Here is a 72,089-nt window from a genome sequence, read left to right on the forward strand (position 1 = left end):
GTACTTCACCTTTTCTCTTAATTAGTTGACTAGGGGATTGGCGATTAATTAAGTTAAAAGAAATTAAATTGCTAAGAAATTAGAATTTGATTATAAATGATTTGCTGTGAAAAGATTTTTGCATGAGTTAAAGTAGGAAAGCACAAGCATTACTTTTTCTAAGAGTTAAACATCTTCGAAACCTTTAATATCTCACTCATTAATTACTTTCCTAAATCATACACTTTCTCTCCTTCAACTTCAAATACACTACTTCATTGTTCTTTGCTCTACTTCAATATTTATAATCTTCTTGTCTAGGAGTGGTAAACGGGCCAAAACTCGCTAGGTCGGCCCGCATAACCCGCCAAAAATGAAAATTTGAGACCGCCAAACTTAAAAAGCCTGCCTAACCCGCACCGCCTAATTTGTAGACTTTGGCGGGCTTCAGTGGGGCGGGACGGACTTTCCCGTGGGGCCAGGCATTTTTTGTCAGGGGCATTTTTTTTACAAGTTTCTATGATACTATTGATCTACAAGAGGATGAAGATGATAATTGAAGATGTTCTAAGTTATACTTTGAATTATGTTTTATGTTTGATTGATTATAAACTTAAAGATGTTTAATTATATGTTTGGGACAATATTTATTTTCTTTGGACAATGTTGGTTTTATTGTTTTGTTTCAAAAAACTTGGTTTATAATTATGTTTATTGCATATTTATAATTATAAAAACTTTAATATTTGTGAATTTAGAAATTATAATTTTTTATGTTTTAAAAATTATAAATTTATTGAAATAGTTGTGAAATTTTATATATATATATATATATATATATATATATATATATATATATTGTTTAATATTTAATAGTTTATAAAAAAAGAGATTTGTTGGGTTTGGCTTGCCAACCCGCCATTAGGCGGGGTGGGGGAGGAATTTAGGACAGACTCACTAGGTGAAGCAGAGCGGATCAGCCCACCAGATGACAGGCTTTTTTCGGGGCAGAGCAGGGCGAGCTTCCCCATTTGTCACCCCTACTCTTGTCAAGGTTTGATAGATCTAATTAGAGATTCAATTAGACATTGTTTGATTCAATCCGTTAATCCTCGTGGGAATAATATCCACTCACTGTAGTATTACTTAGAACGATTTGGTTCACTTGCCAATATCCGAACATATCAATTTTGGCCCATCAATCTTATATTTTGAAGTTTAGGAATCAAATGCACATAATTATAATGATTTATTTTGAAATAAATAATCAAATTAATTGAATATTTCTATTTTTAATTTAGATTAGATTAATCCTACACTATATATATATATTCTTAATGTATTATGTGATTGTAATTTTTAGGGTTAAGTACTTTTTCCGTCCCTAAGGTCTGAGGCTAAAATCAAAATCGTCCCCGACCTTTTTTTGTTATTAAAATCATCCTCAATGTTACAAAACGTTATTTTGTGAATGTTGCTGTTAATTTATTTTGGGGCTGTTGTTGTTGCTGAAAGAAAAATGTTGTGAGTAATTAATGGCTATGATGGCAGTGGTGATGATGGTGAGGAAAGGAAGAGGGAGGAGGTGCGAAGCGATGATGATGATGTGAAGTTAATGGTGAGGTTGTGGAGATTTTTTTATTATTTTTGTTTAAGGGTAAAATTGTCCAAAAAATATTATTTTTGGACAAAAAGATGATTTTATAACGTTTTGTAAGATTGGGAATGATTTTAATAATGAAAAAAGGTCGGGGACGATTTTGATTTTGGTCTCAGACCTTAGGAACGAAAAAAGTATTTAACCCTAATTTTTATATCCAAGGCTTATATTTTTCTTGACAATTGTCATGGCTACTAGATTATGTTCTAATCTTGAGTTTAATATAATGTTAAATGTAATTTTTTTAATTAGTTTTTTACTTACATTCTTTTGTCTTTTTATTTTATCTTAATTTTTTTGTAGATATGATCTTATTAAAAATCTTAAGGCAATATTTGGGCATAAAGTTTGAAATTTTAAGATTAGAATAATTCGATTATGGAGTGTCAAACAGTTTAAAACACGTACACAAAAAGCTCCAATCGAAATGGTTCTATTTGATAAAGAGATAATATAGAATTGTATATTATTTTTTAAGTTTTTTGTTGTGATATTCTTTTGTAAAGGGCATATACAATGCACAATAAAAAGTTCAAAAGTATCCCTATTTTAAAAAAATGATATTTGAAGGAAGTGTTTATGTTATGACCAATTTTGGCGTAGGTCAAAATAATATTAGATTCAAGCCAACTAAGCATGAATATAGGTTTTATTTCAAAAAGATATCATGTTACATTTGGTTGAAGACTCTTTGATCTCAGTAAATTCATTTTGCTTTAAACCGTACGAAAAAATACTCCAATAAAAAGAGAAGACTTGCACTTGATATGTAAGAGTTGTATAATTCATATTAAAATTATTGGTATCAATGTATTTTAATGATTTTTTAAGGTAATAACACTTTGTATTTTTAAAAATTCTAAATATAACAAGCCTTCTAATTGAAAAAAGAAATTTAGAGGTGTCTAATAAATTTGAAAGTCTTATCTTTTTTGTTGTGCTAGAATTTGATGAGATGCAATAAGTTAAAAATTTGTGATAATTTTATTAATTTTGTTTTCTAAATTTCTAGAAGTTATTATGTTTTTAACTATTTTGTTTTTATGTGGTATAAAGATGGACCTAAATTGAGATGCACATTGTAAAAAAAAATTTACAAGAAATTTTCATTGAGTACATACAAAATCACCCAAATAGACAGTATATCATTATATTGCAATTTGAAACTTTTAAGAGTTTTGACTATAAATACCTATTTTTCTTCTATAGTATTTTTAGCCACATACATAACTATAAATTTTAAATAATATATTATTTTATAATTTTTTAAAGAGTAATGAGAGTTTCAATTACCAATTATGGATCCACATTTTTTATTAATGAAGATTTTTGGAAAGTATGGAAATTTAAAAAAGGTATCTGTTTGATTATTTGTCTTTCAAGACCTGACTTTGTCTAGGAAAATTGTTGGCTGCAACTTTTTGATGATATTCTGCATAGACATCGAAGGCATTTGAATATTAATGTTATACTTTTACTATCTTATTTTTGTATTTCATAACTTCAAATAATATTTTATGGCTATATATAGTTTGTTGACCTAGTTTTTTTAAAATTGTGATAAATTTAGTCTTAGTCTTTTACTTTTCAAAAGTAGATTATAAAATCTAGCTTTTATAATTTAGCTTTTTAAAAGTTGTAGTATTTGTATTTGGTAAATTAAATTAAGAGAAAAGAACAAATTGATCCCTAATTTTTTGGTCTGCAGATATTTAAGTCTCTGAGAATTTAAAAATACATTTAAATTCCTGACTTCTTCAAAATCTGGACATATCGATCCCAAGAGTCTAACTTGTCGCATTTTAAAAACTCTCCTACATGTGCATCCATAACGACCAGATCAGTACAATGGAAATCATGTTTGATTTATCCGTTAGGTCTGACTGACCCAAGTGAACATGAGGGATCGATATGTATAGGTTTTGAAAAGGTCAAGGACTTAAATGTATTTTAAATTCTAAAAGACTTAAATGTCTACGAATCAAAAGGTCAAGGATCTATTTGTTTTTTTCTCTTAAATTAAAAATGATTTTTAATTAGTACAAGCAATAATAAATGTATTTGATAAAATAGCTTTTAAAAAAAACTATAATAGACATTAATATAAGAATTAATTTTGGATATTAATTAATGTACGAGGTTATATTAGACTTTTTAATTTTGAAAAGATTTTTCTTAGATGCTTTCAAAAGTACCCCTAACTTTTAAAAGCTGCAAGTACAAGCACATGAACTTTTTTATTTATCAAATACAAAACGAGATTCTTGTGCTTTTCAAAAGCCTCAATATTGTCCCTTATGGAAGGAGCTTGCAAGAATATCCTTCAATGTCAATCTTTTATGGTACTAGCTATTCATTGCAAAATAAATGACTAATAATAGAGGAACTCAAGTGTAACACCCTTACTATCAGAATGTCATGCTTCTGGCTGCGCCACTCTGGTAGTTTAGGTATTAAGACGCCTCTAAATATATTTAATACTAAGATAGGAGCCTAGCTAAAACTTTAAACTGTATAACCTTTCAAAAGACTTTTAGTTGAAAACATAAATACATACTTACAAACCAAACCATACACAACACTTGACAAGAATATATATATATATATATATATATATATATATATATATATATATATATATATATATATATAATATTGACTTACAAGCATTACATAATGCAAATTCTATCCCTCCTACAAAACGTGTAAAGATAAAGGCGAGAGAAAAACAAAATATCTAAAACAATACAATACATCATATAAACAGAAACAAAATAAGTTCTTCGTGACTCCTTCACCCATATCCTGAAAAGAAAACACCTGTAAGGGAGTGAGAACATCGTCCTCGCTGGTTCTCACTATAAGGTTAGAGAATTGCTATAATAAGATACATAAAATAAAATTGTTTTCAGAGTGCAGTGATCGTTGTTCGCCTTATGTATCTTTTCAAAAACCAAAGGTTTACATTCAAAAATACAAAATCCTTTTTAAAAGAAAATTCCATTAATTCTTTGAAATCCAAAACCTTTTCCTTTTATATCGAATATTAAAAGTTTTTCTAGACAGTATGAATGACCAAGCTGTTCCAAGCATAGGGTCATTAAGTCAATGCTGAACTAGTTTAATTTTTCATACTTTACTAAACCAAAAACACAAACCAATCATAGCCTTCATTCCATCACATAATCGATCATGGCCGTAGGCCTAAACAACTCCATCAATATCCAATTCACTACAAAACAATCAATTTCAGTCACAGATACAAGTAAGAAGGTTCAAACACAAGCAAAGCAGTTACATCAAGTATAGCAATTAGCAGGTAAACAAAATTATTCATAGGCAAACAAATTATAATATGCACGCCCAAACAATGTCACACAGATGCATATAATGAATGTCTATCCTATTGGCTAGTGATATCACTACTTGTCGGTTCAAATGCCAACCCGACACATCCTCGGGATGTCACCTTCCTGCCACGCCAGGGATATAGTGCCCTACTCACTCTCAACCCGTGGATATAGTATCCGACACACTCTTTTGGGTTATAGTGCCTGAGTTCACTCTTGTAGCAGAAAGCTTATGTCAGCGGGAGACTGCCACAGTCCTCACATCTCAACGTTGGCGAGAGACTGCCTCGACCCCTACGCTGGCACTGCTACCTCGATAAGCGGGAGACTGCCATAGCCCTCACATCCGAACGTAGGCGAGAGACTACCACATCCCCTACAACGGAGAACAATGCATATCCTAATCACATACTCAATCTCAGAAATCACTATTCATAGCACCATACCATTACTTTTATTATCCATAATCATTTGTTTTCAAGTCTCAAACTCATCATCAGTTTTCGATTTCTCAAATCAATTTCCTTTAAAATTAAAATCCATTCTTTTTGGTAAATGATACGTGAGCATTTTGTACCCTTTTTTCCTTCATTTTCTAGTTGTTTTTCATTAGATTTTATTTAATTTCAAAATATTTTAGTTCAAAAATCCTCTTTAGATGATACTTTGAGTTGTTTTAGTATTTCAGGTAAAATTCGGAACAATTTGGCAGAGTTTGGAGCAAAAAGGGAAAAAGCTAGTAGCACCACCCCCTGGGCGTTAAACGCCCAACTGGCGTTTAACGCCAACAAGGGACACAATCCAGCAACATGCTACACCCTCTATGGCGCTAAACGCCCATCTGGTGTTTAGCGCTAGCAGTGTTGACCGAATTCTCTCTCTCTTTGGTCTTCTCAAGTGGATTTAGTATTTATTAGTTATATTTTATTTACATTTTGTAATTTTTATTTACAAACAATATCTTTTAGTTTTAGGATTTATTATTTTATTTTATTTTCCGAATCAAATTAGGTTAGTATAAAAGGAAAAAGATCTCTTGTATCTACATCTTCTCTCTTCCGCATGTTCACTTTTAAGAACCCTAGTTTTCTGTGTAAGTCATGAGCAACTAAACCTCTTAGTTAAGGTTAGGAGCTCTGTTTATTTCTATGGATTAGAACTATTGCTTTTCTATTTTAATTATTGTATTGATTCAATTTCAAGGATTGTTTTCATTATTAATCTTATGAATCTAGGTGGACCAAGAGTATGACCCCTTATTCTACATGAGTTCTTGTGATTCTCGAGAGAGTTATCTCGCTTGAACAAAAGCTTGAAAACAAATTCCTCCTAAATTGCTAATTACATGAACTAATTGAGATATATAACATATAATCCAATTAGCTTTGGGTAATTAGGATTTTTATTGCCATAAACTACTTTTTGAACTTAATCCTCTAATCGGAATTAAGTGACCACGAGAGTGGCGGTTAATGAAGGTTAGAGGAGGCTAAATCACTGAAAGATTAGGGTTTAGACATTTACAATTTGCCACGAAATGAATCATACATTGTTAAAATAGTTGGTAAGAACTTTTAATTTGGAAAAAGTAAACATCTCCGAAACCTTAATTGTTTTCTCTCACTGTTCTTACACCAAATCCTTTATTTGCTTTCTTTACGCTTTTGATTATTACTTTATGCGTTTTCAACCATCGACAACTTTTTTCTATTTGCCTAACTAATCCGATTGGATAACCATTGTTGCTCAGTCCGACAATCCTCGTGGGATCGATCCTCACTCACCTGAGGTATTACTTGGATGACCCAGTGCACTTGCCGGTTAAGCTGTGCGAGTTTCTAATTCGCGCACCAAGTTTTTGGCGCCGTTGCCGGGAACTATTTGTGATTGACAACTATCAGTTATTTGGTTGCTTAGATTAGGTATTTTTCTTAGTTTTGTTTATTTTATTTTTCCTTTAATTTTTTATTTCTGTTTTATTTATTTTACCTTAATTTCTGATTTTAAGTTTGGTGTCCCTTTAATATTTTCCATTTTTTCTTATTTTCGAATTTCTTAGTTTTTCTCTTTTTAGTTTTTGAAGATTTTAGGTTATTTTCTCATTCTTATTTTCGAAATTTTTAGCTTAATCGCTTACTTTAATTTATTTTATTTCTATTTTTTAGGATATCTCACTTGGAGCTCTCTATACTTTGACATGACTCCCACTTTTCTTTGTTTTCTGTTTGTTTATAAGTAGGAACAGGGATAAAGAACCCCTTCTTAAGTTTGATTCTGAACCCGAGAGGACCTTGAGGCGGCATTTGCAACAAGCTAAAGCTTACAAAGCCAAAGAGAATCTTAAGGAGACTTTTGAGAAGGAAGCTATGGACACTAATGGTGAAAACTCAAATGCTAATGAGCAAGCAAGGAGGACGCTTGGCTCATACATTGCACCCACTTTTGACTTCTCTAGGTGCAGTATAGCTATACCAGCTATTGGTGCAATTAATTTTGAGCTTAACCCTCAACTAATCACTCTGGTGCAGCAGAATTGTTAGTTTCATGGACTCCCGCATGAAGATCCAAATCTATTCATCCCTAATTTTCTACAGATTATGACACTGTGAAGACGAATGGAGTGGATCCAGAGGTCTTCAAACTCATGCTCTTTCCCTTTGCTGTGAGGGACAGAGTAAAGCAGTGGCTTGATTCTCAACCCAAGGAGAGCCTGGACAAGTGAGACAAGGTGGTCATTAAATTTCTGACCAAATATTTTCTACATCAGAAGTTGGCTAAGCTTAGGGTGGATGTCTAGACCTTCAAACTGAAAGATAAAAAGTCCCTCTATGAAGCCTAGGAGAGATACAAGCTGATGATTAGAAAGTGTCTGCCCGACATATTTTTAGAATGGACCAGGCTGCAGATCTTTTATGATGGCCTCTCTAAGATAGCCAAGATGTCACTGGACAACTCTGCAAGTGGTTCCTTGCACATGAAGAAGATACCTGAAGAGGCTAATGAGGTTATTGAGATGGTTGCTAACAACTAATATTTATACACTTCTGAGAGGAATCCTGTGAACTTTAGGACTGCTCAGAAGAAAGGAGTCATAGAGGTGGACACACTGGATGCCATTTTGGCTCAAAACAAGATCATGTCCCAGCAGATTAGTATGATCTCTCAGTACTTGACTGGGATGCAAGTCTCAGCTGTCAATATTCATGATACATCCTATGACATGACTGAAAGCTACAACTAAGGGGACGCTTGTGGCTATGCTCAACCCACTACTGAGTAAGTTAATTACATGGGCAACTCCACCAAAAATCCCAACAATAATCCATATTCGAATACTGTTAATCAAGGATGCAGGAATTACCTTAACTTTGGGTGGAGAGAGCAGCCATAGAAGCCCCAACAAAACTTCAACAACAAACCATGGTGGATCAAATCAGAACAAGTTTAACAACCAAAAATTCCAGCCTTCTCAACAGCAACAAGGACCTCTCAAAGCCAAGACACTCCTGACTTAGCCACACTAGTTTCTGAACTTTCCAAGACCACTCACAGCTTTATACAAAAGACAAGAGCTTCAATTTGGAATTTGAAAATACAAGTGGGTCAGTTGAGTAAGAGGATACCTGAGAGACCTCCTAACACTCTTTCTAGTAACACAGAGGTAAATCCAAGAGAAGAGTGTAAGGCCCTCACCATGGGCAAGGAGGCCGAGCCTAAGGAGATGAATGTTGCTGAGGAATTGAAGGAAGAAAATGCTCAAAAATAACTGGAAGCACATTGTTACACGCCCCATTAGTGGCACAGGAGCCTGAAGTACCACACCCTCAGAATCTTCAAAAGGAGTCCAAGGAGGAGCAGTTCACTCAATTCTTGGAAATCTTTAAAAAGTTACACATCAATATTCCTTTTGCTAAGGTGTTAGAAAAGATGCCTCCTTATATGGCCTTCATGGAAAGCCTACTATCTGAGAAGAAGGCCTTGAAGGGAGATGAAATTGTAGTCTTAACCAAAGAGTACATTGCAGTGATTTAGAGAAAGCTACCCAAAAAGATGTCAGACCCAGGAAGCTTCCTGATTCCCTGTACCATTGGGATTATTACATTCGAGAAGGCACTGTGTGACCTTGGCTCAAGCATAAATTTGATGCCTCTGTCTATGATGAAGAAGATAGGAATCCAAGAGACGCAGCCTACAAGAATAGCACTAGAGATGGCTGACAAGTCTCGAAAGCAGGTGTATGGATTAGTGGAGAATGTCCTAGTAAAAGTTGAAGATCTCTTCCTCCCTGCAGACTTTGTGATACTTGACACGGGAGAGGATACAGACGACTCCATCATCCTAGGAAGGCTATTCCTAGCCACTGGAAGAGCCTTGATTGATGTTAAGAAAGGGGAGTTATATCTGATGCTATAAGAAGACTATTTGGTGTTCAAGGTTTTTAAGCCTCCACCACTCTCAAAAAAGGAGGTACTTGCATGTAGAGCTCAATGTTTAAGCCTTCTCACTTGGTAGAAAGCTATACAGTCCCCCCTGACATCAAACCTAAGGTTGGTATTGGGAATTCACCACCCACCAAAGATGGAGGAGGACCCAAGAAGAAAGTACCCAAAGGATGGAGGAACAAGAAGATTCCTACTGAAAACTTCTCACCTGGCATGAAGGTGGTGTTCACTAGAAGTCCAATTATACTACATACTGTGAATAGGATCCTATCTCTGGAGCATGTTGAGCTGATTTGTGAGAGCACAGGAAAGAAGTTCACAATGAGGGGTGAAGATCTGAGGCCCTATGATCCTCCTCCTTAGAGGAGTTGACTGTCAAGCTAGTGACGGTAAAAAAGCGCTTGTTGGGAGGCAACCCAACCATTAGTATCATTTAGTTTATCTTTATTTTATTTCAGTTTAATTTGAGTTTGATTTCATTTTATTTTTCATTAATCTTTAGAGTTTTCCTAGGTTTTCTAATGTTTGTGATCATGTACAGTGCTTAGAATAGGGACAGGAAGACACGAATAGAAGAACAAAATGCCCTAGGGCAAAAAACGTTTGGGTGCTAAATGCCAGGAAGGGCGTTTAGCGCCAGAAAAGGAGTAGAGCAGGATGCTAAATGCCAGGGAGGGCATTTAGCGCCATAAGGGGAGCAATGATGGGCATTTAACGCCCATTTTGGGCATTTATTTCATATTTTGGCACCCCCTTGGGGCGCTAAACACTAGCCTTAGCGTTTAGCGCCAGGGGTGCTCCTCCCATTTTTTTTAAAAAAAAAAGAGATCCCCTACTGGTGTTAAATGCTAGAACCGGTGTTTAACGCCCAGGGAGCATATTTCGAGAATGAAAAACAGTTATGGCCATTGGATAAACTCCAACTCCCACCTACTTTACCATTCAAACTTATCCACTCTCTCTCCTCCTTACCCACTTTTCCATCCACATTCATCCATCCCATCACCCATCGCTTTCCTTGATTCTCTCAACTCACCTTCCACTCCACCTAATCCACTCTCATCTATCCCATCAATCTCTACCCCTAATAACCCAAAATTCAATTTCAATTCCCCTCCCCCTCTCCCGCCACCCAAACTTCATAATCGAACCCTCCCCCTTCCCCACCTATAAATATCCCACTTCCCTTCCACTTTCACCACACCTCCAATCACTACTCTCTCCTTCCTTACTTACTCTTCACCATACACACTCCCCTTTGCCCTTTTCTTTTTCCCTCCTAGCCAAGGCCGAAGCCCTCCCCTCCATTCTCCTTTATCTCTTTTGTGTCTACTACTCTCTTTCTCTATTTTCTATTTTTATTTTGCACGAGGACGAGGAAATCTTTTAAGTTTGGTGTTGGGCGCTCCATTTTTTCTTCATTTTACTATCTCTAAGGTACCCAAGACCAGAAATTCCTCCTCAAGAAATAGGAAAGAGAAGGCTCCTATCTCTGACCCATGGGACTTCACCCGGTTCGCCCCTAAGAGACATGAGGATTATTTTTTTGAGTTGGTGCACAAGAAGAAGGTGATTCCTGAGGTTCGTTTTGATCTGAAGCCGGATGAGTATCCTGATATCCAGTACCAGATTCTAATACGGGGTTAGAAAATTCTGGACAACCCCGTAACTGAGGTTGGAGCATTGATGGTGTGGGAGTTCTACACCGATGCTTGGGTGATGTACAAGCATGTCAGAGGCGTAAACCCGAAGCCGAAGAACTGGCGTACTATGGTCAGAGGGCATATCATGGATTTCAGCCCAAAGAGTGTGAGGGTGGCACTGCAGTTACCACCATTCGGAGAGGACCCTCATTCATACACTCGGTGGGTCAACACTGACCAGAGGTTGGATCAGATTCTTGTTGATATTTGCCTCTCCGAAGCTCAGTGGATGAGGGATTCTAGAGGTCAGCCGTACCAGCCGGGTAGGCATGACCTCAAACTAGTTGCTCGAAGATGGTTGGAGTTCATCCTATATTCTATTCTCCCTACGAGTAACCGTTCTGAGGTTACAGTGATGATTCACTGTACCATACCCGGCAATGAGGTGGAAGTGCATGAGGTGATCACTCATGAGTTCTACAGGATAGCTGACAAGGCCTCTACCTCTACGAGACTGGATTTCTCTCATCTAATCCACCGCCTTTGTACAGCAATTGGAGCTCACATTAATAGAAATACCCCGATTAACATTAGACAGACTGATCACTAGAAAGAGTACAGAGCATGTTCATGCTAGAGAGCTCGAGCATGGACCATAGCAAGAGCCAGTTCCATTGCCTCCATAGGATCTTCTGGAGATGCCTTAGGGAATCTATTTCCCTCCCTGTGACTACTCGGACTAATTGACCACATCCATAGGGGAGCTAACATCATCTATTGATCAGCTGAGGATAGAGTACCAGAATTACTTTACTCTCCTCCACCAGGTGATGGAGGAACAGAGGAGGCAGGGCGTGGCATAGAGGAGCTGAATTTCCAAAGAGGATTCCCCATAAGGAGCAGCAGTCACCATGACTGAGGTAGTTGAGTTTCATTCTCCTCTCCCTTATCTTATTTCTATTTTTCAATATTTCATTCAATTTTCTATTTTTTTATTCTGAGTTGTATGATCATTAATAGGATTTTCTTTTTCTCTAGTTAGTTATTTATTTTAGTACTTTATGTTTATTTTTAAAAGATGTGTCATGTATTGTGCACCAAACTTAAAGAATTATCAAAAGAAAAAGAAGTAATAAAATGCACGAGATTTTGAGCTTTATATATATATATATATATATATATATATATATATATATATATATATATATATATATATATATATATATATATTGAGTTGTTCTAGTTACCTTGATGTGGTGGCATTATCTTTAATTATGAATGTATGAATCAACTCTGCATGTTTCATTTTGGAGTTGAGAATATTGGTTCTTGAGGAACAGGAACTTAAAAAAGTATTATTGATTCTCTGAAATAAGAAAGAGATTGGTTATTAAAGCAAAACAAACAGCAAAAAGAAATAAAAAGAAAAATCAAAAGATAAAGGTCTGAAGCTTTGATCATCAATGGTTAGGAGGGTCAAAACTGATCTAAAGTTCAAAAGAGTGGTTTTTCCTAACCATATGCTTATGGTGTGAAAGTATCAAGTAACCCTAGAGACTGAACACTTAAAGTCATGACCCATTGCTGTTACAAAGTATGCTTAAGGCTCTGAGCACCACTGTCTGAGAGGAATAGAAAGAAAAATTAGAACTGAAGGAGTTCCCCAGTTAAGTGCTTGTGGTGTTTTTGTTTCAATTTAAGCTTGAAGACAAAACACTAAAAGTCACAGTTAGGCTCAAGGTGCAAAGCACCAAAGAAAAAAAAAGAAAAAGATGTGTTCAAGAATCAATTAGAGCCTAAAGAAGAGAACCTATAATATCATCTGAGTTCTAGTTCCGAAGGATACTAATATTTCTGACCTTAAAAGGATAGTGAAATGACGAAGCTATTCAGAATTAGAATGTCATTAGCCCTATTTAGTAACTAGACCTGAGCTTAAATGACAACTCAAGCCTCAGACATTTTCTCTTCTTAGTCCTACATTATTTTTGGTTGCTTGAGGACAAGTAACAGTTTAAGTTTGGTATTGTGATGCGTGAGCATCTTGTACCTTTTTTTCCTTTATTTTCTAGTTGTTTTTTATTAGATTTTATTTAATTCATAGTATTTTAGAGCAAAAGTCCTCTTTGGATGTTACTTTGAGTTGTTTTAGTATTTTTATGATTTCAGGGGAAATTCCGAGTAATTTGGCAGAGTTTGAAGCAAAAAAAAAAAAGTTGGCAGTACCCCATTGGGCGTTAAACGCCCAACTGGCGTTTAGCGCTAGCAAGGGACATAAGCCAGCAACGTGCTGCCCCCTCTAGGGTGCTAAACGCCCATCTGGCGTTTAACGCCAGTAGTATTGACCGAATTCACTCTCTCTTTGGGCTTCTCAAGTGGATTTAGCATTTATGAGTTATATTTTATTTTCTTTTTGTAATTTTTATTTACAAACAATATCTTTTAGTTTTAGGATTTATTATTTTATTTTATTTTCCGAATCAAATTAGGTTAGTATAAAAGAGAAAAGATCTCTTGTATCTACATCTACTCTCTTCCGCTCATTCACTTTTAAGAACCCTAATTTTCTCTGTAGGTCATGAGCAACTAAACCTCTTGGTTAAGGTTAGGAGCTCTGTTTATTTCTATAGATTAGAACTACTGCTTTTCTATTTTAATTAATGTATTGATTCCATTTCAAGGATTATTTTTGTTCTTAATCTTATGAATTTGGATGGAACGAGAGTATGACCCTTATTCTACATGAGTTCTTATGATTCTCGAGAGAGTTATCTCACTTGAACAACAACTTGAAAACGAATTCCTCCTAAATTGCTAATTACATGAACTAATTGGGATATATGACATATAATCCTGTTAGCTTTGGGTAATTAAGGTTTTGTGGCCATAAACTAGTTTTTGAACTTAATCCTCTAATTGGAATTAAGTGACCATGAGAGTGGCGGTTAATGAAGGTTAGAGGAGGCTAAATCACTAAGAGATTAGGGTTTAGACATTTACAGTTTGCCATGAAATGAATCATACATTGTTAAAATAGTTGGTAAGGACTTTTAATCCAGGAAAGTAAACATCTCTAAAGCCTTAATTGTTTTCTCTCACTGTTCTTACACCAAATCCTTTATTTGCTTTCTTTACGCTTTTGATTATTGCTTTATGCGTTTTCAACCATAGACAACTTTTTTCTGTTTTCCTAACTAAGCCGATTGGATAACCGTCGACCCTCGCACACCTGTAACATTCTCCGAAAATGACAACAACTTCAAAATCATTCCAAATTGTAAGTTTTTTTGAAAAGACTCAAGAATTTTTCACTCTTAAAATCAAGATTTGGTAATTAAAAACTCCACAGTAGAGTCTCAAGACTTTAGGAGAGAAACATCCTATCTCATTTCCTTAAATTTGTTGAAAATTTTTAATATCATAGCTTCTTCGTTTAAATCAATCAAATAAATTTTAAATAAAAACCGAATCATGTAAATCAAACATCCCAATCCAATTTCAGAACCAAATCACTTAAAACAAGGTCAATCCAATTTCTTTTAAATTCATTAAAACTCCTTCGAATGTGATCCCTTTAATCAAATTCAAAATATAAAATCTTTTACATCCAAATCAAAATTGAAACATTATATTTTTCTAAATAATTCGTACTCAAAATATAATACTTTCCTGAATAAATAAAGCTCAATCATAACTCTCTTTCAATAATTCAATCAAAACATAATTCATTATTTTCTTAACTAATTCAAGTGAAATTATATGATTCTTATATTCATAATTTTCTAAACAACATTTCAAGCAGAATCTCATATTTTATAAAAATTTTGGCAGCACCTCCCCTAAAACTTGGACCCTGCCACCCTTTTGGGTCTCAACCAAACCATTTCTAAATAAAACCAATCTAAAATCAAATTGTTTTCAACAAATCAAACTTGTTTCAAAACTTTAAAGAAACAGATTCAGCAACCGACCGTTTCACAAAATCAAACAATAATCCAATCAACCAAACAATCATATTCATCCAAAAATAGCCAGACAATACATAAGACTTATACAATCACTAAAATGTGTATTTCTCACATCAATATCTATTTATAACAATTTCAAATTATAAAATTGAGTTTTTAGAAAGAAATCCCTACCTCGACAAGTCAAAACCATAAACCAAATGCGTCAACAGAACTCTTTTCTCTCAGCTCGAAATCAACGGCAGTCGCAACCTCAGTCCCTAACCACTCTCACAGCAACTATAGCAACTTAATAGCGACATGCAACAATTAGAACTCGAACCTACATTACCAAATCTCAGAGTCTTTAACCAAACATAATAGAATACTAACGCAGGAGTTTTCAAATCATAAAAACTTACTGTAATAAGAAAACAAAATACCGGCGGTCGTTGACCGGTTTGATGATAGCCCGGTAGCCACCTCAAGTGACAGCGGCGACCAGAACTCCGGCGACAAACATGCAGTGACGATAACATTCTCGGAAATTCAAAAGAACAGAAATAAACTCAAAATCCTTACCAACAGTGGCCATTGGTAATGACAGTGGCGTTCTCCGGCGGCAGAGGCTCGGCAGGAGCAACGGTGGTTCAGCAGTAGTGGCAGTGGCTCCCCGTCTTCTCTTCCAATCATGTTTCCTCTCCCTCAGATCAGATCAGCAGTGGACCTCCAGTAGTGGCGATGGAGCACGAGACGGCGGTGGCTGGGTTCGTCAACGACGGCAGCAACGGTGATGCGGTGGTAGCGCTGGCTTCCCTCGACAATGACGGCACGGACAACAGCAGCGGCGCGAATCCTTCTCCCTCTTCCCATCTCTCTCTCTGTCCAATCTCTCTCTATCCTCTGGTGTGAGTGGCTGGTGCGACAGCAAGCTCAAAGGCAGTGAGGCGTGGCGCCAGTGTAGTAGCAGCGATAGCTCCTCCCCTTGGTGCACTATTCCCTCTCTTCCTCTATGCTCTCTCGGATCTCACTCTCTTTTCCCCCTTCCCCGATCGGTTTTCCCCTTTCTCTCTTCCCTTTCTATTTTTTTTTTCTGTTTCCGTGGGTAGGCGCTTTGGGGGGGAGGGGTGGCGGCTGGGAAGGGAAAAATTAGGGTTAGAGTTATGTATTTGGGGATTAGTGTTTGAGTATAATTAGGTATAAGAGAAATTTTGTAATTTTAATAAAAATTAGGGTAATAGAGTAATTGAAAACCAATTTTAATTCAACAAAATTATTTTTAAAAAAAATATTATTTAATCATAAATTTATAAATTAATTTCAAGTAAAAATACTCTAATTCAAGAATTAGAGACACTATAATTAATTTTCTTTATTCATAGAAATGAAAGTATTGAATTTCAAAATCTCAATTAGTTAAATCAATTTATATAAAATTCTTATTATTTTATAATTACTAAACTTTATAATTTAAATTTAAAAATTATCCAATAATTATAAAATTAGATAAATTCTAATTTAATTATCAAAACTTGATTTAATTAGCTTTAATAAAATAATTTCAGAAATTAAAGCTTTTAATGAATAAATAAATTAAAATTGACTCATAATAATATTTTTCAAAAGTTTTAGATCTTGCATCAAGTATGACAGGTATCAATTAGATACCTTAGCATCATTGATGTTGTGCACGATGACTATAAAACAGAAGGAAGCTTATGACAAAGTCATGAGGACTATAAAATAAATCCAAGGGAGGATTTTTTTTCCCCTTTATATATGGCCACAGTGATTATGATAAAATATTTCTTTACAATTTAATGTCAGCAAAAGTTAAATCAAAAGATAAATAGTGGTTAATGTGACTTCTAGTGAAATAGTCTCATTTTCCTACCAAAAGATAGAATTGCACACTCTAAATTCAAAATACCTCTAGCCGTTGGTGAATATTTTACGTGCAATATCCGATAGGGTTCATCTCTTATCAAATTGTTGATAAAGACATGTTTAATAATATGGGACAAGACACTTATGCTTAACAAGTATTGTTATGAGACACTGAATAAATGTTTGAGGGATATTATGAGGCATACATCAATTGCTATTGGCGAGCATCCATTTAGGGGAAAGGCAGTTGTACTCGGTGGAGATCCAACATTAGACAAATATTGCCTATAATTATAAGAGAATCTCGACAAGATATAGTACATGCAACCATAAATTCTTCTTACCTTTGGGAGTTTGTTGAAGTTCTATGATTGTCGAGGAACATCAGACTAACTATTAGATGCGAAATTGAAAACCAACAAAAATTAAGTAATTTAGTTATTGGTTGTTAAAAGTTGGCGATGGCCTAATAGGATATAACCTAGATGAAGAGTTAGAAATTGAGATTCCTATGAATATGATAATTCCAAATTCGAAACAGGCATCTAATGAGTTAATCGACTTTGCCTTTTCGGGCTTGGTGCATATTTATCTGTCAAGCAATTACTTTAATGATCGAACAATACTAGCGCTAACCTTAGACGTTGTTGACAAAATAAATAGTCAACTACTATCCATTATTCCTAGTGATGAAAAAGTGTATCTTAGTTCAGACAATTTTTGTATTGAAGAAGGTAATATGAAAAGCCATTTGAAATTTTTTGGTCTGAAAGTATTGAATGCTCTTAATTGTTCTGATCTTCTACCTCTTAAGCTCACCCTTAAGATTGATATTCCTGTGATGCAACTTAGGAATATAGACCAATCAAATGATCTACACGACTATAGATTAGGAGGTTTAGAAATTACTTGGTTGAATGCAAAATATTAATAGGGACCAAAATAGGAGGAATGCAACCTAAGATTGAATATGGTTTCAAATAATAATAACATTCCAATCAAGTTTTACAGAAGATAATTTTCATGATAGTGTCATTTGGTATGACAATCAACAAGGCTCAAAGATAGATGTTGAAAATCGTAGGCGTGTACTTATCAGGATCGATTTTTTACGCACGGACAGTTATATGTGGCACTTTCAAAAGTTAAAGAGTAAATAAGGAATAAAGGTCTTAATTGAGAATCATGAGAGAGTCTTAAAATTGTACGATTAATGTTGTGCATAGAGAAGTCTTTGATAAATTGAGATGATCAGGTACTGTTTAATCAATTGATATCTCTTTGTTGTTAATTGTGTTTTTTCATTTTTTTTGTATTTGGATAGAAATTTTTATACAAATAATATTTAAAATTTTATTTGATACAAGAACAAAGATACAACCTATAGATGTATAATAATCAATGTTGGAAAAAAAATATATACGCATTTTTTCTCATAGAAATTAAGACATTGATTTATTGCATATTATATATGTATTTTTTAATTAATCTAAATATTTTGCGAATTTATTTGTTATATACTATTGTTTAGTATTCGCATGAATAAAAAATAAATTTAATTTAATTTAAAATGAAATATATTAAAATTTTTTTATTAAAAATACTTTAGATATAAATAAAATATTAAATATTTCTTATACATTGCATGGATACATACACTAATTCTTTTGTAAATGCATGTGTAACATGCAATATATTATATATTTTTTTATTGATCTTGATTGGAAGTTAATATAAGTTTTCAATAATTTACATAATACTTTAACTTGAGCTCAAATTGTATCAAATATAATTTTAATTTTAATTTATTCACTATAATAGATATCAAATTTTATTATACCGCTATAAGACCGGCTATACTTTATGGTATAGAGTGTTGGGCGGTTAAAAGAGAGTACGAACATAAGCTGAGTGTAGTAGAGATGAAGATGTTGAGATGGATGAGTGGTCATACATGATTAAATAAAATAAGGAACGAAGATATAAGGGAGAGAGTTGGAGTAGCACCCATTGTGGAAAAGATGGTTGAATCGCGTCTCAGGTGGTTTGGACATGTGAGAAGAAGATCGATAGAACATCCAGTCAGGAGGGTGGATGAGATGGAAGATGAACAAGGGGCGAAAGGCAGAGAAAAATCTAAGAAGATCATACATGAGGTGGTCAAACGAAATTTACATGTAAATGGTCTCTTTGTAGATATGATATATGACATAGCACAATGATATTATTTGATTCATATAGCCGATTTCACTTAGTGGGACAAAATTTTGTTGTTGTTGTTGTTATTCACTATAATAGGTCTAAATTATAAACTATGGTTTTGAAATTGAATTCCGCTATTGACAATGAGAATGAATTACTTTTAACTTCATTCATCATGTTTTACCTGAACTGATTCCTGTGGTCATATTTAATTTTAATGTATTTTATGTGAGTTTGAGAATTGAAATATGTTTTTATTTTAAAATCATTTCATGGTTATATATTCAATCTGGGTTAAATATATTATGATGCAGATTTAAATCCTGATTTTAATTATATAATGTCCACTTGGAATAATCATATATCAAATTAAACCGACTAAAAAATTATTATTTTACATTTATACAAATATCGGATAAACTAGGTTAGAACAAATCTTGTAGTAATTATATTATTTATGTGATGAATATTTATGTGATGAATTGTTTACTTCTTGAATCTTGAGACATAGTGAAAGTAAGAAAAAGAATCAGAATAAGAATTAACCATAATCGGAAAATAAATTCTTATTTATACAGATGAATATTTAAAATGTTAATAAATCCAAAAAATATAATAAAATTAATCTTATATTAATAAAAGATAAATTTTTTGTATAAAATTACCCATACATCAAAAGATTTACCATAAAATTTCTATTATTTCTTAACCTAATCCAACTCTTCACCACCACATTATTTCACTTGTACAGAATTAGGAATTAAAAACTTGAGATTTGATTAGATTAAAAGGAATAATTTAAAAATATTGAATATTTTTTTAGTAATTTACTAATTTTATTTGAGTTAATATTTAATTTGATTCTTGAAATTTAAAGTCGGATTTAATTAATTCTTAAAATTATAATTGACTCAATTTAACCTCAAAATTTATAATAACAATTTACGTTAGTCCCTAAACTGATTTCTATAAATAGCATATTAATTTTGTACGTTAATTATTAAGTTTTGGACTCCTCATCTAAATTTCATGTGACTAAGAGCAACTCTAATGAAATTAATTTTTTGAATATCACTTTTGACCATTACAGTAACTAAAATAATTTAAAATTAAAACTAGTATTAGATATCATCTTTGAAATGATACTAGTATCAGTAAATAGATATTAAATTATTTTAATAAAAGATCTTAAATCTATTAAAAGAACATTGTAACGTTGTAACAAAGACTCAATCAAAATATATTTAAATAAATAGATGCACTCAATTGTATTCAGGGACAGATACATAGGAGACAAGTAGAGACCTGGACCCCAACTTTTTAAAAAAAAAGTAGTAGTCAGAAAATCCAAGTGTCCAATCCAACCCAAATAAAACATAATAGTTTTTAAAATTTTTTAAATTCCTAAAACTAATTTTTTTCTTCACGTTTCCTATTCTTTCCTAATCATCTTGTTTCTTCACTCACGAGTCACGCATCGTCCTCACTGGGTCATGTCACTGCCATTTGCCCAGTCTCTAGTAAAGTTTTTTATCATATTCATATTCATATCAATTAAAGCAAGACTGCAAGGTATTTATTTTATTTTTCACTTCTTTCATATAATTACATAAAATTATTAATTAATAAAGTACATTTTTTATTATGAAATAATATAATTTTATTTCTTTGTATTTACATAGACAAATTATTGACCTAATTTTAAGATTTATTCTCTCTTATTTTTTTATTTTATTTTTTAATAAAATTGATAGTGATTTAATGAAAAAATTATTATTATTAGTGTTTAATTAATAAAATATACTTAGACTTTGTTTATTCAGGTAAGTATATAATTATTTGGGTTTTTTTTTCAAGTAAAAAGAAACTAGAACATTTTATGATGAAAAAGCAAAGTAAAATTAATGCAATTTTTAAGAGAAAAGTTATTGATAATGTTGGAGTTCAAACAAGTCAATCCTCTAATCTTATTTCACAAGAAGGTCAAGTAAGTGAACTCTCTAATCTTACTCAAAATACACATCAACATGAAACCAAAGTACCAAGATTAGAAAGAGTTGTTGATATCTCTTTACTAGAAAGGGATCCAAGAAAGCGACGTCCAATTTGGCAGTATAATGTCAATGAACGTCATAAGATTTGTAGAGCATACATAATAGTTGGGCCATATACCAACCAACAAATATTAGCTATCCAGCTTCTGGTAATAACAATCATCGTCGATATTTTTAATCTTCTTGATTTAAGAAATTTTCAAGTTGGTTAGAATATTCACTAGAAAAAGATGCTGCTTATTGTTTGCCTTACTACTTGTTTGGTAAACATTATGGTACTCGCAATGATGGAAAAATGCATTTTCAGAGTTAGGATTTAATAATTGGAATAAAGTAAACAATTGTATAAATTGTGCATTTGTATGTCATGAGGGTTCTATTCCTAATTCTCCCCATAATTTATGTGTGAAATCTTGTGATGATTTAATGGCTCAATCTAAGCATATAGACAAAGTTCTTGATAGGCATAGTGATGAAACTATTGCAAATAACTGTTTAAGATTGAAGACATTTATTAATGCTATTCGATGGCTTGCATTTCAAGCATGTGCAATTAGAGGCGATGATGAAAGTCCTGGATCTTTGAATAGGAAAACTTTTATTGAGTTAATTAAGCTTTTAGCTTCCTGTAATCAGAATGTTAATAATGTCCTTGAAAATGCTCCTGAAAATGCTCAATATATATCTCCCGGTGTTCAAAAAGATATATTGCATATCTTTGCTAGAAAAGTGCGTGCAATAATTCGAGAAGAAATTGGTGATTCTAAATTTTGTATAATTATTGATGAAGCAAGAGATGAGTCAAAGCGAGAACAAATGTCTATGGTTTTGAGATTTGTAGACAAGCACGGTTGTGTTCAAGAAAGATTTTTTGATCTTATAAATGTTTCTGATACATATTCTTTGACATTGAAAACTGAAATTTCATCAGTTCTTTTTCGTCATAATCTTGATGTCCAAAATCTTAGGGGACAAGGGTACGATGGAGCTAGTAATATGCATGGTGAATGGAATGGATTGCAAGCTCTATTTTTGAAAGATTGCCCTTTTACTTATTACATTCACTGTCTTGCTCATCAATTACAATTAGCACTTGTTTTTGCAGCCAAAGAAGTTTGTTATGTTCATCAATTCTTTTCAAAACTTACACTAATTGTGAAAGTTGTGACTGTTTCTCCTAAACGTCATGATCATTTAAGGATTGCTCAAGCAAATAATGTTGCAAACTTAATTGCCAATGATAAAATTTATGACAGGTAGTAGACTTAATCAAATTGGTACTTTGCAAAGAGTTGGAGATACTAGATAGGGGTCTCATTTGAATTCTGTACGTAGCTTGTTATGCATGTTCGATGCTACTTGTGAAGTTCTTGAAAAAAGCACCGAAGAAGGTAATTTCTCCACTCATGGTGATGCTAGTGCTGCTTATGATGCTATCACATCTTTTGAATTTGTCTTTGTTTTGTATTTGATGAGAAATATTTTGGAAGTTAGTCACGATCTTTGTCAAGTTTTGTAACGAAAAAATCAAGACATATTGAATGCTTTAACTCTGGTTTCTACTACGAAGACTTTAATCCAAAGAATGAGAGAATCAAGTTGGGAGGCTTTCATAAAAAAAGTTATATTATTTTGTGAGAAACATGAAGTTGAAGTTCCTGATATGAATGCATCGCATATTCCTAGAAGAGGCCGAACTCGCAAAATTGTTGATCAAATTTCAGTGAAGCATCATTACCGTGTTAATTTATTTCTGGATGTAATTGATACACAATTACAATAGTTTAATGGAAGATTCAATGATAATATAGTGGAATTACTTACTTTAAGTTCAACTTTAGATCTCAAAGATAATTATAAGTTCTTCAATGTCAACAAAGTATGTGAATTAGTAGAACGGTTTTATCCAGGTGACTTCAGTGACCAAGAGAAATTTCACATTAGAATGCAAGCTCAACATTATGAACTTGATATTACTAATCATGTTGAATTAACTAACTTGTGCACAATTTCGGAGTTATGTCAAGGATTAACAAAGACAGAAAAATCTTTAACATATCCTTTGATTGATCGTTTGATTCGCTTGGTATTAACTCTCCCTGTTTCAATTGCTATAACTGAGAGATCTTTTTCAGCTATGAATATTGTGAAGAATAGACTCAGAAACAAAATGGAAGATGAATTACTTGCTAATTGTCTTTTGATTTACATTGAGAAGAAGATTGCTGAAAGATTTGACACAGATTTTATTATCGATAAATTTTATGATACGAAGAATCAACGTGTACCACTTCGTTAGTAAAAAGTACACATTTTTTTGTACTTTAAATATATATTATCTATTAGTATATTTTTGTAATGTATCTTACATTATAATGTATTTGCATATATTTTTTTATATTATATATATTATTTGCCTCCTATAATAACATTTCTGGATCCGTCTCGGATTGTACTCATGTATTTTATAACTATTTTTTTATTATCTTCTTATCAATTTGGTAAAAAAATGGATCTAAATCAATTTAACATAAGTTCTTTTTTCAATTATTTATAAAATTATATTTTTTTTCAATCTAAATGCACAAAATTCTCAATCTTTACGTCCACCAAATTTTAATTTTTTCGATGCAATTTTTTTTTTCAAATTCAATGATATCTTTTAAATATGGTATATAATTATTAATTTTGTAATTTTATATTTTTTATTTTATTTAAATTTGTATAATTTAATATTTTAATTAAAATTATTTGAAATAATTAAAAATAATTTAAGTTTAAATTGAAATGAAATTAAGTATTGGAGTAAGAATTCTCACATTGAGTTTGAAATTAAGTTTTATGATATATGATCTCACAAATATTTATGTAATACTTTATAGGACCTAAAATGAAATGAAATTAAAACTAAGTATTGGAGATACTCTAAGACTTACTAGCATTCCTAGAAGCTTGATTAACTCCCCAACATCCTCCCGAAAATGATAATAATAAGTTCAATTTGAAAATTTTGTGGCTCTAGAAGCAACAATCAAGCTTCTTGAGCTCTAATAAATCTTGATGACATGAAACTTGAGTAAGGAATTTAAATCCCAACAAGTTAATATACCAAATCAACACATTATTAACGAAGATTAGCTCAAAGGTTAATCTGAGTTATGATTAAAAATTTCGGGATCCAATTGAATCTAATTTCAAAGTTCAGGGATCAAATTGAGTATTAACTCAATTTTATTTGGAACTCATATTTTATAGATACAATGTCAATTTTATTTTTTTAGGAGTTAATTATCAATTTGGTATCTGAAAGATTTAGCCACTGACAAAAAGGTTCCCAAAAAATATTATCGATAAAACAACCATTAAATGATTTGAAAATACAACAAAAAGAACCAATAAATTTTATATTTTTTATAAGTAACAAAAAATTTGATATTTAGCAAATCGCTTATCTATTTGATCTAAATTTGTGTGGCAATATTTAAATAAATATTTAAAAATATAAAAAAAATTTTGAAAAAAATTTAATATCTAAAATTTTTCTTTTTATTTTTCAAAAAATGTGTTCATTCAAAATAAATATTTTTAAAAAATTTTACTTGACAAAAAATTATCCAATTTTGATAAGAAAAATATCTTTTTTTTAATTATATAATTAAAAAAATTTACATCAAAATTTATTTTTTAAAATTATTTTTTAAAATATATATTTAATATTTACTTTTTTGTTGTTGTTTTTTTAAATCTTTTAAGAGTTTATTTATCGTTAGGATATTTTAAAATTTATTTTTGCTAGCAATACAAATTTTTGGATATTATTTTAATAGTTTATTTTTTTAAGTGGATTCGCCAATTTCTTGAATATTTGTGAATAAAAATGATAGATCCTAATTTGAAATTAAACACAAAACAAAACGGTTATTGTACCCGGCCCGGCCCATTAAAGTGTAGATCCTCAATATAAAATGCCCAACTGGAATTAGGGTTTCTTTGGTTATTCCACTCGTCCCCTACTGCAGAAGCTCTCAGCAACTTCGATCCCGTAACCATGGTATCTTCTCTCTCTCATTTCTCTTCCAGAAACTTTCAAATTCTCGATTCACCTCTTTGATTAGAGTTTTTGTTTTCCTTCGGATCTAAGGTTCCACCAGTTAAGGATTTTATTGCTTAGTACTAATGTGATTACTGCCAATGGCTCCCAAGTAAATCATGGTTGCTGAAAGCGCACAAGTTTGCTGATTCTGCGTTGGAATCTGTAGTTTTCCTAATGTATAAATAAATAGGACTATTTATTTATAGCTATCATGGATATTTTGTGTTTTCATATTTCACTTTTACTGGTTTTTCTTTTTGTAATGAACATGGAGTTTTAACCCTAAGTTGACACTGGCCCCCCTTTTTCAGACTAAGAGAACGAAGAAGGCTGGTATTGTTGGAAAATACGGTACGTTTTATTAGCTGTGATTGCTAACTATGCTTCACTATTTTGATGCGGTATTTTTTTCCCTACTAGTAATTGTCTAGTATATAGATGAATTATCATTGATTATTAATTGTTTGAGATGTTGATGATAGATCGAGTTATGTACATGAAGACCTTGATTGCATAAGCTTGTGCGGTTATGCCTGTTAGTTTGTTTGTTTTGTATATAGTAAAATTGCATAACACTTGATCTATGTGTAATGCTTTATCTTTGATATGGTCATGTAAGTCGAGCTGTGGGTTATACAGGCTGGCCGTGTATTTTCGCTGATGTCCAGATCCTTCTGTTTTGAGCACTTTTTCAAAGAATGAATCGAGTTATGTACTTATAGTAGTATTGTATAGCATGGTATATAATGTTGTTGGGGGTCCTAAAGGTTTAAATTTTTGGTCAAACTTAATGTACTAACAACTGTTATTCTTTACCATTGCATATTTTATTGCTGAAGTATAATTTGATTTTTTTTTGTCACTGTAAATGCTGTTCCTGAGAAACTAGCTTTGTTTTTTTTCCTATATCAGGTACCCGTTATGGAGCTAGTCTGCGTAAGCAGATTAAGAAGATGGAAGTTAGTCAACACAGCAAATTTTTCTGTGAATTTTGCGGAAAGGTAGAGCCGAGCCACAAGTTATTTTCTGTGTGCTCAGTGAAGATATAACAGGCCCTTTTCGAAAGGATTGAATTCTGATGATTATGTGTTTGCAGTATGCCGTGAAGAGGAAGGCTGTAGGAATATGGGGATGCAAGGACTGTGGTAAAGTGAAAGCTGGTGGCGCCTACACTTTGAAGTAAATTCTCCTGTTCCTCTAGTCAATTGGATTTTAATTATTTTTTCCTCTTTTGAAAGAATAATGTTATGTGTACACCAAAATCGGCCACAAAAATCAGCCTCTAGTATAAAATATAAGTAGAATACAAAATACACATTAAAAATGAGTTAAACAACACATATATTGATACAAATACATAGTGGCTGATTGTGGTGGTTGATTTTCGTGTACAAAGTATTTTTGCTGTTGAAATAATCATTACTGACTTTGTTCTTACTACTTTCCACAGTACCGCTAGTGCCGTGACCGTGCGGAGCACAATTAGAAGGTTGAGGGAACAAACTGAGAGTTAAGGTTCTGCTTGATGCTTTTATTTTGAGCAATTAGACTTTTTATTAGTTTTAAGTTTTGATGAACCGGTATGATTGTATTCGAAGTAAACATTTAATCTTTTGTCTTTGAAGACTTAAAATCTTTGTTAATTCAAATTTCGTTTTAACTTCAAGTGGCTGAGTGTTCCCTGTTTGTCATTCATGGTAAGCTTAATTTTAACTTAACCCTGGAAAATTACCGTTGTCTGCCTCTGATTCATTCTCGGTATGGCAAATCTAGTTTTTGGCTTTTTGCATGATAGTGGTGACTGACTGACTGGTGAGTTTTTACCCCTAGTGAAAATTAGATTACGACATTAAATTGTTTTGTACTTATAGTATTCACGAGTTTCATTTAATAAAAAATATTTTTGGAATTTCAGTATTCAATCTGCTAGGACAGTATTTAATGGAACAAATTAGTTAGAGTAAATTTTACTGGATCAAAAATAAAATTTTATAAAACTACAACCAAAACCGGATATTTTACAGATTGAAGAACGTATTTAAACTTTATCTTAACACTTTTTTTTAAATAGAACTCAGCATGTTATATCGCCTCCACTGAATTAAATATTATTCACAACCAACGAGTTTAAGGGATTTTTTCTTTAAATAAATTTAAAAATATTTTATTTATTGAAATAAATAATTTTAAAAATTATTATTGAAATATGTCATCTAGTTTTATTTTGTTTACAATATAAGCAATTATAAATATATTTTGTTTATTGTGTAAATTAGATATATGGAATTTTAAAAAATTACATTTTGTAAATAAGATACGTGTATAATTGAATTAAACAAGTGTATATTTTCGTACTCTATACGGGATAATATATAAAATTATATAAAATTTTTATTAAAAAATTAAATAAAATATATATAGTAATTATTATAAATATTTTATAAAATTATAATTAAAATTAAATTTTTAAGATTTTTAATATTAAAATATTAAAAATAATTAGTATTAATTAAGTTTGCTGAGTGATTTTCTCACTCGTTTGGTTAAACATCTATTAGGAGTTAAAATTTTGTCTTGTGTATCTAGTAATCCATTAACTATAAGTAAATTTTTAATAAACAGAGCATTAATACGTGGTGAGACTTGGCCCGAATACGCGAGTATCCGACTTGTCCATACCTGATTGGGGATGGTAATAACTTCACACGAGTCGTGGCAGATTTTGCTTAGGACAGGGGTTTAGCGTGTATCCGTCTCGAATATATACATATAAACACTTTTAGGAATTAGGATTTGCCTCATCACAGATTTAGTGATTCAGTCCATACTCTATAGCCATGCAAGCGAAACTTAGTCATCCTCACCCAGAGTTTTATTCTTCTCGACTTCTTCACAAAAAATCTCATAGCTCCTGTCATTGTTGCTGAGCCTATTGCCGCTTATCCCGCTTATCCCTTCACAGCTCCCATCTTCCTTCACAGCTCATGTCGCCATCACTGCTTATCCCGTTACCATCGCTGTTGAGCCCGTCGCTGCCACCTTTCTCCTGTTGAGTCCTTTTTCTCTAGGTGAATTCCCCTCTCTCTTTTGCGTGAGTCTGTTAAGTTTTTCTCTTCTTCCACGGACTCATCACTTAGTCGCTGTCGCTATGCGTCCGGGCATTGCCATTGCAGTTTCATCTGAGTCGGTCATTGAATAAAATAAATTTTTTATTCAAGTTAGACCAGTTGAAAATAGGCATGCATGAGATCATTTTTTCATGTAATTTCTGAATTTTTTCTTCCAAATTGATCTATGTGGTTAAGTATTTTATTATGGCGATCATTGTGGTTTCGTTGTGACACTAATGTGATAAAAGTTGCAGTAATTTTATAACTAATATATAAGACAGACCAGATTATTAAAGTAATAAGGAAAATAACATTCAGACGTGCACATAAAAAAATTTATAAGATGTGATTATTTTAGGAAAATATATATGTATAGCTCAAGTGAAAGATTGTTAGGAAATTATTATTTCTTAATATATTTATGGGTTATGAAGTACAGACACGGACACAGACACGGGACACGACACGATATGCGACACGGCGACACGCGAATTCTAAAAAGTTGTCGGACACGGAGCACGCATATATTAATAATATAATATATTTAAATAGAGATATGTCTTAATAGAGATATTTTCAAAAACAACCATATGATATGCATTTTTTCCTAAAGTGTATAGGTATTCAAAAGATAAAATTCTAAACTCCTATGTCTTAATAGAGATAGTAAGAATTTTGTACATCACATGTACACAAAAAAAAAGTTATCTAAAGTCATTATTTCTCCATCATATATGGTTGATATCTTCATCATTAGAAAAAGTCATTCTTTCCAACTCCGGTTCATCAAGAGAAAGGTGAGCAACTTCAAGAACACCATTTTCTTCATCAATTGGTGAAAAAGCATCTCCAGCAATATCCCACATCATAGTTTCTCCTTTATTGTATTGTTGAGTTTTTCTTGAAAGAAGACGAAGATTAGTGTGGACAAATACTAAATTTTCTGCACGTTTAAGCTTCAACTTGTTTCTTTTTAGGGAATGGATAAAAGAATATGTGCTCCAATTCCTTTCACAACAAGAAGATGAAGATGGTTGCCCTAGTAGCCTAAGAGCAATTGGTTGAAGAAATTTTGCTTTACCACCGTGAATTAGCCACGAAGACTTTGCATCAACTATGCCTCTATCATTCAAAGAGGAAATCATCAAAGACACGTCTACCATCAGAAAAGCTTGCAAATTCAATGTTTACCTTTCTCCTCTCTTCTTCATTAGGAAAATACCTCTTCAAGCATTTAACTCCCTCATTAGTGATCTCAATATCTTGATGAGGAGAAACTCGTGTAGGATCTTCTCTCAACCATTGGTGGCTATAATACCTATATAATTAGTGTTTAAGCATAAATTAATAATGATTCAATTATCTTCACTTATAAATAAAAGTTATAAACAATAAATGTAAAAAGTTACCTTGAATTCAATGAATGTGCTAAACGATGAAGAGGTGTGCTACTTTTTGTCCATCTTTGAACTAATATTGAGTGCACAACATTGTAGAAGGACGATGACTCTTGTTCATCTTTTCTTTCAAGAGATATATAGCACTTTTTACTTTCTTGATCATTGAATCCCACATCTCATGGATCAAATGAAGAGTAGGTGCATCTGTGTCTGTACTTCTTAAAACATCATAAATAGAATTTGTGAAAGCAAGAATATAATCAATTTTTTGCCACCAATTTTCACTCAAAATCTTTTCTGTAACAAACTCAGCTTTGCCAATATTATCTTCCTTGTATGAAGACCACTTCTCACTTATAACCCTCTCTTTGAGGCCTTACTTTAACAACCTAAATCTTTTGAGCATCACAATAGTAAAAGCAAATCGAGTAAGAGCAACATTAAGCAACTTCAATGTATTAAATTCATTGAAAATAGATAACCTCATATGATGATTAACAATAAAATTTTTTATAAAAGAAGCATCTTCAGCAATTTGAGTAATCCATGAGCATTCTTGATAGACAAAATTTTTCTTCTTTGTATTCTTAGCTGCACAAATGTCTTTTAAAGCAAGGTTGAGAGTATGAACAACACAAGGAGTCCAAAAAACAGATGAAAATTTAGCTTCAATCAATAAACCAGCCGCTTTACAAACCGGTGCATTATCAGTCCCAATCTGCACTACATTTGAGAGGCCGACTTCTCTTATCACATCTCTTATTTGCTTTGCAACATAATCCTTGTCTTTGATCTCCTCTGAACAATCTACAGCTTTCAAAAACATAGGCCCACTTTCAGTTACAGCCATAAAATTAAGAAGAGGCCTCCTTTGGGGATCACTCCATCCATCACTTACAATGCTCACTCCCTTTCCACTCCATGAATTCTTAGTAGGTTCTAACATTCTCTCCACATGTTGCTTCTCTTTCTCAAGCAAAGTTGTCCTCAATTATTATATCCAGGAGGAATATAACCATCAATATAATTATTGGCAGCATAAGAAAAAGCTTTTGACAAAATACGGATTTTTCGCTAGATGAAAAGGTAATCCAGATGAAAAAAATATTCTAGCAATATGTAAATCTAGAGTCTCCCTTGCATTCACATTAAAAGCTTTCTCTAAAGGTCCAGTAGCTCTTCTTTTTCTTGAATCAAGTTCACTTGCATTAGATAAGGGTGGAAGAGGAATTGACTTAGCCTTTTTACTTTCATGCAACAATGTACTTTCATTATCAAGTTTCTTAAGTTCTTCAAGCTTTGTTGATGTAACTTTTGCACAAAATCTAATTCCTTTTCTTGAAATCTTCAATAAATGTGCTCTTACTCTAGTATAAGAACCACTGAATAAAACCTTGTAAAATTTACATTGAAATTCAAGATTTCCGCCCCCTTCAATTTTATCTTTGTTTGTTACAAATTTTCATAAAGGCTTATCAACACTTTCTTCAAAATTGTTTTGAATACTCTCTGAACTCATCTCTCACAACCCTACAATAATTTAAGAATCAAAATTATTTTTTTACAATTCAATTTCTTTAGCAAAACAGAACCAAAAACGCATAAAGAGAAAACAAAACCAAAGAAAATTATTATATAATACTAAACATTTGTGTAAGTAAGCTGGGTTCATTCCCAGCTATTATTGTTTAATGTTTACTAAAAAAGAAACAGATAAAAACATATTATAAGAGGTGCGAATTGCCAAAGACCACAACAAAAGCTTAACAAATAATCCTTCAATATGAACATGATTACTAAGAACTAAGAAGAGAAAGATAACATAAAGCTATGAATCAGGATTAGCATTAGAACCATGATATATATAATAACGGCATATACATAAATGCATATAGAACAAATTATAGACAAATTGCTATCTAAAGTCTAGACATTTACACTAAAACTCAAAATAAATTGATTTCTAGGAATCTTACAAGTCACTGCCATATTCCTCTTCATATACATAAGTGCTGAATATTGGCCCCATCGGTCCCTTAGCCTCTAAACTAGAGTCACCACCACCGCAACTCTTGCTCTACTTCTCACTATTGAAGCAATTAAACCAGCCATGTCACTTCTATCATCTTCAGGTCCTAACTCCTAACCCATCAGGAAGTGAGACTAGCTCCACTTCTAAACCATCAAGACTCAAGAGTAACCTTACCATCAATCCAGTTTTTTTCCTCTTGTCTTTCTTCTATTAGTTCTATGTCTTTCTATTACTTTCTAGTTTCTAGTCTTCTCATAGCAATAGTAAAAAATTATGAAAGAAGTATCTAACAATACATAATTCCAGAAGCACAAAACAAAACAAAACAAAACCAAACCAAAAATATACACAGAACAAAATAGAAATCCAAAATCAAATGGAAGCACAAAATTGACAAAACAAATCAGAACCAAAGAGAAGCACAGAGGCCAGAGAAAAATAGAAATACAGAACCAGAAAATTGATTGATGAAAAAATAAATATTCTCTCTTACTTGAAATGGAGGATGCAGAAGAGCACGGCGGAAGAGCATGAGAGCAGGGCAACGATCACAGTAGAAGTGGCGACCGGGGAGGTGGCGAACACGGCAGCGAGAACTGGAGCAATGATGACAACAAGTGGTGGCTGGAGAAGCAGTGACCGGCAACGAACAGCGATGACAAGCACCGCAGAAGAAGTGGTGGCAGTGAAGAGGAGATGTTGAGATTAAGAGTGAGTGGGTGTAGAGAGAGATGATGAACATCCACGGCGGTGACGACTGGAGGTGGCGGTGATGGCTGGAGGTGGCAGTAGACTGGCTGTGAGGAGAGGGTGAGTGGGTGTGGAGCCACGGAGCCAGAGACGGGTTTGGGGGTGGAAGTGAAAGGTTAGGTTTTAAACTTTTGTTAAATTGAAGGGTGAAAGTGAAACTGATGAGGAGAGCTTTTCAAAATGTCATTGGGCCGTGTCGGGCCGTGTCCGGGCCATGTCCGGCTGGTTTTTTTGTTTTTTTGGACAGGACACGTTTGGACACAGGAGACACGCGTGTCGGACGAGTGTCTCCGTGCGTCGTGTCCGAAATGTGTCTGACATGCCAACACGGCAATTAAACAAAGTGTCTGTGCTTCATATTTTAAGGGCAATACATATATTAATCAAAATTGTAAATTAAGTAATTTCACATTAAATGACTTATATAATGGTGATCTCATTTATTATCATAAATGTTGAATTAAATAAGTCATTATTATTTTTTATTTGGATAAATGAGATTAAAACCATATATATTATTTTATTTGAGTTTCAGGATTTAATGAGTGCCACACTCAAATATAAATAATGACTTTAGAATTTTGGTCTCCAACACATCAAACTTGTCTCCGTAGCTCTTTTCCCACTATGGAGTTGTGATTCAACCATATCAAGAATACAGAAGGTTTTGATTGACGAAAATCAAAGAACCACAAGAGCCAAGCTCTCTGATCTCAATCATGCTCTCGAATGAAGGGACGCTTCTGCACTCTCAGTTATATTTTTTAATGATTTAACATGGATGATCTTGAGGTTGAGAAATTCTAAAATTTTCAGATAAAATAAAATTTTTATTCAATCAAATGATGATAAATAATTTTATTGAATTAAATTATATTAATATGATCATTGGATGATAAAGAATGCTAGAAAAATAAATAAATAATATTTTAAGAGTATAAAAATATTAAATTTGTTATTTCAATTTACTTTTTTAATCAACGACAATAAATATTTTGAATTAATTAAATTTTTACAAAAAAATATATACCTAAAATTATTTCATTTCTTCAAAAAATTTTTCAACATACAATGGTTCAATGAGAGGTTGACTATTGAGAATTGAATATAAAATTTTTAAATTCATATTTTCAATAGAAAGATGTACTTAGTTCTATCCATCCTAAGTAATTCTATATTCATTATTACTTATCTATCTAAATAATTCTAATATTGATAGAATATTATTTTTAGATGCAAAAAATTTAAAATATATTTATTCTATTTCAAAAATTAATATTCATATTTAATTTAGGATTTCAACAAATATGACAAAAAAATTATATTTTTTAATTAAAAAAGTAAAATATCTATAAATATATTTTTGTGCTTTAGCTTTAGATTTTTTTAAAAAATTTGGCAAGTTAATGGAATCACATCATATTTCTATAACATATATATAAATGTATATTACACATAAATAAAAAATGTTAGGTGTAATAAGAACAAATACATAAATTAAAGTAAAATTTTAAAAAAATAAGAACCAATAAAATATTGCAGGAATGAAATATAAATAGAAGAGAAACAAAATTATTAGACGGAAAAAAATAATTTAATAAATTTTATGTGTATATAAAAGAGGAATATAAAGATGATATACAATACTTTATTTAATTTAGCAAGGTTTATGAGAATAAATACGTAGAATAAAAGAATAAAAATAATAATAAAAAATTAAATATCTGAAAAAAGTAATAAAATAATAATAATCTATGATAATCTTAATTTTTTAATATAATTAATTAATAACAATATAATTAGTCTACCATAATCTTCATATAATCTTTTAATATAATTAATTCTAATTAAGTAATCAAATAAATTGAATATAAATATGTCTAATCTGATCGTATAATAAAATAGTAGATTTTCTACAATTAGACATATTATATATATATTTGATTGAAAAGAAGAAGGGGAAAGAAGAAGAGCTGGAGAGCTTACAAGGGAACTCTCAGAGCTTCTCTCTCTTACTTCTCTTTATGATTGTGTAAAATGAAAGGGTACGTCACAATGATAACGAGACCTCCTTTTATAATTGAAAATTTTACTGTTTCTACAGTACAGGTAAACATGACCTAGACTATAGCCACAGTACCGGTTATAATAACTTCAGTTTTAATTATCAGCTAGATAAACTTCGAAACAGTATTCATTAACTTGACTGTCTTGACCTTCGTCATCACTTTCTTCTTTAGATGAGGATTCTTCATCTTCCTGAAGTAAGTGAAGGATCTGCTGAAGCTTTCCTTTGATTGATTCTTTCGATTGTGAGGTTGCAAGGGCTGCCTGAATTTGTGCCTTTTGATTGAGAAACGAGGCCATTTTTGGATCTGAGATTTTCTTACTCTTGGCTTGGGATTGGTTTTGAACCATTCTCTGACCTTTTCTGGGTAGGCCATTGAAGAATCAAATTGAGACCACCATTTGACATAAGCATGCCTTTGTAAAACTGAGAATGCTTTAGGATGATCTGATTTTGTATATTGGTATCGCCATGAGAAAACCCATGACAATGAGAAGACTGAGAAAAATTTTAACATTATAGGAATGCATGTTTTCTGTTTGTCAAATTTTGATTCAAATAGTTTATACACTTCATCAATAGGTGAGGGTAGGATTTCTGGAATTGGTCCAAAGGAGTCTCACCATTGGTAAAACCAATTTGAAAAAACATAGTTTGAATTTCTTTTAAAATAAATTAGCCATGAATGTCTGTACTGAGTATTTTGGAACCAAACACTTTAGTCCAGGCCTCCATGTAGTCCCAATAATTAAAACCTATTGGGTCATAATTTTGAGAAAACTTTTGATTTTTGTTTAGATTGTTCCCAAATTGCTTTGGGGTCATGACTCTGAGGATTTGGATTGTAGAATGGGCTATGAGTTCAGGATTGGTTTTGTCCTTATAGTGTTTAATAGATACTGAGTCAGTATCTACTAAAATGAACTCATAACATTGGCGAGTTTTATTGGGTGAGATTGGTTTGAAATGGAATCCGGTAGGAAAGATTTTTGGGATAACTTTGTTTGGTGATTGATGAGCGGATAATTTGTATGCTTTTTGGCATTGTTTTTAGTGTATTTTTAGTATGATCTAGTTAGTTTTTAGTATATTTTTATTAGTTTTTAGTTAAAATTCACTTTTCTGGACTTTACTATGAGTTTGTGTGTTTTTCTGTGATTTCAGGTATTTTCTGGCTGAAAGTGAGGGATCTGAGCAAAAATCTGATCCAGAGACTCAAAAGGACTGCAGATGCTATTGGATTCTGACCTCCCTGCACTCGAAGTGGATTTTCTGGAGCTACAGAAGCCCAATTGGCGCGCTCTCAACGGCGTTGGAAAGTAGACATCCTGGGCTTTCCAGCAATATATAATAGTCCATACTTTGCCCAAGATTTGATGGCCCAAACCGGCGTTCAAAGTCACCTCAAGAAATTCCAGCGTTAAACGCCGGAACTGGCACCTAATTGGGAGTTAAACGCCCAAACTGGCACTAAAGCTGGCGTTTAACTCCAAGGAGAGTCTCTACACGAAATTGCTTCATTGCTCAGCCCAAGCACACACCAAGTGGGCCCGGAAGTGGATTTTTCTGTCATTTACTAATCTATGTACTAGTTTTCTATAAGTAGGACCTTTTACTATTGTATTAGAGGGAGCTTTTGATCATGTTTTGATGATTGAACCCTCTTTGGGAGGCTGGCCATTCGGCCATGCCTAGACCTTGTTCTTATGTATTTTCAACGGTGGAGTTTCTACACACCATAGATTAAGGTGTGGAGCTCTGCTGTACCTCGAGTATTAATGCAATTACTATTGTTCTTCTATTCAATTCCGCTTGTTCTTTGTCCAAGATATCACTTGTTCTTCAACTTGATGAAGGTGATGATTGACGCCCATCACCATTCTCACCCATGAACAAGGTGACTGACAACCATTCTTGTTCTACAAGCATCTGAGGCTTAGTGAATATCTCTTGGATTCCTGATTGCATGACGCATGGTTGATCGCCTGACAACCGAGTGCTCGCCTGACAAACGAGCCAACCATTCCGTGAGATCAGAGTCTTCGTGGTATAGGCAAGAATTGATGGCGGCATTCAAGAGAATCAGGAAGGTCTAACCTTGTCTGTGGTATTCTGAGTAGGATTCAATGATTGAATGACTGTGACGTGCTTCAAACCTGTAACCTACTGGGCGTTAGTGACAGACGCAAAAGAGTGATTCTATTCCGGTAGGGGAGGGAACCAAACCGGTGATTGGCAGTACTGTGACAGAGTGCGTGCATTAGCTTTCACTGCGTGGATGGGAGGTAGCTGCTGACAACAGTGAAACCCTACACGAGCTTGCCATGGAAAGGAGTAAGAAAGGATTGGATGAAGACAGTAGGAAAGCAGAGAGACGGAAGGGAAGGCATCTTCATACACTTGTCTGAAGCTCTTACACCAATGATATACATAAGTATCACTATCTTTATATTCTATTATTTTCATTCATCATCATATACATTTGAGTTTGCCTGACTAAGATTTACAAGATGACCATAGCTTGCTTCAATGCTAACAATCTCCGTGGGATCGACCCTTACTCACGTAAGGTATTACTTGGACGACCCAGTGCACTTGCTGGTTAGTTGTGCGAAGTTGTGTAATGCCATGGAATTGAACCACCAAGTTTTTGGAGTTCATGACCAGGGATTATGAGAGTTGTGAAAAGTATTGTTCACAATTTCGCGCACCAAGTTTTTGGCGCCGTTGCCGGGGATTGTTCAAGTTTTGAGCAAGCTTTTGGTAACAATGCCTGGGATTGTTCTAGTTTGGACAACTGACGGTTCATCTTGTTGCTTAGATTAGGTATTTATTTTTTTCGAAATTCTTGAAGATGAATTCTAGAGTTTCATGATGATTTGTTGAAATCTGGCTGGCTGAGAAGCCATGTCTAATCTGATTGGACCGAGGTTTCAACTTATCACCACAAGAGCTTGTTGATTTTCATCAACCTTGCTTTTGGAGCAGTGATCTGCTAAGGCTTGGCTGACCTTTGGTCATGTCTAGTGTTTTGGACCGAAGCTTTCCCTGAAAGATTGGCTGGCTGTGAAGCCATGTCTAATTCCTGGACCAGAGTCTTAGACTAGCATTGCACTGATTCCTGGAATTCTCATTAAGAATTTTGATACCTTTTCCCACTTAAATTTTCGAAAAATCCAAAAAAAAAAAAAATTGCAAAACCATAAAATCCAAAAATATTTCTGGTTTGAGTCTAGAGTCTCATCTTAAGTTTGGTGTCAAATGCATGTTTTTGTTATATTTTTCGAATCCATGCATATATTTCTTGTTTTGATCTTTAATTTCTATTGACTTGAGTGTTCATATGTCTCATATAGTGTCAGTAGCACACAAACTGCTAAGTTTGGTGTCTTGCATGCATTGTTAATTGATTCCTGTTGCATTTTGATTATTAAAAATCCAAAAATATTTTTAATTTGTGTCTTTTCGAGTCAATGATACAAAGAATTGAAGATTCAGAACATACTGCAGAGGAATTATACAGAAAAAGCTGAGCATTCAAAAATGCCCAGTGAAGAAGGCAGACTGGCGTTTAAACGCCAGCCAGGGTACCTGGTTGGGCGTTTAACGCCCAAAGAGGTAGCATTTTGGGCGTTAAACGCCAGAATGTATACCATTCTGGGCGTTTAACGCCAGGATGGTGCTAGGGGGAAGATTTTGTTTTCAAAATCAATTTTTTTCAAGTTTTCAAAGTATTTCAAAACCAAATCTTTTTCAAATCATATCTTTTCAATCAAATGTTTTCAAAATCAATTTCTTTCCTTTTTCAAAGATACTTACTAACAATTAATGATTTGATTGAACATTTTTTGCCTTTTCTATTAAGAACGGTTTTATGTTTGAATCATATCTTTTCTTGTTAGGCAAGTCATTAATTTTTTTTTAATCATATCTTTTAAAATTGTTTTCAAATCATATCTTTTAAAATTGTTTTCAAATCATATCTTCTCAATCACATCTGTTTAAAACCATAACTTTTCAATCAAATCTTTTTAACCTCATCTTTTTCAAAATAGTTTTCAATCAAATCTTTTTGACTTCTAATTTCAAAATCTTTTTCAAAAATCACTTGATTTCTTTTTCACTTTCAATTTTCGAAAATTATCAACATCTTTTAATTGAATTTTCGAAAATTCTCTTCCCTCCTTCTCACATCCTTCTATTTATGGAGTACTACTCCTTCTAAATGCACAATTCGAACCTTATCCAATTAAAGTTCGAATTCTTCTTCTCCTTCTTCTTTCTATTTCTCTTTTCCTCTGACACTTCAAGGAATCTCTATACTGTGACATAGAGGATTCCACATTTTCCTTTTCTCTTCTCTTTCTTATGAGCAGGAGCAGAGACAAAGGCATTCTTGTTGAAGCTGACCCTGAACCTGAGAGGACCTTGAAGAGAAAGCTAAGAGAAGCTAAAGCACAACTCTCTTTAGAGGACCTGACCGAATTCTTCAAGGAAGAAGAACACATGGCAGCCGAAAACAACAATAATGCCAACAATGCAAGGAAGGTGCTGGGTGACTTTACTGCACCTACTCCTGATTTTTATGGGAGAAGCATCTCTATCCCTGCCATTGGAGCAAACAACTTTGAGCTTAAGCCTCAATTAGTTTCTCTAATGCAACAGAATTGCAAGTTCCATGGACTTCCAATGGAAGATCCTCATCAGTTCTTAGCTGAATTCTTGCAAATCTGTGACACAGTCAAGACTAATGGGGTTAACCCTGAGGTCTACAGACTGATGCTATTCCCTTTTGCTGTAAGAGACAGAGCTAGAATATGGTTGGATTCTCAACCTAAAGAAAGCCTGGACTCTTGGGAAAAGCTAGTCAATGCCTTCTTGGCAAAGTTCTTTCCACCTCAAAGATGGAGTAAGCTTAGAGTGGAAGTCCAAACCTTCAGACAGAAGGATGGAGAATCCCTCTATGAAGCTTGGGAAAGATACAAACAATTAATCAGAAGATGTCCCTCAGACATGCTTTCTGAATGGAGCATCATAGGTATTTTCTATGATGGTCTCTCTGAACTATCTAAGATGTCCTTGGATAGCTCTGCTGGAGGATCTCTTCATTTGAAGAAGACGCCTGCAGAAGCTCAAGAATTGATTGAAATGGTTGCAAATAACCAATTCATGTACACTTCTGAAAGAAATCCTGTGAACAATGGGACTAGTCAGAAGAAAGGAGTTCTTGAGATTGACACTCTGAATGCCATATTGGCTCAGAACAAGATATTGACTCAACAAGTCAATTTAATTTCTCAAAGTCTGTCTGGAATGCAAAATGCACCTGGCAGTACTAAGGAAGCTTCATCTGAGGAAGAAGCCTATGATCCTGAGAACCCTTCAATGGAAGAGGTGAATTACCTAGGAGAACCCTATGGAAACACCTACAATTCTTCATGGAGAAATCACCCCAATTTCTCATGGAAGAATCAAGAGAGACCTCAACAAGGTTTCAATAACAATAATGGTGGAAGAAATAGGTTTAGCAATGGCAAGCCTTTTCCATCATCTTCTCAGCAACAGACAGAGAGTTCTAAGCAGAATACTTCTGACTTAGCAACAATGGTCTCTGATCTAATAAAGACCACTCAAAGTTTCATGAATGAAACAAGGTCCTCCATCAGAAATTTGGAAGGACAAGTGGGACAGCTGAGCAAGAAAATTACTGAACTCCCTCCTAGTACTCTCCCAAGTAATACAGAAGAAAATCCAAAAGGAGAGTGCAAAGCCATAGACATGGCCGAATATGGAGAGGAAAGAGAGGAGGAGGACGCCACTGAGGAAGACCTCAGTGGGCGTGTACCAACCTCCTCTGAGTTCCTCAATGAGGAACAATGGGAATCTGAGGCTCAAAATGAGACCATAGAGATTCCATTGGACTTACTTCTGCCATTCATGAGCTCTGATGAGTACTCATCCTCTGAAGAGGATGAGTATGTCACTGAAGAGCAAGTTGCTAAATACCTTGGAGCAATCATGAAACTGAATGACAAGTTATTTGGAAATGAGACTTGGGAGGATGAACCATTTGGAGACTAGGCAGAAACTGCCTCAAAAGAGACAGGATCCTGGGAAGTTTTCTATACCTTGTACCATAGGCACCATGACCTTCAAGAAGGCCTTGTGTGACTTAGGGTCAAGTGTAAACCTCATGCCCCTCTCTGTAATGGAGAAATTAGGGATCTTTGAGGTGCAAGCTGCAAGAATCTCATTAGAGATGGCAGACAATTCAAGAAAACAAGCTCATGGACTTGTAGAGAATGTTTTGGTGAAGATTGAAGACCATTACATCCCTACTGACTTCATAGTCCTAGAGACTGGGAAGTGCATGGATGAATCCATCATCCTTGGCAGACCCTTCCTAGCCACAGCAAAGGCTGTGATTGATGTTGATAGAGGAGAGTTGATCATTCAAGTGAATGAAGAATCCTTGGTGTTTAAGGCCCAAGGACATCCCTCTATCATCTTGGAGAGGAAGCATGAAGAGCTTCTCTCAAAACAGAGCCAAGCAGAGCCCCCACAGTCAAACTCTAAGTTTGGTGTTGGGAGGTTCCAACACGGTTCTGAGTATTTCTGAGGCTCCATGAGAGTCCTCTGTCAAGCTAATGACATTAAAGAAGCGCTTGTTGGGAGGCAACCCAATGTTTTATAGTTAACTATTTTCTTTTGTTATTTTATCTTTTTTGTAGGTTGATGATCATAAGAAGTTACAAAAACAATGAAAAAAGCAAAAACAGAATGAAAAACAGGAAGAAAAACAGCACACCCTGGAGGAGAAGAAGCTGGCGTTCAAACGCCAGTAATACTAGCTGTTGGGCGTTTAACGCCCAGTCTGGCACCATTCTGGGCGTTTAACGCCAGAAAGGGGCACCAGACTGGCGTTAAACGCCAGTAAAGGGCAACAACCTGGCGTTAAACGCCAGGAATGGGCACCAGCCCGGCGTTTAACGCCAGAAATAGCTCAAAACGTGATTTTGAGCAACATTTGGTGCAGGGATGACTTTTCCTTGACACCACAGGATCTGTGGACCCCACAGGACCCCACCATCACACTCTCTCTTCTTCCCCCATTCACCAATCACCTCAATACCTCTTCCCCAAAAACCATTCACCTATCAAATCCCATCTTTCTCTTCACCACTCACATCCATCCCTCATAAAACCCCACCAACCTCACCCTTCAAATTCAAACCACTTTCCCTCCCAAACCCACCCTCAATGGCCGAACCATTACCCCCTCTCTCCTATATATACCCTTCTTCAACCCTTCATTTTCACACAACCTAAACACCCTTTCTTACCCTTCTTGGCCGAACACACCACCTTCCCCCTCTTCCTCATTTCTTCTTCTTCTACTCTCTTCTTTCTTCTTTTGCTCGAGGACGAGCAAACATTTTAAGTTTGGTGTGGTAAAAGCGTTGCTTTTTCATAACCATTTATGGCATCCAAGGCCGGAGAAACCTCTAAAAAGAGGAAAGGGAAGGCAAAAGCTTCCACCTCCGAGTCATGGGAGATGGATAGATTCCTCTCAAGGGTGCATCAAGTCCACTTCTATGAAGTTGTGGCCTTGAAGAAGGTGATCCCCGAGGTCCCCTTTTCACTCAAAAAGGGTGAATATCCGGAGATCCGCCATGAGATCCGAAGAAGAGGTTGGGAAGTACTCACCAACCCCATTCAACAAGTCGGAATCTTGATGGTTCAAGAGTTCTATGCCAATGCATGGATCACCAAGAACTATGACCAAAGTGTGAACCCGAATCCAAAGAATTATCTCACTATGGTTCGGGGGAAATACTTGGATTTTAGTCCGGAGAGTGTGAGGGTGGCGTTCAACTTGCCTCTGATGCAAGGAGATGAGCACCCTTACACTAGAAGGGTCAACTTTGATCAAAGGTTGGACCAAGTCCTCACAACCATATGTGAAGAGGGCGCACAATGGAGGCAAGATTCAAGAGGAAAGCCGGTTCAATTGAGAAGGCATGACCTCAAGCCCATCACCAAGAAAAGGATGGAGTACACAAGAGACCCCTCTCACCATGAGATCCCTGAGATTCCTCAAGGGATGCACTTTCCTCCACAAAATTATTGGGAGCAACTAAACACCTCCCTAGGAGAATTGAGTTCCAACATGGGACAACTAAGGGTGGAGCATCAAGAACAATCCATTCTCCTCCATGAAATTAGAGAAGATCAAAGAATCATGAGGAAGGAGCAACAAAGACAAGGAAGAGACATTGAGGAGCTCAAGCACTCCATAGGATCTTCAAGAGCAAGAAAGAGCCGCCATCACTAAGGTGGACCCGTTCCTTGATTTCCTTGTTCTTTATTCTTCTGTTTTTCGATTTTTATGCTTATGGTTATCCATGTCTGTGTCTTGTGATCATTAGTGTCTTAGTGTCTATGCCTTAAAGTTATGAATGTCCTATGAATCCATCACCTCTCTTAAATAAAAAACGTGCTCAATTGAAAAGGAAAGAATTGCATGAATTCTGAATTTTACAATAGTTTAATTATTTTGATGTGGTGGCAACACTTTTGTTCTCTGAATGTATGCTTGAACAGTGCATATGTCTTTTGAATTTGTGGTTCATGAATGTTGGCTCTTGAAAGAATGATGAAAAAGGAGACATGTTACTGAGGATCTGAAAAATCATAAAAATGATTCTTGAAGCAAGAAAAAGCAGTGAATACAAAAAAAAAAGAGAAAAAGCAAACGAAAAAAAAAACCGAAAAAAAAAAAGAGAAAGAATAAGAGTTGTGATCCAATGCAAATAAGAGTGTGCTTAAGAACCCTGGACACCTCTAATTGGGGACTTTAGCAAAGCTGAGTCACAATCTGAAAAGGTTCACCCAATTATGTGTCTGTGGCATGTATGTATCCGGTGGTAATACTGGAAGACAGAGTGCTTTGGGCCACAGCCAAGACTCACTAAATAGCTATGTTCAAGAATCATCATACTTTACTAAGAGAGTCATTAACACTATCTGGATTCTAAGTTCCTAAAGAAGCCAATCATTCTGAATTGCAAGGGATAGAGTGAGATGCCAAAACTATTCAGAGACAAAAAGTTAAAAGCCCCGCTCATCTAATTAATACTGATCTTCATAGATGTTTTTGGAGTTCATTGCATATTCTCTTCTTTTTATCTTATTTGATTTTCAGTTGCTTGGGGACAAGCAACAATTTAAGTTTGGTGTTGTGATGAGCGGATAATTTGTATGCTTTTTGGCATTGTTTTTAGTGTATTTTTAGTATGATCTAGTTAGTTTTTAGTATATTTTTATTAGTTTTTAGTTAAAATTTACTTTTCTGGACTTTACTATGAGTTTGTGTGTTTTTCTGTGATTTCAGGTATTTTCTGGCTGAAAGTGAGGGATCTGAGCAAAAATCTGATCCAGAGACTCAAAAGGACTGCAGATGCTGTTGGATTCTGACCTCCCTGCACTTGAAGTGGATTTTCTGGAGCTACAGAAGTCCAATTGGCGCGCTCTCAACGGCGTTGGAAAGTAGATATCCTGGGCTTTCCAGCAATATATAATAGTCCATACTTTGCCCAAGATTTGATGGCCCAAACCGGCGTTCAAAGTCACCTCAAGAAATTCCAGCGTTAAACGCCGGAACTGGCACCTAATTGGGAGTTAAACGCCCAAACTGGCACTAAAGCTGGCGTTTAACTCCAAGGAGAGTCTCTACACGAAATTGCTTCATTGCTCAGCCCAAGCACACACCAAGTGGGCCCGGAAGTGGATTTTTCTGTCATTTACTAATCTATGTACTAGTTTTCTATAAGTAGGACCTTTTACTATTGTATTAGAGGGAGCTTTTGATCATGTTTTGATGATTGAACCCTCTTTGGGAGGCTGGCCATTCGGCCATGCCTAGACCTTGTTCTTATGTATTTTCAACGGTGGAGTTTCTACACACCATAGATTAAGGTGTGGAGCTCTGCTGTACCTCGAGTATTAATGCAATTACTATTGTTCTTCTATTCAATTCCGCTTGTTCTTTGTCCAAGATATCACTTGTTCTTCAACTTGATGAAGGTGATGATTGACGCCCATCACCATTCTCACCCATGAATAAGGTGACTGACAACCATTCTTGTTCTACAAGCATCTGAGGCTTAGTAAATATCTCTTGGATTCCTGATTGCATGACGCATGGTTGATCGCCTGACAACCGAGTGCTCGCCTGACAAACGAGCCAACCATTCCGTGAGATCAGAGTCTTCGTGGTATAGGCAAGAACTGATGGCGGCATTCAAGAGAATCAGGAAGGTCTAACCTTGTCTGTGGTATTCTGAGTAGGATTCAATGATTGAATGACTGTGACGTGCTTCAAACCTGTAACCTACTGGGCGTTAGTGACAGACGCAAAAGAGTGATTCTATTCCGGTAGGGGAGGGAACCAAACCGGTGATTGGCAGTACTGTGACAGAGTGCGTGCATTAGCTTTCACTGCGCGGATGGGAGGTAGCTGCTGACAACAGTGAAACCCTACACGAGCTTGCCATGGAAAGGAGTAAGAAAGGATTGGATGAAGACAGTAGGAAAGCAGAGAGACGGAAGGGAAGGCATCTTCATACACTTGTCTGAAGCTCTTACACCAATGATATACATAAGTATCACTATCTTTATATTCTATTATTTTCATTCATCATCATATACATTTGAGTTTGCCTGACTAAGATTTACAAGATGACCATAGCTTGCTTCAATGCTAACAATCTCCGTGGGATCGACCCTTACTCACGTAAGGTATTACTTGGACGACCCAGTGCACTTGCTGGTTAGTTGTGCGAAGTTGTGTAATGCCATGGAATTGAACCACCAAGTTTTTGGAGTTCATGACCAGGGATTATGAGAGTTGTGAAAAGTATTGTTCACAATTTCGCGCACCAAGTTTTTGGCGCCGTTGCCGGGGATTGTTCAAGTTTTGAGCAAGCTTTTGGTAACAATGCCTGGGATTGTTCTAGTTTGGACAACTGACGGTTCATCTTGTTGCTTAGATTAGGTATTTATTTTTTTCGAAATTCTTGAAGATGAATTCTAGAGTTTCATGATGATTTGTTGAAATCTGGCTGGCTGAGAAGCCATGTCTAATCTGATTGGACCGAGGTTTCAACTTATCACCACAAGAGCTTGTTGATTTTCATCAACCTTGCTTTTGGAGCAGTGATCTGCTAAGGCTTGGCTGACCTTTGGTCATGTCTAGTGTTTTGGACCGAAGCTTTCCCTGAAAGCTTGGCTGGCTGTGAAGCCATGTCTAATTCCTGGACCAGAGTCTTAGACTAGCATTGCACTGATTCCTGGAATTCTCATTAAGAATTTTGATACCTTTTCCCACTTAAATTTTCGAAAAATCCAAAAAAAAAAAAAAATTTGCAAAACCATAAAATCCAAAAATATTTCTGGTTTGAGTCTAGAGTCTCATCTTAAGTTTGGTGTCAAATGCATGTTTTTGTTATATTTTTCGAATCCATACATATATTTCTTGTTTTGATCTTTAATTTCTATTGACTTGAGTGTTCATATGTCTCATATAGTGTCAGTAGCACACAAACTGCTAAGTTTGGTGTCTTGCATGCATTGTTAATTGATTCCTGTTGCATTTTGATTATTAAAAATCCAAAAATATTTTTAATTTGTGTCTTTTCGAGTCAATGATACAAAGAATTGAAGATTCAGAACATACTGCAGAGGAATTATACAGAAAAAGCTGAGCATTCAAAAATGCCCAGTGAAGAAGGCAGACTGGCGTTTAAACGCCAGCCAGGGTACCTGGTTGGGCGTTTAACGCCCAAAGAGGTAGCATTTTGGGCGTTAAACGCCAGAATGTATACCATTCTGGGCGTTTAACGCCAGGATGGTGCTAGGGGGAAGATTTTGTTTTCAAAATCAATTTTTTTCAAGTTTTCAAAGTATTTCAAAACCAAATCTTTTTCAAATCATATCTTTTCAATCAAATATTTTCAAAATCAATTTCTTTCCTTTTTCAAAGATACTTACTAACAATTAATGATTTGATTGAACATTTTTTGCCTTTTCTATTAAGAACGGTTTTATGTTTGAATCATATCTTTTCTTGTTAGGCAAGTCATTAATTTTTTTTTAATCATATCTTTTAAAATTGTTTTCAAATCATATCTTCTCAATCACATCTGTTTAAAACCATAACTTTTCAATCAAATCTTTTTAACCTCATCTTTTTCAAAATAGTTTTCAATCAAATCTTTTTGACTTCTAATTTCAAAATCTTTTTCAAAAATCACTTGATTTCTTTTTCACTTTCAATTTTCGAAAATTATCAACATCTTTTAATTGAATTTTCGAAAATTCTCTTCCCTCCTTCTCACATCCTTCTATTTATGGAGTACTACTCCTTCTAAATGCACAATTCGAACCTTATCCAATTAAAGTTCGAATTCTTCTTCTCCTTCTTCTTTCTATTTCTCTTTTCCTCTGACACTTCAAGGAATCTCTATACTGTGACATAGAGGATTCCACATTTTCCTTTTCTCTCTCTTTCTTATGAGCAGAGCAGAGACAAAGGCATTCTTGTTGAAGCTGACCCTGAACCTGAGAGGACCTTGAAGAGAAAGCTAAGAGAAGCTAAAGCACAACTCTCTTTAGAGGACCTGACCGAATTCTTCAAGGAAGAAGAACACATGGCAGCCGAAAACAACAATAATGCCAACAATGCAAGGAAGGTGCTGGGTGACTTTACTGCACCTACTCCTGATTTTTATGGGAGAAGCATCTCTATCCCTGCCATTGGAGCAAACACTTTGAGCTTAAGCCTCAATTAGTTTCTCTAATGCAACAGAATTGCAAGTTCCATGGACTTCCAATGGAAGATCCTCATCAGTTCTTAGCTGAATTCTTGCAAATCTGTGACACAGTCAAGACTAATGGGGTTAACCTGAGGTCTACAGACTGATGCTATTCCCTTTTGCTGTAAGAGACAGAGCTAGAATATGGTTGGATTCTCAACCTAAAGAAAGCCTGGACTCTTGGAAAAGCTAGTCAATGCCTTCTTGGCAAAGTTCTTTCCACCTCAAAGATGGAGTAAGCTTAGAGTGGAAGTCCAAACCTTCAGACAGAAGGATGGAGAATCCCTCTATGAAGCTTGGGAAAGATACAAACAATTAATCAGAAGATGTCCCTCAGACATGCTTTCTGAATGGAGCATCATAGGTATTTTCTATGATGGTCTCTCTGAACTATCTAAGATGTCCTTGGATAGCTCTGCTGGAGGATCTCTTCATCTGAAGAAGACGCCTGCAGAAGCTCAAGAATTGATTGAAATGGTTGCAAATAACCAATTCATGTACACTTCTGAAAGAAATCCTGTGAACAATGGGACTAGTCAGAAGAAGGAGTTCTTGAGATTGACACTCTGAATGCCATATTGGCTCAGAACAAGATATTGACTCAACAAGTCAATTTAATTTCTCAAAGTCTGTCTGGAATGCAAAATGCACCTGGCAGTACTAAGGAAGCTTCATCTGAGGAAGAAGCCTATGATCCTGAGAACCCTTCAATGGAAGAGGTGAATTACCTAGGAGAACCCTATGGAAACACCTACAATTCTTCATGGAGAAATCACCCCAATTCTCATGGAAGAATCAAGAGAGACCTCAACAAGGTTTCAATAACAATAATGGTGGAAGAAATAGGTTTAGCAATGGCAAGCCTTTTCCATCATTTTCTCAGCAACAGACAGAGAGTTCTAAGCAGAATACTTCTGACTTAGCAACAATGGTCTCTGATCTAATAAAGACCACTCAAAGTTTCATGAATGAAACAAGGTCCTCCATCAGAAATTTGGAAGGACAAGTGGGACAGCTGAGCAAGAAATTACTGAACTCCCTCCTAGTACTCTCCCAAGTAATACAGAAGAAAATCCAAAAGGAGAGTGCAAAGCCATAGACATGGCCGAATATGGAGAGGAAAGAGAGGAGGAGGACGCCACTGAGGAAGACCTCAGTGGGCGTGTACCAACCTCCTCTGAGTTCCTCAATGAGGAACAATGGGAATCTGAGGCTCAAAATGAGACCATAGAGATTCCATTGGACTTACTTCTGCCATTCATGAGCTCTGATGAGTACTCGTCCTCTGAAGAGGATGAGTATGTCACTGAAGAGCAAGTTGCTAAATACCTTGGAGCAATCATGAAACTGAATGACAAGTTATTTGGAAATGAGACTTGGGAGGATGAACCACCTTTGCTCACCAAAGAACTGGATGACTTGTCTAGGCAGAAACTGCCTCAAAAGAGACAGGATCTTGGGAAGTTTTCTATACCTTGTACCATAGGCACCATGACCTTCAAGAAGGCCTTGTGTGACTTAGGGTCAAGTGTAAACCTCATGCCCCTCTCTGTAATGGAGAAATTAGGGATCTTTGAGGTGCAAGCTGCAAGAATCTCATTAGAGATGGCAGACAATTCAAGAAAACAAGCTCATGGACTTGTAGAGAATGTTTTGGTGAAGATTGAAGACCATTACATCCCTACTGACTTCATAGTCCTAGAGACTGGGAAGTGCATGGATGAATCCATCATCCTTGGCAGACCCTTCCTAGCCACAGCAAAGGCTGTGATTGATGTTGATAGAGGAGAGTTGATCATTCAAGTGAATGAAGAATCCTTGGTGTTTAAGGCCCAAGGACATCCCTCTATCATCTTGGAGAGGAAGCATGAAGAGCTTCTCTCAAAACAGAGCCAAGCAGAGCCCCCACAGTCAAACTCTAAGTTTGGTGTTGGGAGGCCACAACCAAACTCTAAGTTTGGTGTTGAACCCCCACATTCAAACTCTAAGTTTGGTGTTGGGAGGTTCCAACACGGTTCTGAGTATTTCTGAGGCTCCATGAGAGTCCTCTGTCAAGCTAATGACATTAAAGAAGCGCTTGTTGGGAGGCAACCCAATGTTTTATAGTTAACTATTTTCTTTTGTTATTTTATCTTTTTTGTAGGTTGATGATCATAAGAAGTTACAAAACAATGAAAAAGCAAAAACAGAATGAAAAACAGGAAGAAAAACAGCACACCCTGGAGGAGAAGAAGCTGGCGTTCAAACGCCAGTAATACTAGCTGTTGGGCGTTTAACGCCCAGTCTGGCACCATTCTGGGCGTTTAACGCCAGAAAGGGCACCAGACTGGCGTTAAACGCCAGTAAAGGGCAACAACCTGGCGTTAAACGCCAGGAATGGGCACCAGCCCGGCGTTTAACGCCAGAAATAGCTCAAAACGTGATTTTGAGCAACATTTGGTGCAGGGATGACTTTTCCTTGACACCACAGGATCTGTGGACCCCACAGGACCCCATCACACTCTCTCTTCTTCCCCCATTCACCAATCACCTCAATACCTCTTCCCCAAAAACCATTCACCTATCAAATCCCATCTTTCTCTTCACCACTCACATCCATCCCTCATAAAACCCCACCAACCTCACCCTTCAAATTCAAACCACTTTCCCTCCCAAACCCACCCTCAAATGGCCGAACCATTACCCCCTCTCTCCTATATATACCCTTCTTCAACCCTTCATTTTCACACAACCTAAACACCCTTTCTTACCCTTCTTGGCCGAACACACCACCTTCCCCCTCTTCCTCATTTCTTCTTCTTCTACTCTCTTCTTTCTTCTTTTGCTCGAGGACGAGCAAACATTTTAAGTTTGGTGTGGTAAAAGCGTTGCTTTTTCATAACCATTTATGGCATCCAAGGCCGGAGAAACCTCTAAAAAGAAGAAAGGGAAGGCAAAAGCTTCCACCTCCGAGTCATGGGAGATGGATAGATTCCTCTCAAGGGTGCATCAAGTCCACTTCTATGAAGTTGTGGCCTTGAAGAAGGTGATCCCCGAGGTCCCCTTTTCACTCAAAAAGGGTGAATATCCGGAGATCCGCCATGAGATCCGAAGAAGAGGTTGGGAAGTACTCACCAACCCCATTCAACAAGTCGGAATCTTGATGGTTCAAGAGTTCTATGCCAATGCATGGATCACCAAGAACTATGACCAAAGTGTGAACCCGAATCCAAAGAATTATCTCACTATGGTTCGGGGAAATACTTGGATTTTAGTCCGGAGAGTGTGAGGGTGGCGTTCAACTTGCCTCTGATGCAAGGAGATGAGCACCCTTACACTAGAAGGGTCAACTTTGATCAAAGGTTGGACCAAGTCCTCACAACCATATGTGAAGAGGGCGCACAATGGAGGCAAGATTCAAGAGGAAAGCCGGTTCAATTGAGAAGGCATGACCTCAAGCCCATCACCAAGAAAAGGATGGAGTACACAAGAGACCCCTCTCACCATGAGATCCCTGAGATTCCTCAAGGGATGCACTTTCCTCCACAAAATTATTGGGAGCAACTAAACACCTCCCTAGGAGAATTGAGTTCCAACATGGGACAACTAAGGGTGGAGCATCAAGAACAATCCATTCTCCTCCATGAAATTAGAGAAGATCAAAGAATCATGAGGAAGGAGCAACAAAGACAAGGAAGAGACATTGAGGAGCTCAAGCACTCCATAGGATCTTCAAGAGCAAGAAAGAGCCGCCATCACTAAGGTGGACCCGTTCCTTGATTTCCTTGTTCTTTATTCTTCTGTTTTTCGATTTTTATGCTTATGGTTATCCATGTCTGTGTCTTGTGATCATTAGTGTCTTAGTGTCTATGCCTTAAAGTTATGAATGTCCTATGAATCCATCACCTCTCTTAAATAAAAAACGTGCTCAATTGAAAAGGAAAGAATTGCATGAATTCTGAATTTTACAATAGTTTAATTATTTTGATGTGGTGGCAACACTTTTGTTCTCTGAATGTATGCTTGAACAGTGCATATGTCTTTTGAATTTGTGGTTCATGAATGTTGGCTCTTGAAAGAATGATGAAAAAGGAGACATGTTACTGAGGATCTGAAAAATCATAAAAATGATTCTTGAAGCAAGAAAAAGCAGTGAATACAAAAAAAAAAAGAGAAAAAGCAAACGAAAAAAAAACCGAAAAAAAAAGAGAAAGAATAAGAGTTGTGATCCAATGCAAATAAGAGTGTGCTTAAGAACCCTGGACACCTCTAATTGGGGACTTTAGCAAAGCTGAGTCACAATCTGAAAAGGTTCACCCAATTATGTGTCTGTGGCATGTATGTATCCGGTGGTAATACTGGAAGACAGAGTGCTTTGGGCCACAGCCAAGACTCACTAAATAGCTATGTTCAAGAATCATCATACTTTACTAAGAGAATCATTAACACTATCTGGATTCTAAGTCCCTAAAGAAGCCAATCATTCTGAATTGCAAGGGATAGAGTGAGATGCCAAAACTATTCAGAGACAAAAGTTAAAAGCCCGCTCATCTAATTAATACTGATCTTCATAGATGTTTTTGGAGTTCATTGCATATTCTCTTCTTTTTATCTTATTGATTTTCAGTTGCTTGGGGACAAGCAACAATTTAAGTTTGGTGTTGTGATGAGCGGATAATTTGTATGCTTTTTGGCATTGTTTTTAGTGTATTTTTAGTATGATCTAGTTTAGTTTTTAGTATATTTTATTAGTTTTTAGTTAAAATTCACTTTTCTGGACTTACTATGAGTTTGTGTGTTTTTCTGTGATTTCAGGTATTTTCTGGCTGAAAGTGAGGGATCTGAGCAAAAATCTGATCCAGACTCAAAAGGACTGCAGATGCTGTTGGATTCTGACCTCCCTGCACTTGAAGTGGATTTTCTGGAGCTACAGAAGCCCAATTGGCGCGCTCTCAACGGCGTTGGAAAGTAGATATCCTGGGCTTTCCAGCAATATATAATAGTCCATACTTTGCCCAAGATTTGATGGCCAAACCGGCGTTCAAAGTCACCTCAAGAAATTCCAGCGTTAAACGCCGGAACTGGCACCTAATTGGGAGTTAAACGCCCAAACTGGCACTAAAGCTGGCGTTTAACTCCAAGGAGAGTCTCTACACGAAATTGCTTCATTGCTCAGCCCAAGCACACCAAGTGGGCCCGGAAGTGGATTTTTCTGTCATTTTAATCTTGTACTAGTTTTCTATAAGTAGGACCTTTTACTATTGTATTAGAGGGAGCTTTGATCATGTTTTGTGATTGAACCCTCTTTGGGAGGCTGGCCATTCGGCCATGCCTAGACCTTGTTCTTATGTATTTTCAACGGTGGAGTTTCTACACACCATAGATTAAGGTGTGGAGCTCTGCTGTACCCGAGTATTAATGCAATTACTATTGTTCTTCTATTCATTCCGCTTGTTCTTTGTCCAAGATATCACTTGTTCTTCAACTTGATGAAGGTGATGATTGACGCCCATCACCATTCTCACCCATGAACAAGGTGACTGACAACCATTCTTGTTCTACAAGCATCTGAGGCTTAGTGAATATCTCTTGGATTCCTGATTGCATGACGCATGGTTGATCGCCTGACAACCGAGTGCTCGCCTGACAAACGAGCCAACCATTCCGTGAGATCAGAGTCTTCGTGGTATAGGCAAGAACTGATGGCGGCATTCAAGAGAATCAGGAAGGTCTAACCTTGTCTGTGGTATTCTGAGTAGGATTCAATGATTGAATGACTGTGACGTGCTTCAAACCTGTAACCTACTGGGCGTTAGTGACAGACGCAAAAGAGTGATTCTATTCCGGTAGGGGAGGGAACCAAACCGGTGATTGGCAGTACTGTGACAGAGTGCGTGCATTAGCTTTCACTGCGCGGATGGGAGGTAGCTGCTGACAACAGTGAAACCCTACACGAGCTTGCCATGGAAAGGAGTAAGAAAGGATTGGATGAAGAAAGTAGGAAAGCAGAGAGACGGAAGGGAAGGCATCTTCATACACTTGTCTGAAGCTCTTACACCAATGATATACATAAGTATCACTATCTTTATATTCTATTATTTTCATTCATCATCATATACATTTGAGTTTGCCTGACTAAGATTTACAAGATGACCATAGCTTGCTTCAATGCTAACAATCTCCGTGGGATCGACCCTTACTCACGTAAGGTATTACTTGGACGACCCAGTGCACTTGCTGGTTAGTTGTGTGAAGTTGTGTAATGCCATGGAATTGAACCACCAAGTTTTTGGAGTTCATGACCAGGGATTATGAGAGTTGTGAAAAGTATTGTTCACAATTTCGCGCACCAGTGATTCATCCCAAAATTCAGGCTCCATTTGGATAATGTTTGAAATTTTGTTGGTGGGGATATAATAGGTTTGGGTCTTTTGTGTTTTTGTTGTGATTGAGGATGTTTGTGGTGTTAGGGCTATGGCTTTTTCTTTTGGTTTGTGTGCGATTATTTTTTGATTGGCTACTTGGGATATGAGTTGGGTCAGGTCAATTTCTTCATCTGACTCACTACATATATCAGCCCAAGATTTTTTGTTGAGTTTGGTGACACCTTGGTCTTGTAAGGCCATAAGGGTTTGGATTGGGAAGGCGTAATCTGTCTTGGTTTGTTTGGCTTGATTGGTAGCAGGTTCAATAGATTGTTAGGTTAATTTTTTGTTGAGTTGTTAGGTAGAAGACCCAGATTCATGATCAGATTGAGATTGCCTGGACGGCCCCGTAAGGGCAAATCGAATGTCTTTGCCTCTCCCTCTTGAAGAGGTGATGATTGCCTTTTTAGGCATCTTGATTTTGTTTAACTCCCTGAAAATATTCACGTGTAAGAAAGTCAGGGAGAGAGTTTGAGTTGCCCTTGATGTGCTCAATATCAAAATAAAAAATGCTTAATATAGCTTGCCACCTGGCAAAAATTTGTTTTAATGCAAGATTTTTAACATCTTTTTGTAAAACTTCTTTAGCCGATTTGCAATCAACTCGGACTAAAAATTTTTGATTGAGTAAGTCAGATTGAAATTTTGTGATGCATAAAACTATGGCTAAATTTTTTTTTTTGATTGTGGAATAGATTTGTTGAGTACTATTCCAATGTTTGGATGTAAATGCAATGATACATTCTTTATCATGCAATTTTTGTTTTAAGATACCACCACATCCTAAATCAGATGCATCTGTTTCAACAATTTTTAAGGCATGAGGAACAGGTAGGTAAAGATAAGGAAGATTGCGAACTTTGGTTTTAAGAAATCTGATGATTTCAGAATGTTTGTCTGTCCATGGCAGAGGATTTTTCTTAAGCCTATCATGAAGAGGCTTAATAAGATTGTTAAGATTTAGGATGAAATCTGAAACATAATTAAGATATCCTAGGAACCTTTGGAGCTGAGGTTTGTCAAGGATATAGTCTGGAAACTTTTCTGCAAACAAAATTGATCTTTCAATTGGAGTTATTATTCCTTGGGAAATCATATGGCCAAGAAAACATATTTTTGTTTGAAAAAGGACAATTTTTTATTTGGAAACAGCAAGTCTGTTTTTCTGGATGATGTACATAAAAGTTTTAACATGTTTGAAGTGCTTTTCTAAGGTTTGAGAAAAGATTAAGACATCATCTATGTAAACGATTGCAAAGTTTGAATATGGGTTGAAAATGTCGTTCATGATTTTTTGCAAAGATATTTGCTGAGTTTAGCCTATTGAGCAAATCCTTTTTGTTTGGGATAGGATAACGAATCCATTGTAAAGCTTGATTTAAAGGTTTGTAATTGATGACAAGCCTAGGAGTTCCTCGTTCTATCTCAGCTTGTTTGTTGACATAAAAAGCTGAGCAAGACCAAGGACTCTTACTTGGACGAATTAATCCTTTGTCCAAAAGATCTTTAATCTCCTTTTGACAAGCTGCAAAAGCTGCTCATTCATTTGAATGGGGCGAGCTTTTGTAGGGATTTGTGATTCTTTAAAATCTTTTTCATAAGGAAGATCAACGATGTGTTCTTTCCTTTTCCAGAAGGCATGAGGCAAATCTGAACAGATAGACTTTTCAATTTGGTTTAAAAGATTTTTTATTTCATCTTGAATCCTTGGTTCGGAAAGTTGGGATTCAAGAGTTTTGAAAGAGATTTCTTCTTTCAAAAAGAAAATTTGTTTGGTTTTGGATTCAATTTGGTTTAAAGCTTTCTGGGTTGGTGAGTCTAGGAATTCAAAGAAAGTTACCTGTACCCCTACAAAAGAGGTTATTCCAAGAAAATCTGCTAGGTATAGAAACAAAAGGATTATAAAAGGTGTCCCTAAGACCACATTGTTTTTGATATCTTTTGTAATGATAAAATTAGTTGGAATCCTAAGATTACCTTTTTCAACAAAAGCATTGGTTAATTTGAAATTGATTTTTAGTCTTTCACTCGTTATCGAGTTAAGACATTCAGTAGTTTTTTCAAAATACTTTGTGGGGATCAGACCTTCTTTAATACAATTTGAATCTGCACCTGAGTCAAAGAGTGCGATGGTTTCGAGAACAAAATCTTTAACGACAATTCGGATATTAACACGACATTTCATAAAAGAGAATATATTTATTATTCTCAAGATTTCTTTTCCATCACTGTCGTTCGAAATTTCATTTTCTTGTTTTTCAGAAAACTCAGGTTGTTTTTTAAGAGAGTCAAGTTCTTCATCATCAGACTCTTCACCTTGCATTAATTGCGAGAGAATAAGTTGATGATCTTCTTGATTTCTTTTGATTCCTTGGATTTCCTTCTTAAGGTTGTTAACCTCAGTCTGGAGATCCTGAATGGTTATAGGACGAATAACTTGTTTTTCTAATTTTTTGAAAATGAGTTTGACGTCATATTTATTGCTAAGGACAAGATTTTTGGGCTTTTTTTCTTTTTTGTAAATATTTTTTTAATTTAAAAAGAAAGTCTTTCTTTTGTTCTGGATCACCAATAGCCTCTATCACATCAAATAAGAGATCTTGATCTTTGGATAAAATATTAATCTCCTTAACCTCAGAATCTGAGGATGATCCAATATCATCAACTTGGATATTATTAATATCATTCGAAGATTCCGGTCCAGAATCATCACATGAACTTTCAATTAAAAGATTGTTAATCTGTTCCTCAATCTAAGGATCAAGGTTCAGATTATTAATCTTTCCTTTTAACCTACAATATTTACTAATATGTCCGGCTTTTTTACATGTATAGCAAATAATGGGGTTTTTTTGGGGATACTTTTGGAAATTCTTTTGAAAATTTTTTCATTCTTGGGTTTTTGAAAATATTTTCTAGGTCTTCTGAAATTCTTTTCAGGATTAGGTTTAAAAACTTTTCGGTTGGATGGCCTTCTAGATTTTCTTGGATGACAAGCAGGAACACCAAATTGTTCACAAAAAGTTCCCAAATTGATACGATTTTGTGCTTTCTCACGAGCAACTTGCCGTTGGATTTTATCATCTTGACAGATCTTTAGAGCAACTTTTTGGATGAAAGAAATAATTTTACCATAACTTAACGCATCATAAGGAATTATCCCATCTGGAGTTAAGCTGCGAATTTTGTCCCTTACTTTATCTCCCAGGAATTTGGGAAGTCCAGCTAGGAATTTTTCCTTCCAGAATGGTTGTTGACTGTCTTCTCTGGTATAGACCCTAGTAAGAAAGGTGTCCTCGTACCATCTGAAGTCGGACAAAGTTTTGCATCTGAGATTGGAAAGTAATTCAGCAGAATGATCTTTCCAAATAGATGGATCACCGATGAAATGGCTTGCTATAGTAAAGATTAAGGTGTTAACTGCATCCGGGATAGGTTCCCCGTCATCTCCAACGATGGGTTCATTTTGATCATTAACCCTTATAACAGAAAAGATTGATTATTTTTGGTTAACAGAAAGGTAATTATCTCACCAAACTTTGAGTTGACCAGAGAATCCAGAAACAATAACATTGGCTATTGCTTCCTCAGAGGTTTCATCAGCAGCTTGATAGGCTGTGCCTACCATGGTCATATGCTGAAGCATGCTCGTGATGTTGTATTCAGTTTTGCCATCTATGTTCCATTCATAGACATTATTGGAATTGAAGCTGACAAAACCTAGTCCCCTTTTTTTGAGAGCTAGATCAGGGGCAGATACTTGATTATAACTATACGCAGAAGGTTTGGTTAAACCCTTCCACTTAGTCATAGAATTGGTCATGATTGAGCTAATTTTGAGGGAAGATTTGTCAAAATAATCACTTTGGTCCGAGAAAGACTCGTTAGAGTCTTGGTTGAGAGCATTAATAGCTTTGGATGCACGAGTTTGTATCCGAGATGTAGATTTACCAGAGTTTGTAGGAGTTTCAGGGACAGTATTAAGATAATTTAAAAGTTGATCAATCTTTTGCATGACTTCAGAATCACTGGATTCTTGTTTTAAAACAGAAGTTTTAAGACTCTGTTTAGCCTTGCTACTTATCTTGAAAGGTTTAAAAAGAGGTTTTTCAATAGTTTTAGATGTAGAGGCTTCAAGGACATTTTTCAAAGACAAAAGAGATCCTGAATATGAAAGGTTGTCACCCAAACATTGTAAAAACCTATTAGTATAATTTGATTGCTCAATGAGATTTGTAATATCCTTTGGGGCGACAGCTTCATCTACATTTGTTGTTTTAAATGGAGAGGCCATAACTGGGTTATGTCCTTCCGTATTTGAAATAACAAAAGATCCTTTTGGAGGAAACTCAGATCTGATTAAATTTTCATCTTTAACTTTTCAGGTTGAAATAACATTCGCTGATGACGAAAGTTTTTTATTTTTAAAAGGATAATTGATATTATTTTTAATGGAATAAGCATGAAACCATTCAAAGAAAGGAATATGCATTTTGACCTTATTGAGAAAATTGTAATACTTTTCTTTAAATGATGAGATTTGAGAAGCTGTATATGTACATAAATACCATTCTCTATGGAGATCATACTCCTTAGAGTAAAGGTTTTTTTCGTAAAGCTTCTTTGTTTATAACAAATTCTGTGTTATTCATGGGCATCATCATTCAAAGAAAAGTATGTTGGAGATTGAACATATTGTAATTCAACATCATCATCAGTTTGATAAAATGGTTGAGAAATATTTGAATTATTTTGTACCCCTGAAATATTAATTCCAGAATTTACAGATTTGGGAATTTTACTTGAAAACTGAGATTGTGAAGTCACAGAAAAAGATCTTCTTGCTGAAGTAAAATCATTAGATGTTCCTGCTTCAGATCTGGAGGAAAAAGAGTTTCGTCTGTCAAAGAAAATCTCTACTTTTCCTGATTCATCCTGTTTTATCTCTCGTAAGAGAGGTGTTTGTCTAGGTTGCATTGGAATGGCTCGATCAATTGACCATGACTGGGGAAGGTCAATTTCATCCCACTTTATGAGCCTTGGGACCATGACGTAGATTAAAGCGGATGAGATAGATCCTTCCTTCATATTAAGACCATGAATTTGGATGTTTAGGAAAAGCGGGTCAAGGATATTGACATCTAACAAACTGACCGTTTTGTTTGGGAAACAGTTGAAGTACAGGAAATAAGAACATGAACAGTAAACTTAACATGAACAGTAAGTAGGAATATTATTATTATCATTAGACTATCTCTGAAATTCATGGATTTGAAAATTATGTTTACTGTTCATGTTCTTATTTCCTGTACATATCAAACAAAACCATTCTTTAAATCTGGAAGCACGGACCGTTTAATCTTATCACTTAAAGGGACTGTAGCAGTAAGACCCTTGTTGTTGGGCAGTAAGGCTAATTTGACGATGTTCTTGAAGGTGATAAGATCCGAACGTAAGAACTCCTGGTGGCTATGGATTTAAAGATTGTTTAAAAAAAAAAGAGTTATAACCTCCAGATTAAAAAATTTGAGTGATAGTTTAGTGATAATATACATGTTCTGTCTGAACCAAAGGAGGGCAATGATATCAGATTTCTGTTTAATATGTCTAACCTCTTCCGTTCACTCTCTAGACGTCTCTCCATTAGGGGATCTTCACCGTCTTCTTCTTCCACTTCTTTACCCCATTCTTCTTCCAATCCTCTTACTGAGAAAGTAACTCGGCTTGAGGAACTTTCTCCCAAATGCAACATCTTCGAAGATATCAATCAAGCCATAGACAATTGGAAAATGCCCAATATCCCTCAAGATGAGTTATATGTTCCTGATGACAACAAAAGAAAATCGGATTACATTATCAAAACCGCTGAAAACAATATTCCTCTAGGACCTGACTCCGGTGAGGAATTCCATCTTTTAACCAAGCAATCTGTCAGAGAACATGCTCGTCACTACAAGTATCTTCATATAGGGTGTGTCCAAGTAGCTGGTAAACCTCTCATCAGAGAAGGTCTTAATGCTTCCATCCTTATGTGCCTTAGAGACATTAGGCACAATGATTTCTAAGATTCCTTAATCAGAACAGTTGAAACAAGCCTTGGGCACGGTCTGGTTTACTTCAACTGTTTCCCAAACAAAATAGTCAGTTTGTTAGATGTCAACATCCTTGACTCCATTTTTCTAAACATCCGAATTCATGGTCTTAACATGAAGGAAGGATCTATCCCAGCCGCTTTAATATATAGGATTCAATACAAGGTCATAAACACTTGTAATTCCAGAGTCCTTAAATCCCAAGATCGTGAAACCACTTTTTTTGTCACAGACATGACAAAGGCCAACGTCACGGTCCCAAGGCTCATAAAAAGGGATGAAATTGACCTTCCCCAGTCATGGTCAATTGATCGAGCCATTCCAACACAACCTAGACAAGCACCTCTATTACGAGAGATAAAACATGATGAATCAGGAAAAGTAGAGATTTTCTTTGACAGACGAAACTCTTTTTCCTCCAGATTTGAAGCAGGAACATCTAATAATTTTGCTTCAGCAAGAAGATCTTTTTCTGTGACTTCACAATCTCAGTTTTCAAGTAAAATTCCCAGATCTGTAAATTCTAGAATTAATATTTCAGGGGTATAAAATAATTCAAATATTTCTCAACCATTTTATCAAACTGATGATGATGTTGAATTACAATCTGTTCAATCTACAACATACTCTTCTTTGAATGATGATGCCCATGAATAGCACAGAATTTGTTATAAACAAAGAAGCTTTACGTAAAAACCTTTACTCTAAGGAGTATGATCTCCATAGAGAATGGTATTTATGTACACATACAGCTTCTCAAATCTCATCATTTAAAGAAAAGTATTACAATTTTCTCAATGAGGTCAGAATGTATATTCCTTTCTTTGAATGGTTTCATGCTTATTCCATTAAAAATAATATCAATTATCCTTTTAAAAATAAAAAACTTTCGTCATCAGCGAATGTTATTTCAACCTGGAAAGTTGAAGATGAAAATTTAATCAGATCTGAGTTTCCTCCAAAAGGATCTTTTGTTATTTCAAATACGGAAGGACATAACCCAGTTATGGCCTCTCCATTTAAAACAAAAAATGTAGATGAAGCTGTCGCTCCAAAAGATATTAAAAATCTCATTGAGTAATCAAATTATACTAATAGGTTTTTACAATGTTTGGGTGACAACCTTTCATATTCAGGATCTTTTTTGTCTTTGAAAAATGTCCCTGAAGCTTCTACTTCTAAAACTATTGAAAAATCTCTTTTTAAACCTTTCAAGATGAGTAGCAAAGCTAAACAGAGTCTTAAAACTTCTATTTTAAAACAAGAATCTAGTGATTCTGAAGTCATGCAAAAGATTGATATACTTTTAAACTGTCTTAATACTGTCCTTGAAATTTCTACAAACTCTGGTGAATCTACATCTCGGATACAAACTCGTGCATCCAAAGCCATTAATGTCCTCAACCAAGACTCTAATGAGTCTTTCTCGGACCAAAGTGATGATTCTGACAAATCATCCCTCAAAATTAGCCCAATTATGACCAATTCTATGACTAAGTGGAAGGGTTTAACCAAACCTTCTGCGTATAGTTATAATCGTGTATCTGCCCCTGATCTAGCTCTCGAAGAAAGGAAACTAGGTTTTGTCAGCTTCAATGCCAATAATGTCTATGAATGGAACATAGATGGCAAAACTGAATACAACATCATGAGCATGCTTCAGCATATGACCATGGTAGGCACAGCCTAACAAGCTGCTCATGAAACATCTGAGGAAGCAATAGCCAATGTTATTGTTTCTGGATTCTCTGGTCAACTCAAAGTTGGTGGGATTATTACCTTTCTGATGACCAAAAATAATCAATCTTCTCTGCTATAAAGGTTAATGATCAAAATGAACCCATCGTTGGAGATGACGGGGAACCTATCCCTGATGCAGTTAACACCTTAATCTTTACTATAGGAAGTCATTTCATCGGTGATCCATCTCTTTGGAAAGATCGTTCTGCTGAATTACTTTCCAATCTCAGATGCAAAACTTTGTTTGACTTCAGATGGTACATGGACACCTTTCTTACTAGGGTCTATACCAAAAAAGATAGTCAACAACCATTCTGGAAGGAAAAATTCCTAGCTGGACTTCCCAAATCCCTGGAAGATAAAGTAAGGGACAAAATTTGCAGCTTAACTTCAGATGGGATAATTCCCTATGATGCGTTAAGTTATGGTAAAATTATTTCTTTCATCCAAAAATTTGCTCTAAAGATCTGTCAAGATGATAAAATCCAATGGCATTTTGCTCGTGAGAAAGCACAAAATCGTATCGATTTGGGAATTTTTTGTGAATAATTTGGTCTTCCTGCTTGTCATCTAAGGAAATCTAGAAGGCCATCCAACCGAAAAGTTTTTAAACCTAATCCTGAAAAGAATTTCAGAAGACCTAGAAAACATTTTCAAAAACCCAAGAATGAAAAAACTTTTCAAAAGAATTTCCAAAAGTATCCCCAAAAAAACCCCATTATTTGCTATACATGTAAAAAACACGGACATATTAGCAAATACTGTAGGTTAAAAGGAAATATTAATAATCTGAACCTTGATCCTCAGATTGAGGAACAGATTAACAATCTTTTAATTGAAAGTTCATGAGATGATTCTGGACCGAAATCTTCGAATGATATTAATAATATCCAAGTTGATGATATTGGATCATCCTCAGATTCTGAGGTCAAGGAGATTAATGTTTTATCCAAAGATCAAGATCTCTTATTTGATGCAATAGAGGCTATTGGTGATCCAGAACAAAAGAAAGACTTTCTTTTTAAATTAAAAAAATCTTTACAAAAAAGAAAAAAAGCCCAAATATCTTGTCCTTAGCAATAAATATGACATCAAACTCATTTTCAAAAAATTAGAAAAACAAGTTATTCGTCCTATAACCATTTAGGATCTCCAGACTGAGGTTAACAACCTTAAGAAGGAAATCCAAGGAATCAAAAGAAATCAAGAAGATCATCAACTTATTCTCTAACAATTAATGCAAGGTGAAGAGTCTGATGATGAAGAACTTGACTCTCTTAAAAAACAACCTGAGTTTTCTGAAAAACAAGAAAATGAAATTTCTAACGACAATGATAGAAAAGAAATCTTGAGAATAATAAATATATTCTCTTTTATGAAATGTCATGTTAATATCCGAATTGTCGTTAAATATTTTGTTCTCGAAACCATCGCACTCTTTGACTCAGGTGCAGATTCAAATTGTATTGAAAAAGGTCTGATCCCCATAAAGTATTTTGAAAAAACTACTGAATGTCTTAGCTCGTAACGGGTGAAAGACTAAAAATCAATTTCAAATTAACCAATGCTTTTGTTGAAAAAGGTAATCTTAGGATTCCAACTAATTTATCATTGCAAAAGATATAAAAAATGATGTGGTCTTGGGGACACCTTTTATAATCCTTTTGTTTCTATACCTAGCAGATTTTCCTGGAATGACCTCTTTTGTAGGGGGACAGGTAACTTTCTTTGAATTCCTAGACTCACCAACCCAGAAAGTTTTAAACCAAATTGAATCCAAAACCAAACAAATTTGTTTTTTGAAAGAAGAAATCTCTTTCAAAACTCTTGAATCCCAACTTTCCAAACCAAGGATTCAAGATGAAATCAAAAATCTTTTAAACCAAATTGAAAAGTCTATCTGTTCAGATTTGCCTTATGCTTTCTGGAAAAGGAAAGAACACATCGTTGATCTTCCTTATGAAAAAGATTTTAAAGAATCACAAATCCCTACAAAAGCTCGCCCCATTCAAATGAATGAGCAGCTTTTGCAGCATTGTCAAAAGGAGATTAAAGATCTTTTGGGCAAAGGATTAATTCGTCCAAGTAAGAGTCCTTGGTCTTGCTTAGCTTTTTATGTCAACAAGCAAGCTGAGATAGAACGAAGAACTCCCAGGCTTGTCATCAATTAAAAACCTTTAAATCAAACTTTACAATGGATTCGTTATCCTATCCCAAACAAAAAGGATTTGCTCAATAGGCTAAACTCAGCAAATATCTTTTCAAAATTTGATATGAAATCTGGTTTTTGGCAAATCCAAATCAAAGAATCTGATAGATGTAAAACTGCATTTATAGTTCCATTTGGTCAATATTAATGGAATGTAATGCCTTTTGGTCTGAAAAATGCTCATTTTGAATTTCAAAAAATCATGAACGACATTTTCAACCCATATTCAAACTTTGCAATCGTTTACATAGATGATGTCTTAATCTTTTCTCAAACTTTAGAAAAACACTTCAAACATGTTAAAACTTTTATGTACATCATCCAGAAAAACAGACTTGCTGTTTCCAAATAAAAAATTGTCTTTTTTCAAACAAAAATCTGTTTTCTTGGCCATATGATTTCCCAAGGAACAATAACTCCAATTGAAAGATCAATTTTGTTTATAGAAAAGTTTTCAGACTATATCCTTGACAAACCTCAGCTCTAAAGGTTCCTAGGATGTCTTAATTATGTTTCAGATTTCATCCCAAATCTTAACAATCTTATTAAGCCTCTTCATGATAGGCTTAAGAAAAATCCTTCGCCATGGACTGACAAACATTCTGAAATCATCAGATTTCTTAAAAGCAAAGTTCGCAATCTTCCTTATCTTTACCTACCTGTTCCTCATGCATTAAAAATTGTTGAAACAGATGCATCTGATTTAGGATGTGGTGGTATCTTAAAACAAAAATTGCATGATAAAGAATGTATCATTGCATTTACATCCAAACATTGGAATAGTACTCAACAAATCTATTCCACAATCAAAAAAGAAATTTTAGCCATAGTTTTATGCATCAAAAAATTTCAATCTGACTTACTCAATAAAAAATTTTTAGTCCGAGTTGATTGCAAATTGGCTAAAGAAGTTTTACAAAAAGATGTTAAAAATCTTGCATCAAAACAAATTTTTGCCAGGTGGCAACCTATATTAAGCGTTTTTTATTTTGATATTGAGCACATCAAGGGCAACTCAAACTCTCTCCCTAACTTTCTCACACGTGAACATTTGTAGGGAGTTAAACAAACTCAAGATGCCTAAAAAGGCAATCATCGCCTCTTCAAGAGAGAGAGGCAAAGGCATTCGATTAGCCCTTACAGGGCCGTCCAGGCAATCTTAATCTGATAATAAATCTGGGTCTTCTACCTAACAACCCAACAAAAAATCAACCCACCAATCTATTGAACCAGCTACCAATCAAGCCAAACAAACCAAGGCAGATTACGTCTTCCTAACCAAAACCCTTATGGCCTTACAAGACCAAGGTGTCACCAAACTCAACAAAAAATCTTGGGCTGATATATGTAGTAAGTTAGATGAAGAAATTGACCTGACCTAGCTCGTATCCCAAGTAGCCAATCAAAAAATAATCGCACACAAACCAAAAGAAAAAGCCATAGCCCTAACACCACAAACATCCTCAATCACAACAAAAACACAAAAGGCCCAAACCAATTATATTTCCACCAACAAAATTTGAAATATTATCCAAATGGAGCCTGAATTTTGGGATGAATCACCAAACAAAGTTATCCCAAAAAATCTTTCCTACGGGATTCCATTTCAAGCCAATCTCACCCAATAAAACTCGTCAATTTTATGAGTTCATTTTAGTAGACACTGACTCAGTATCTATTAAATACTATAAGGACAAAACCAATCCTAAACTCATAACCCATTCTACAATCCAAATCCTCAGAGTCATGATCCCAAAGCAATTTGGGAAAAATCTAAACAAAAATCAAAATTTTTCTCAAAATTATGACCCAATAGGTTTTAATTATTGGGGCTATATGGAGGCATGGACTAAAGTATTTTGGTTTCAAAATACTCAGTATAGACATTCATGACTAATTTATTTTAAAAAAAATTCAAACTATATTTTTTCAAATTGGTTCTACCAATGGTGACACTCCTTTGGACCAATTCCAGAAATCCTATCCTCACATACTGATGAAGAGTATAAACTATTTGAATCAAAATTTGACAAATAGAAAACATGCATTCCTGTAATGTTAAAATTTTTCTCAGTCTTCTCATTGTCATGGGTTTTCTCATGGCGATACCAATCTACAAAACCAGGTCATCCTAAAGCATTTCGAGTTTTACAAAGGCATGCTTATGTCAAATGGTGGTCTCAATTTGATTCTTCAATGGCCTACCCAGAAAAGGTCAGAGAATGATTCAAAACCAATCCCAAGAGTCAGAAAATCTTAGATCCAGATACGGCCTCGTTTCTCAATCAAAAGGCACAATATATATATATATATATATATATATATATATATATATATATATATATATATATATATATATATATATATATGAGGATAAAACGTCATTTTAAAATGAGATTATTATTATTAATGACATAAATATTAAAATTGTATTAATGCATTAATCGAAATACATTATTAGAAGAAAAAGTTGTAAGAATTAAAATAACTGAAATCTATTAACTTTAATTAATTAAATTAGCATAAAATAAAATAAAATGATTAATCAGATTAAATAAATTAAAAAATATTACTAAATAAAGCAAATATAACAATAATTATATTACTAATTTGAAAAAATCAACTCGATTTATTCAAATTTTTATTTAAAATAGACAATTAAAGATCACCAATAAATAAAAATGAATGGAATATAATAAAGAATGATTTTGGTAGTATAAATAATTAAATTAAATTATTATATACAAAATTTACATTTTCCCTTTTTATAAGTTAACATTAAGGATAAAAAACTAATTTTAAATAGCCTCAATTTATATTTTACAACATAATTAAAGCACAATTCATACTTTTTTATTTTGTGATTAATCAATATTTTTTAAATTTTTTGGCTAAGTCTTCTATATTTTATGATTGATAAATTTTTTCTACAAAACACAAATTTATGATGAATTATGAAAATCATAATTAATTAAGAAAATTAAGAAAAAATTATGAAAAAATCAAATAAAAGATAAAAAATAGAGTAAAAAATTATTTTAAAACAAAAAATTTGTGAATTGTGCTAGAAATTCTAAAAATTTGTGAATTATTATATAATTAATTTTATTACTCACTTCAACTTTATTATCCCTTTGTATCCAAAAAAGTATATAATGTCACACTTATTTAAAAAAAAAGATGAAACTCTTTAAATAAATACACGGTATAATGTATAATTTAAGAATAATAAGATAAAAAGATCTAGAATTTTATAATAGTATTTGAAATTTTCAATTACGATAATACAAAGAGTTTAAATTTACCAAATGAATTTGATAGTTATCCTTTATACATCTTATTCAAATTTAAATTTTAAAATTTAATTTATATCTTTTTTTTAATATAAATTATTTTTGACAAAAAATAGGAAAAAAATCTATTAGACTAAAAAAAGATTCTATCAAAGAATTATTATAAGAAAATCTATAATTAGAGAAGAAAATAATAAAAGCATTGATAATAATAAAGAATAAGAAATGAAACTTATATTAAAGAATGTTAGAAAAGAAATAATAAAGTTCGTATTAATAATAATATTGAGGAATAATGTTTGCTGCTTTAGGCATCTAGCCTTCGCCTTTTGCCATTGTTTTCTTTTCCTTTTTTTACTTTTTAAATTAAATGATCAAATCATAAAAAATAAAGAACAATTCAAGAAAATGAAAATAGCAAAATCAATAGTAATTATACAAATAAAATACATAGGAAAAAAACAATCTATTATATGATCACTACTAGAAAATTAGTTATTACAGACGGATATTTTCGACGGATTTTATCCCACGGAAATACAGACGAAATTTCAGAGCGATTTTTTGTCAAAAAATAAAAAAAATAAATTAACATAAATTACAGACGGAAAAGAGAATCTGTCAATAATTCTATTGAAAAAAATAATTTTTTTTGTCGGAAATAGTTATAGATGAAAAATCCGTCTGTAACTAAATGGACAAAAATGCTGCATTTTATGAAATTATTACAGACAAAAAATCTATCTATAATTTAAAATTTTCCTTCGGAAATAATAACCTAAACCTACCATTGTCCGAGCCACATTCCCAACACACAAATCAAAGAAAATAAACACTGAAGTTCTAACATGTGTTTGAAATAACAAACCCTAATTTCGATCCCAAATATCCAGATCGATGGAATTCCATGGCAAACCCTTCCTCATCTTCATCCTCCTCGTCTCAATTCACCTACTCCTCTGATCCCTTTTACTTCCCCACCCCCTTCCACCTTCAACAACCGCCTTACGCCCCACCCCCGCTGCTGCCGCATACAGCTATCCTTCTCCACCGTCACACCACCACCAATTCCAGTGCGACACTCAGCAACTCTTCCAGCACGACGTCCAGACCATCACCCCGGAGGCTCTCGAGAGCGTGAAGGCGCCGTAGCCAGCAGCGACGTCAACCACAAGACCGACGCGAAGCTGAAGGCAGTTCCCCGCCGTGCCGTCGGGCAGATGTGGGAGGATCCCTCGCTGGCCGAGTGGCCGGAGAACGACCATCGCTTGTTCTGCGGTGACCTAGGGAACGAGGTGAACGATGATGTTTTGTCGAAAGCCTTCACAAGATTCCCTTTGTTTAACCTGGCGAGAGTTATGAGGGGCATGCGATCAGGTTAGATTTGTTTTCTGATGATTGGATTTTTAGGTTGTTAAAATAGGATTAGATTAGGTTTTGATTCAGAATAGCTGAGAAATGTTTAAAATAGGATTTTTAGGTTGTTTTCTGATTAGTTAGATTTGAGACATTATTACATGAAATTGGTACATGAATGCAAATTTTTTGAACTCAAAATAGTTGAAAAGGTACTGCTTTTACAACCATGTTAAAATTGATGCTTGATTGGTGAGTAAAAGGCATCTTTTGAAAATTGAAAGTATCCTAATTGCGTTTTATGTTTCAATTACAGCATGGATATAGAGATGGTCGTCTTGATGAGGTAGTTCTGCGACATCTTAGAGCTGCAGATGGCGATACAGTGATTGCCAAAGATATCAGGTTGCTTTTGTGCTCCTTTATTGTTCTACAGTTTTTGTCCTTCTGCTTTCTGACTTTAGATTCCTTTTTGTTATGTTTTTGTTCATTTACTAACTACCAATTCTTTCTAACTTTTGTAGCTAATTGGTAGAAGTCATAAATTAGCTACAGAAGTAATAAGGTTTCTACTTTCTACTGATTTGTTTAAATGTTCTTATTTCTTGAAAACAATTGAACTTTGATGTCGTCATCATTGCCTAGTTTTCCTTTGATGGCTTTTTCGGAGAATTGTATATTACTTTGATTTGGAACTCTGTATTCTTAAATAATTGGTTCATTTAGAATTTTCAGATGTCTGTACTCCTTAATCCTTAGCCTTTCTTCTTAAAATGTTCTCCTAACTTGTCTGATGATTGGGATTTTGTGGTGTTTATTGTTTATTCTAGTGCCAAGCTTGTGGACCTTGCTCTTGAATTTGGAAAAATTTATGAAGGAGAAGGCTTCAAGTACATACAGGAAAGTTTTGCCAATGGCACATTGCATCTCATTGGGTTATTGAGTGATGGTGGAGTCCATTCCCGACTTGATCAGTTGTAGGTGAGGATTGGGGGGTTGGAACATTTATAAGGAATTTTAATCTTTTGTTTTCTTTTTGAAGTTTTTTTTGTACTGATTCAAGCAATTGCGAACTAGTAAGTACTAACAGATGCCATTATGCAGGTTCGGTTACACAAACTCTACATGCCAGGCTTACACAAAGACTCCGAATTATCCAAACTAGTACAGCAATACCACCGTTATCTAGTGATGAACCAAGTAGATAAGCCACCCCCACCACTCATTTATTAATATCTTATCAACAGAAATATGAAAATTATTTTAAAGGAAAATTCTTCAATAAATTTAACTAAATATTCATTGATTGCAGTGAATATCACTGGAAATGCTATTTATGATCCCATAGGCTCAATCGTAGTTGGCAACTTACTTGGCATGGTAAAGAGGCTCAGTAGACAGTAATTTCTCTACCATTTGATGTAAGAGACACAAATCTGAAATCTATTTTCACATGATTTTATGCTGAATTGACCATGCAGGTAGCCATATTTCTTATCCAGAGAAATCGACATGCTTTAATTGACAGAGCTATGGATGACCATGTAAATTTATTGCTCGCATCTCGTATTGGTTAACACAAGATGTGAGACTTAAAGAAGATCTAAACGTAGCCTTAAGTTAGTTAGAAGCTTGCTGACTTGGCATGGGATATTATACATTTAGTTGTATGATAGCCATGTTTCTTCAGCACTAATATCTTCTCTTTTTCTTCTGTTTTACTTTTTAATTTTGAAATATACAGGGTGATTACATCAAAGAAGGCCAAGTAATAGGGTATCTGGATCAGTTTGGCACTTCACTTCCTATTAAGGTGATTTTTCTTAGCCTCTTTAATTGTGAGTAATTTTGAAATGTCTACTTCCTACTGACCGTTTTTCTTTTTATCTTTTTTTTGGGTTAAATTTAATTGTGAGTAATCACTAAGCCTCACAAGTTCCACTGCATTAGAGCTCAAGCTTCAGGTGATTCAAATAGAACTGTTAGATACATAATATGGTTTGTGTTGATGATCACTAATATGAATGTTAATGTTTATACTCTATACAAGGTTCAACAAAAATTGAGGGGATTCCTGAGAAAACAGATTCCAAGGATGATAACTTAGTATTTTTTGTTGGTGCTACTGGTAGAGTTAGTTCAAGAACTGTTAGGTACATTTGTTAGTACTTTTCAATTCACTTGTTCTTTAAGAAGAAACTTCTTTTCTTTAAAATGCTGACTAGTGATAGTTTCATTTCAGAGAGCTTATAAAACTTGGATTTAAAGTAAGAGCTGGAGTGAGGAGTTCTGAGAGAGCTGGTCCACTAATCAAGGTACAGGTTCTATTTTATGAACAAGATTTGGTATCCATTAGTGCTTGATATGAAAAGGATGTGCATTAAGATATAGAACATATGCAGAGTGTTGAGCAAATGAAGCTTGATGATGGAACAAGTGGAGGGAGTCAAGGTAAGACAAGTGAGCATTAATGAAATTCTTTCTGATATTATCATATTTTAACAAGAAGTTCAAACTCATAACCTAACACTATCAACAGAAGACACTTTATTTGGGGGTCAAGTATCAAACCATCAGGTGCTTAACATGTAAACTTTTGTGCTGATTTCAAATTTTGTAAAACTAGTCCTGTGAATGACAGAGAAAAAGTAACAAATTCTGTTTCATGGTAGGTGGCAGAACTTATGTCAGTCATGGCCAAGAACCCTGATCTTGCATATTGTAAAATAGTGGAGGTAGTAGCAGAGACAACTGCACCACTGGCTCCCACGAAGGAGCTTCTTGCAAAGATATCATCTCAAAGACCTTATATTTCTTCACCAAAGGTATGTCCTTTCTTATATTACAAGTTATGACAAAGAAAAAAATTTACCTCACTGCTATAACTATACTAAGCTATAATTTATGATTCATTGTTTATTGTGATTATGCAGAAACCGGATGCTGCAGCCGTCAGTGATCCAACTCCCTCGGAACCTGCCATTACCACATCCACTGAGAAGGAAATTGCACAACCAAAACCGATTGCAAAACAGTCACTTTCGCCTTATACTATGTAAGCCTAACTTGGATAGTTATTAACTGTGAATTATTAACTGTCATCTTTTATTATTAGTATTTTATTTGGATCGATCCTAATGGTTTAATACTTTAATTAGGCTAGTTAATCTAAGTGTTCTATTTCATGTATCAATACTTCAATAGCAGAAAGGAAAAATAGAACTGGGTGATGTTTGTCAAAAAGAGAGTGTATGTGTTTGTGTGTAGCAATGGTAAGTACCTTGTTTTTATTTTTTTCACTTTAGTGTTGAAGACTTAATGAGTTCCCAAATCTAATGAACAAAGGAGAACCCTTTAGAATGACTGGCTTACATCAGAAGGTCGTTGAATATATTCTTTCTGATTCATTTATTATTTTAAGATATATTTCATGATGCTTCTTTGTTCTTTCTACGTTTATTTTTTTTTGGTATGTCTCTCTCGCTCTTCTCTATTTCTCTCTA

General features: G+C 34.7%; 3 protein-coding genes and 2 non-coding genes across 5 annotated transcripts; 2 read left to right on the forward strand and 3 right to left on the reverse strand.

The window, feature by feature from the left end:
* The first annotated feature begins 21,590 nt into the window (after positions 1-21,590).
* LOC130978124 (uncharacterized) lies at positions 21,591-23,463 on the forward strand. Its single transcript, XM_057902235.1, has 3 exons — positions 21,591-22,420; positions 22,500-22,653; positions 22,948-23,463. The coding sequence occupies exons 1-3, from the start codon at positions 21,591-21,593 to the stop codon at positions 23,461-23,463; spliced, it is 1,500 nt and encodes a 499-aa protein (XP_057758218.1).
* A 1,657-nt stretch (positions 23,464-25,120) lies between these two features.
* On the forward strand, positions 25,121-26,923 carry LOC130936424 (60S ribosomal protein L37a). The gene is made up of 5 exons (XM_057866494.1): positions 25,121-25,215; positions 25,569-25,608; positions 26,170-26,258; positions 26,354-26,436; positions 26,708-26,923. Exons 1-5 carry the CDS (start codon positions 25,213-25,215, stop codon positions 26,769-26,771), a joined length of 279 nt encoding a protein of 92 aa, XP_057722477.1. The 5' UTR covers positions 25,121-25,212; the 3' UTR covers positions 26,772-26,923.
* Positions 26,924-29,095: 2,172 nt separating this feature from the next.
* On the reverse strand, positions 29,096-30,713 carry LOC130978140 (uncharacterized). The gene is made up of 3 exons (XM_057902236.1): positions 30,250-30,713; positions 29,590-29,685; positions 29,096-29,489 (listed from the first exon to the last, which is right to left on the reverse strand). The coding sequence occupies exons 1-3, from the start codon at positions 30,711-30,713 to the stop codon at positions 29,096-29,098; spliced, it is 954 nt and encodes a 317-aa protein (XP_057758219.1).
* An 8,815-nt stretch (positions 30,714-39,528) lies between these two features.
* LOC130951902 (small nucleolar RNA R71) lies at positions 39,529-39,636 on the reverse strand. Its single transcript, XR_009074144.1, has one exon. It is a non-coding gene; the product is annotated as a small nucleolar RNA R71 (small nucleolar RNA).
* An 8,093-nt stretch (positions 39,637-47,729) lies between these two features.
* On the reverse strand, positions 47,730-47,837 carry LOC130951909 (small nucleolar RNA R71). Its single transcript, XR_009074146.1, has one exon. It is a non-coding gene; the product is annotated as a small nucleolar RNA R71 (small nucleolar RNA).
* Between the last annotated feature and the right edge of the window lie 24,252 nt (positions 47,838-72,089).

This window comes from Arachis stenosperma, chromosome 1 (genome assembly GCF_014773155.1).
Source record: "Arachis stenosperma cultivar V10309 chromosome 1, arast.V10309.gnm1.PFL2, whole genome shotgun sequence".
Taxonomy (NCBI): Eukaryota; Viridiplantae; Streptophyta; class Magnoliopsida; order Fabales; family Fabaceae; genus Arachis; species Arachis stenosperma.

What these genes read in the sequence shown, in the direction of transcription:
- LOC130978124 (XM_057902235.1), top strand. Translation starts at nt 21,591, where the DNA reads ATGGCTCAATCTAAGCATATAGACAAAGTTCTTGATAGGCATAGTGAT. An exon ending in AATGATAAAATTTATGACAG is followed by an intron (nt 22,421 to 22,499) that starts GTAGTAGACTTA and finishes TTCTGTACGTAG; the next exon opens with CTTGTTATGCATGTTCGATG. An exon ending in TGATGAGAAATATTTTGGAA is followed by an intron (nt 22,654 to 22,947) that starts GTTAGTCACGAT and finishes CAATTACAATAG; the next exon opens with TTTAATGGAAGATTCAATGA.
- LOC130936424 (XM_057866494.1), top strand. An exon ending in TCTGTGAATTTTGCGGAAAG is followed by an intron (nt 26,259 to 26,353) that starts GTAGAGCCGAGC and finishes ATGTGTTTGCAG; the next exon opens with TATGCCGTGAAGAGGAAGGC. An exon ending in GGTGGCGCCTACACTTTGAA is followed by an intron (nt 26,437 to 26,707) that starts GTAAATTCTCCT and finishes TACTTTCCACAG; the next exon opens with TACCGCTAGTGCCGTGACCG.
- LOC130978140 (XM_057902236.1), bottom strand. Translation starts at nt 30,713, where the DNA reads ATGTTAGAACCTACTAAGAATTCATGGAGTGGAAAGGGAGTGAGCATT. An exon ending in ATTGTTAATCATCATATGAG is followed by an intron (nt 29,686 to 30,249) that starts GTTATCTATTTT and finishes CTAATTATATAG; the next exon opens with GTATTATAGCCACCAATGGT. An exon ending in GGAGTTAAATGCTTGAAGAG is followed by an intron (nt 29,490 to 29,589) that starts GTATTTTCCTAA and finishes TTTGAATGATAG; the next exon opens with AGGCATAGTTGATGCAAAGT.